Raw genomic sequence first — 72,089 nt, 5'->3', positions numbered from 1 at the left:
TGTTCCCACTCTTCACAGACGACACCATGATGTTAAAGAAAAAGAAAAAGGAAAAGGAAAAGAAAAGAAAAAGAAAAAATGAGGCTCTCCTGAAGAGCACATGAGGACAACACAAAAGCCAAAGAAGATGCCCACACTTTCATCATGCATGTTCCTATTTTCTGAGAAAGCTACGGGAAGACCTAGGAGGAAGATAAGGGTTCCTTACTTTAAAGTGATGTGATTTATTTTTCTTATCTTTCGAAGACATCTGTATAAACTCCATCAGAGGGTAATTAATTTAAAAAAAAAAAAAAAAAGGGCAAGCCCAAAATAATGGGCTGGAATGTTATGTGGAGAGGGCAAAGGCCATATGCCCAAAAGAGCCAGGCCTATGGCCCCAAAATTATTCAGCAACCTGCCGCTATTACCACCAACCAGGTGATCAAAAGTACGTCCAGTGCTACAAAAATTATTTGGCAGCCTGCTACTATTACCACCAACCAGGTGATCAAAAGTACGTCCAGTGCTACAAAAATTATTCTGCAGCCTGCTGCTATTACCACCAACCAGGTGATCAAAAGTACGCCCAGTACTCTAAAATTATTCGGCAGCCTGCCGCTATTATCACCCACTAGGTGATCAAAAGTACGCCCAATACTTCAAAATTATACATGAGCACTACTCATGTCAATCATACATAAACATTCATGAGCATCATTCATATCAATCATACATAAACATTCATGAGCATCATTCATATCAATCATACATAAACATTCATGAGCATCACTCATGTTAACATTCATGAGCATCACTCATGTCAACATCCATGAGCATCACTCATGTCAACATCCATGAGCATCACTCATGTCAATCAACATAAACATTCATAAGCATAACTCATGTCAATCAACTTCGAAAGCTTCATTTATAGAGCTCCAGCTTTCAAAGCGTCATTTACCAAAGCTCCAGCTTCAAAAGCTTCAATTGCAAAGCTTCACCTACAAAGCTTCAGTGCAGGGTATACAAATATTGCCTCTGAACAACCGCCACTTCGGCCCATACATGGATTCAATTTGAAGTCTCCAGCCAACAGACCCTATTGACTAAAGACTTAGGGGACTACATTATGTACCATATATTGGGCCTCATGAAAAATACTTGGGGGACTTAGCCCATTATTTATGTACTGAGGAGCGAACCCTTATTCTATAAAAGGGACTCCCTCACTTTCATTAGAAAACACCCATAACTTATGTATTGAGGAGTGAGCCCTTATTCTATAAAAGGGACTCCCTCACCATCATTATAGAGCAACAACTCTAGCCCATCATTTATGTATTGAGGAGGGAGCCCTTATTTTATAAAAGGGACTCCCTCACTTTCATTAGAGAGCATCGCTGCCAGCTGAGCAACTGCCTCGCCGCGAGCATCACTCCTAACCCGTCACTTATGTATTGAGGAGCGAGCCCTTATTCTATAAAAGGGACTCATTCACTTCCAACGCCACAAGCCGAGCCAACCAAAGCAACATAAGCCACAAACCGAGCAGCCTTGCAACATGTGCTACTTCTAGTTGAGCATTATTTCAGATTGAGCACTGTCTCATATCGAGCATCAGTTCAAGACGACATCTAGTTACTTCGGCCCATACATGGACTGAGTTTCAAGTCTCCAGCCAAAAAACTATCTTGATTGAAGACTTGGGGGACTACTGTTTATACCATAATTAGGGCCTCCGTATTTAGATCTCATATAAATACTCGGGGGACTTAAATGTAATTATGTAATAAAGGAAGGGGCAAATATGTAAGAATGGGAGGAGCCCTTAGTCTATAAAAGGGCCTCCTCACCCTCATAATTCTCAAGGGATCTAGGAGCTTCAATTAATGTCATGCCATACTCAATATATGCATCTATGAACTTAGGAGAGCTTAAAAACGATGGTGTTATAATTCAATTAGCCGATCGTTCTAATGCATATCCGAAAGGAGTTTTGGAAGATGTGTTGGTGCAGGTGGATAACTTGATATTCCCAGCGGATTTCTACGTTTTAGAGATGGAGGACTCACCAAATGTCACCCCATTGCCGATTTTACTTGGAAGGCCCTTCATGAAAACAGCACGCACCAAGATCGATGTGTTCAAGGGGACGTTAACAATGGAATTTGATGGGGAGATTATTAATTTTAACATTTTTGAAGCTATGAAATTTCCTAAAGATGATCATTCTTGCTTTTCTATTGATATATTGGATGAATTGGCGCAGGATTATCTTGATATGTTGGAAGACGATCCCCTTGAAACAACAATTGCACAAGGAATTGGAATGCCACCCAATCTGGCCGTACCTAAGGATGAACATGCCGAGCTTGTGGCTGCCTTTGAATCATTGCCACAACATCGTGGTAAGCCTTCTAACCCAATTCCAATTCCCGTTTCCAGTAATACGTTGTTACCTTCTGTGATTCAGGCCCCCGTTCTTGAGCTTAAACCATTACCGGATCATTTAAAGTATGTATTTTTGGGAGATGAAGAGACGTTGCCCGTCATTGTCTCCTCATCACTCACGGCATTAGAGGAGGAAAAGTTGATTCGGGTGTTAAAAGAGCACAAAACAGCCATTGGATGGACATTGGCCGATATTAAGGGGATTAGCCCTACAACATGCATGCATCGCATATTTCTAGAGGAGGGGGCTAAACCAACTCGAGAGGCTCAACGCCGACTCAACCCTCCAATGATGGAGGTTGTGAAAAAGGAGATTATAAAGCTTCTCGATTGTGGAGTGATTTATCCAATTTCGGATAGCCGTTGGGTCTCACCGGTTCAAGTTGTCCCAAAGAAGTCCGGAGTCACTGTGGTGAAGAATGCCGAGGATGAGCTTGTGCCAACCCGTATTCAAACAGGTTGGAGAGTGTGCATTGACTATAGGAAGCTCAACAACACCACAAGGAATGACCACTTTCCACTACCATTCATCGATCAAATGCTAGAAAGGTTAGCCGGTCATTCTTTTTATTGTTTTCTTGACGGTTATTCGGGATACAATCAAATTGTCATAGCTCCGGATGACCAAGAAAATACCACCTTCACGTGCCCATTTGGTACTTTTGCTTACCGGCGCATGCCATTCGGTTTATGCAATGCACCGGCCACGTTCCAAAGATGCATGGTAAGTATTTTTTCAGATTTTATTGAGAAGATTATTGAGGTATTCATGGATGATTTTAGTGTCTTTGGCGATTCGTTTGATGGTTGCTTGGAAAATCTCACATTAATCTTAAAACGATGCGTGGAAACGAACCTTGTTTTAAATTGGGAAAAGTGTCACTTTATGGTAAAACAAGGCATCGTTTTAGGGCATATCGTTTCTGAAAGGGGAATTGAGGTTGATAAATCGAAAATAGATCTTGTACGCTACTTACCCTCTCCAACTTCGGTTAGAGAGGTTCGTTCTTTTCTGGGCCATGCAGGATTTTATAGGCGATTCATCAAGGATTTTTCAAAGATTTCCACACCCCTATGCCGACTTCTTCAAAAGGATGTGTCCTTCGAATTCAACGATGAGTGTGAAAAGGCATTCAAACACCTCAAGGAGATGCTAACTTCGGCCCCCATCATTCGGCCACCAGATTGGAGCATTCCCTTCGAGCTTATGTGCGATGCATCCGATTATGCTCTAGGCGCTGTTTTGGGACAAAGGAAGGACAAACAGCCACACGTCATATATTATGCCTCTCGGACCTTGAACGACGCTCAATTGAATTATTCCACAACGGAAAAAGAACTTCTTGCTGTTGTTTTTGCTTTAGATAAGTTTCGTTCTTATTTACTTGGTACTAAAGTAATAATTTACACTGATCATGCAGCGTTGAAGTACTTGCTCACGAAGAAGAAGGCTAAACCAAGGCTTATTCGATGGATGCTTCTTCTCCAAGAGTTCGATATCGAAATCCGAGACAAGAAAGGAAGTGAGAACGTGGTGGCTGATCACTTGAGCCGTTTGGTGCATGAAGAAGATGTCGTGCCTATTCCAGAGACATTCCCGGATGAGCAATTGATGTCCATTGAGGTTAGTGTGCCATGGTATGCAGATTTAGTTAATTTTTTGGCGTCTAAAGTCATTCCAAGTGAATTAAATAAAAACCAACATGATAAACTCAAGTATGATGCACGAAATTATGTGTGGGACGATCCTTATTTATGGAAATATTGCTCTGATCAAATCATTCGTAGGTGTGTGCATGATTCTGAAATTCAGTCTATTTTAAACTTTTGTCACACTTATGCATGTGGAGGTCACTTTGGCACTCAAAGGACTGCACGTAAAGTACTTGAATGTGGTTTTTATTGGCCTACTATCTTTAAGGATGCTAGAACGTTTTGCATAGCATGTGATCGTTGTCAACGAACTGGAAATATAGGACCAAAAGACCAAATGCCGCAAAGCCCCATTTTTAATGTTGAAATTTTTTATGTTTGGGGCATTGATTTCATGGGTCCTTTTCCTTCATCTCATGGTTTTGTTTATATTCTACTCGCGGTTGATTATGTTTCGAAATGGGTGGAAGCAAGAGCCACCCGTACTAATGATTCTAAAGTGGTTGCAGATTTTGTTAAGACTAACATTTTTGCAAGGTTTGGAATGCCGCGGATACTTATAAGTGATGGGGGCTCCCATTTCTGCAATAGAACAATTGAGGCGCTACTCAAGAAATATAATGTCACGCATAAGGTGGCAACACCTTATCATCCTCAAACAAGTGGGCAAGCGGAGGTTTCAAATAGAGAAATCAAGCAGATTTTGGAGAAGACCGTAGGGCCGAACCGGAAAGATTGGAGCTTGCGCTTAAATGATGCATTGTGGGCGTATCGTACGGCCTACAAAACACCAATTGGAATGTCCCCATTTCGGCTAGTCTAGGGGAAACCATGCCATCTTCCGGTTGAATTGGAGCACAAAGCACATTGGGCCGTCAAAACTTTCAATATGGACATTGATGCCGCAGGACTCCATAGAAAGCTTCAATTGAATGAGCTTGAGGAAGTTAGGAATGAAGCCTACGAGAATGCTTGCATTTACAAAGAGAAAACGAAGGCATTCCATGACAAGATGATACGTAGCAAGACATTCTCTATCGGGCAGAAAGTGTTACTTTTCAATTCTCGCCTTCGGTTGTTTCCAGGTAAGTTGCGTTCTAAGTGGATTGGTCCTTTTATTGTTACTAATGTTTTTCCACATGGTGCAGTTCACATTCAAAGTTTGAAGACGCAACAAGAATTCAAAGTCAATGGACATCGTTTGAAGCCATATTACACAACTTTTGAGGAGAAGGTCGTGGAGGAAGTCTCCCTCCATGCCGTGGGCATTACTCAAGCTTGATTGGAGGCATCGTCTGGCTGGAAGACGTTAAAGTAAGCGCTTCGTGGGAGGCAACCCATGCGAATAAAGAAAACCTAGGAAGCTCCGGCATCACAACCAGATTTGAGTTCCTAAACCCTACTCTTTATTGCTTTTATTTTGCCATATTTGTCATGTTTGCTAGTTGTGTTGTTTGCTTGTTTTTGTGTGAGTCTATGTTTGAAACATTGAGGACAATGTTTGGTTTAAGTGTGGGGGGGTAAACAAGTGTTTTTATTGAAAAATTCGTAGGATTTTACCACCTAACATTTCAAAGGTTGTTTTTCACTGTTTTTAAGTGTTTTTAGTGTGTTTTGAAGCATTTTAGTGTGTTTTAACATGAAAATCCGAAAATCCCATAAAAATTTGAAAAATTGTTTTGAAAAATCCAAAAAGAGTCGTTTTTGTGTGTTTGTTCGTGTCTTAGAGTACCTTCCAACACAATGATGAGGATTCGGTTTTTAATTGCATGACTGTTAAAGAGAGTTGTAAACATGGATGGAAGTCTGATATGCTCTTTGGTTTATGCTTGGTTGTGGTTATAACTTACGAATTCACATGTAATCACAAAGGAAAAAAATCAGTTTTTGTAACTTGCTTGAAGGAAGGAACTCAAACTAACGCTACAACCCTGTGAGACTTGAGCCTAAACATTCTTTGGAGAGTTAATAATCTGAGAATTTGTTGTTTTCTAAAGTCCTTGCATGATCTCATCATTCTTTGCTTGGTTGCTACTTAGAAGGCGTGTCATCATAGATCCAAATATTAGAACTCATACCCATTTCATTCAAAGCATAAAATTGATTAGCATAACTAATAAGATGAAGTCGTTTAGTAGTTACCACCAGAGCCAAAAAGCCTTCATACCATGCAGTTGTTTTGTAGGTTCACCCTTTTGAGCCTTAGTTAGCCATTTTCTTTGTTAGCCACATTATCCTTACCTAGCCTAGATTAGGACTATCCATACCCTTGTTCTTAAAGGATAATAAAGCATGACTTAGAGGGAATTCCTTTTGATCAACATATTGCAGAAAAATAAGTGTGGGGGAAGGGAAATTTTGTGTGCCAAAAGAAGTAAAAGGGCACGGGTTAGAAAAAGAAAAAAAAAGAAAAGAGCAAAATTCGTAGAAAAAGAAAAAAATGAAGAAAAAATGTGAAAAGAATGAAGAAGAGTTGAAAAATGTGTGAAAAGATGCTCTAAAGTGTTGGATGTTGAAGGAAGGGTCCAAAAAGCTTGAATTTGGCCCCAAGTGTTGCATGAGTCTTCCCCTTGTATTTAAAAATTGATTTTTTTTTTGCATACAAAAGTGAATTCAAGGTGTCAATTTCAGTACTTTGCTTATTATTCTTTAAGAATGTTTGTTTATCCGTACCTTTCTTTGTTAGCCAATACCTTAGCCCCGTTACAACCCTTTGCTTCTAGCTTGATTGTTATGTGTTTCAATATGTGGAGTTTGGAATTGGTATGAGCATATGATATCTTTGGTTCTCGCATCTAAGTAGTAGCATTCCATTCATGAGATCATATCTAAATGCTTATTAACTCCCGAAAATGCTTTCTTTGTTATACATATATGTGAGCGTTCGTTTTCATATTTACATCAATCTTCTCACATATAACTAGTATAGGGTGTGGAGTTAGAAAATCTATGTGAAAATTGAGTGCATATCTAGTAAGGACTTGAGTAAATTCTCTAAGGCATGTTACTACATTCAAAATCATGTTTTAATTGGTTAAATGTGAACTAGTACGTGGTGACCATGATTAAGTATGTGCTTAAGTGAGAAGATGACTAAAATCTGTGGGAATGATGATTTTTAATATGTCATGTGCATTGGGAATCCCTGAGGCAAACGTTGGAAGGTTTAGGTTATGTTTTGATTATTTTGTTTCGTTTTGTTTTGTTTCTTTGTTTTGCTCAAGGACTACCAAAAGCTAAGTGTGGGGGAATTTGATAGGAGCATATTTATGCACCTTAGTTAGTTAGTTCTTATGCATTTATGTTGTGTTTTCTTAGTTAAGTTAGTCTTTTAAGCTATTTTCATGTGTTTTCAGGTTTTAAGGACAAAGTAAGCAAAAGGATGCAATTTGGAGCATTTTGGAGCAAAATTGAGCTAGAATGGAGCTCATGCATGTGGAGCACAAATAATGGACGAATTTGAAGGATTGAAGAGCTAGGAATGTGTTTCAAAGTTGAAGACTTGAAGATGCAAAGTTTCCTAATTGAAGTGGGAAAGTGCTTAATTGAAGATGAAATCCTAGTCAAACATGGATTCCTAGTTGAACATGGATTCCTAGTTGAAGATGGATTCCTAGATGATTGAAGTTTCCTACTCAAACAAGGTTTCCTACTTGAAGAAGGGAAGTTAAAGCCAAAGAATCAGCTCAAGTGAAGACACCTTATCCAAAACATTATCCAAACCCTATCCTACCCAATCCTATCTTATCTTATCCTAATCCTAATCCATTTACATTTCAGCTACTTGGGAGGATTCCTAGCTATATTAGGATGCTTAAAATCAGATTTCTAGAAAACCTAATCCTTTCCTACAAAAATGGCCCCTAGAACCTTTCTAGAAGACCTTTGCCTTACATTGCAATTCAGCCACTTTCCCTCCACTTTTGTGCCGTGAGTTTTTACCCAAATCCCTTGGGATTTTGGTTTCTAGAAGCCCTTATCCATTCCTGGTTTGGTGCCGCACCTTATCCCCTAATTCCCTTTGGATTTCTGATTTGTTTTCCTTCAAGGATTGTGTTTTATTTTCCTATGCAACTTAGGCCTTTAAATCCTTTTCCTTTGCTACCTAGGGGCTGGATTTTCAGCCTATAAATAGAACCCTTTGCCGCACCAATTCACCACCACCCTCTACCAGATTTTCACTACATCATTCACCCAATCATCCCTCTTGTGCCGTGAGTTTGCAAAGGAGAAGGAAGGAGACTCTTGGAGCCGTGCATGCCATTCAAGAAGCTTGGATTGTTGGAGCGTTTCTAGGTGTTTTCTATCTTTATGTCAATGTTTAGATTTATTTATCTTTGTTTATTTGCGAACATGAGGAACTAATTTCTTTATAGTTAGAGGGGAATTCAAAGCCATGATCATATGTTTTATATGATTTGATTTCCTCCAGTTATGATTTCATGAATCGTGAATGTGGTTTACTTATCTATTTGATTGATAACATGTTTATGTATGTTAATTAAGGATGCATACTTAGTTCGCATGCATGAATTTGACGCTAGAGTATAAGGGAATTTCACCTAATCGTTATTAACTTATATTCATAAGTAGTAAAAGTCGCTAGTCACGATTGTGTTAAGTAAATCCTTGGCAAGAGTAACATGCGTATTCCATAGTTATGAATGCCTCGTCAATGTTTATGATTTCCATTGAACTTAATGATCTTTGATATGTGTCTCTATCATGCGTATTCCATAGTTAGGGTCCTTGATAAGAATAATTTGGTTGTAATGCGTATTCCATTCAATTCAATGAATCTAGGGAAATCTGAGAATTAATTGGTGCAATCTAGTTAATTTGGGACATTGTCATTCATGGTTTGTTGAAAGAGTAACTGGAAATCGAGTCGTATGCATATGTTTCATGTGTGGAGAAGGAACCCTCTAACTAGCCTTTCACCATTCTTTTTCATCCAAAATCGTTTTCATTAAGTTTGTTTTTAAAGTTTATGTTTTAAAGTCAAAATTCGTCAAAACCACCCCCCTTACTTTTAAGTCTTGTTTTTAGGGTCAAAACTTGTTTCTTTTAAGTCTTTTGAGTCTTTGAAGTTCTATTTTCGTCCAAATCACTTGTTAGGTCTAGAATTGAGTCTTTTTGGTTGTTATTTGTTGTTTAGAGTGTTTTGAGTTAGTTTTGAGTCTATAGAGTCTAGTTTGGTGTTTTTGAGTCTTATTTGTGTTGATTAGCATCCCTAGTTAATCCCCGGTCTAGAACGATCCCTACTTGCATCATTACTACAATTGTCATCAATAGGGTTTAATTTGTGTGTCAACTTAATTTTCACATCAAACACGTGTCGTGCTGTGATTGGCCTCGTGGTTGGAGGGAAACTCTTGTGTTTTGGCAGGGATGCCTCAACATGAACCCCTCAGTGGGTCCTTGAAGGTGTGATGTTGACCTGTGCTTAAGAGTTTCGGGATTAGTCAAGTATGGTACAAACAGTACCAAAACATATGGGTGATAAGTTTACAAACTATCACAACTCTCACTTCACTCACTTTGAAACTGGACCGACAAAAAGAAATTAAAAAGTAGCAAGTCTTTGAAAAAGAAAAAAATACTCTGATATATTAAAAGAGTTTACAACTCTTATTGCTGGAATAGGAATATAAGTACACACACCTCTTATAGAGATTTTGCAAAACATACTACAACGTAGCATTAAATGCTATCCATGTAAAGTCAAATATAGCTGTCATTTAAAATCAAACAAGGCAGCTACACATTCAAAGAGAAAAAACATGTTGAAAAAAGGAAAGTTATGCAAACAACTATTTCACCAATATGTAACTATTGGCATTTATTTTGCCTTGAACTTCCACATGCCCCCTCAAATCAAAATGCCTTCATGCCTAGCATTTCACGCAGCAACTTGAATGGCTCAACTGGCAATGATTTAGTGAATATGTCAGCCACTTGTTCCTTGGTATGGCAGTAGACAAATTTAGTTATCCTTTGTTTCACATGGTCACTTAGAAAATGGAACGTGGTATCAATGTGCTTCCTCCTTCCAAGTTGAACATGATTCTTTGCAAGCTTGATTGCTGATTTGTTATGCACATGAATCACAGTCGATTCCACTTGTGAATGACACAATGACTTCAACAAATTTCTTAACTAAATTGCCTCACACACAGTTGAGGCTACAACAACATACTCGGTTTCATAAGATGACAAAGCAACAATTGATTGCTTCTTTGAAGTCCATGAGAAAGTTGTTGATCCTAGAAAAAAGCCAGTTGTGGTTTTCCTTTCACCTTGGTCACATCCCCAATCACTATCTGAATAACCAAATAATTATGCATCTTCACCAAATTATAAAACAAATCATAGTTTAGAATACCTATCATGTACCTCAAAATTCTCTTGGTAGCCAGCCAATAAGACTCTCTTGGTGTTTCCATGTACCGACTCACGAGTCCAACACCATAAACTATATCCGGTTTTGTGATTATAAGGTACCTTAGGCTTCCAACGAGGCTTTTGTACACGGTTGAGTTTACAAACTCACCTTCTCCTTCCTTGAACAACTTCAATCCATTTGCAACTAGAGTGTTAACAACATTGCACTTGTCCATATTGAACTTCTCCAATATGTCTCTCATGTACTTTTGTTAAGAGATGTAGATACCATCACTTTCTTGCTTCATCTCTATGCCAGAAAGTATGACATTAATCCATTGTCAGTCATCTTGAATTCATTGAACATGGATTGCTTGAACTCCCGGAACATAACGTCATTGATTCCTGTAAACTGAATGCTCGTATGGACATTTCTAAAATCCATTTTGGTAAAGATAGTTGTCAATCCTTGAGTTCCAAGCTCGTGGTGCTTGCTTGAGGCCATACAAAGCCTTCTTCAAATGATACACCTTTTCTTCTTCTCTTTGTGCTCGAAAGCCTTCCGATTGTTCCACGTACACTTCTTCGTCAAGAAATCCATTAAGGAAGGCTGACTTGATATCTAGTTGATAAATTTTTTTTCCATTTATGATGACTAGCAAGCGAGATTAGCAATCTTACCATGTTAAGTCTTGCAACTTGACACGCCCCAACCTCGATATCCCCACATACCAGGGTAGACACGTGCTAGCCAATACCCAAGGGTGACGAAGCCATTTAAAACCACTGCAGAATCCTATTTAGAGCATACGACTACTCAAGTATAACGAGAAAGAATTATTATAGAAAGGTACAAACCAAGGAATGAGACTCACACAGAAGAGGCTCGAAGATGCCTAAGCCGAAGTGCCCTGATGCCGAGATCGTATGCCTTGATTCTAACTCTTGAGGGGATGCAAAAACAGAAAAGGTGAGTAGACCAAAGTATATAATGATAATACTAGTAATAGGAAAACCACTTTCTTAATGAACATAATAACCCCTGTTTGGAAAACATATATAATACTACATAATAGGTTTTCTGAAAAATCCTAGCATGCCATGAAAAACGTTCGTAAAACATTTGTAAATCGTATCTGTGATGTACTCAACTAGGGGTATCATAGTCACCCGAAGGCAGTACATGTCCATCACCTAAAGGTGAAGCTGAATAACCTGTCCATCATCTGAAGGTGAAGCTGTATAAAATAGCATACATCCACACTGACACTAGCCGTGGCTAGTGAAGCTGTCCGACATTACTTTTGGCAGTGAAGCTGGGGTATATCATATATCATATCTCACTCCTCCTCATCAACTGTGTCTCATGGCCATAGACATTTATACTCATGGTGTACAGATGTACCATATGATAACCCACTAGGTAAGTACCAAAAACATACCTCAAAAATCTCACATCAAATCTGGAGCTCACAAACTCAAAATCTCATCTCATAGTCTAAGATAAATTGTAATCATGAAATCCATAAAATAATTCATGTTCCTAAAACTATATTATAAATCGTATTCGAAAAACATAGAAATCCGTATATGCAAATCCCATAATTCAATACCTTTAATAAAATGTAATTTCGATAAATCAACTATTTCGTAAACCATAATTATAAAAGTCCATAAAGCATATTATAAATCATATTCAAATCATGAAATATGGAATTCGTGTTAGGCTAATATTTTATAAAAACATATAAGTTAAAAAGGGGTCCACTCACGGGTGATCCATTGCCCGAGAGTCACTCGAACTAGCGAGGATGGAGTCACTTCCTATTAACGCACCTAAACACGTATAGAGGTCATTTAGTAAAAATACCTAAATGATAGAATTTAAGAAAATGGATAAAGGTTTTGTATTTGGCATGTCGAAAGACCTAGGGAAGGACCTCGAGTTCCCCCCACGCGCCGCCACAGGGACTCATGTGGCGGTTTTTGATGAACGGAAACCCAATTTTCCGACTAACTCTAAAAACTCCCATATTTTACAAGCAAGTAGATCTCAATGAGGGGAACAACTTTCATACCTGGACCGAAGTCCAATTTGGCCAGGAAGTGGCCTAAAAACGCCAAGAACCACAAGAATCCCTGGAAATAGGTGTTCTCGATTTGACCTTAAAACGACCTCCGACACCTCAACCACTGCCTAGGCTTTCTTCATGAGGTTAGGGGGAGTATATTAGTGGTGGTAATCAAATAAAAATGTTTTAAAAATGGTGGATCGAAGGCATGGTACTGTTGTACCCACCGATGCAGGTTTCATAATTTCAAGGCCAATTTTCATCAATTTTGGGGGTGGAAAAGGAAGAGGGAATGATGGGAAATGTTTTCCAGGTGGTGGCGAGCCTTGGATAGCCGTAAAAATGCCATAATCAGCGTCGGAAAGCATGAAACTCGACAAGTCGGGTAGTGGGTCACAACGGGTCCAATTTTTCCCCTATTTCTTTCTTCCTTCATTTCCCTCATTTCTTTCCTCTCCTATTGGTTCATTCCCTCACCTCACCCTCTGATTGGTCCCCACCCCTCATTTTCTTTCCTTCCTTTTCCATCACAGCCACACACATGGCTTCACAGATCTTCGCTCCAGAAATCTGGAACCTTCCAGATGATGATCAAATGACCATTATGCCCTCAATTTTGTTCGCTTATAACATCTTCGTTATAACTCCAAATTACGTTTCGTTTGCATCCACATGTTCATAGTGATGAATACTACGAAGATACGCCAAGAAACGGATCTTACATGACACAACAAGGTGGTCAACAAAAGTCAACGTATTTACCTTGAGGGCATTTTCATAATTTCACATTTTAAAATTATAAAAACAATAATTTTTAGGGACGGGTCGTTACACAACTAGAGCATAGACTTCATCATAGTCCTTCCATACTTGTGTTTGTAACCCTTCGCTACAAGCCTCGATTTGTACAGATCCACACTTCTATCTGCAATGTTTTGATATTGTACACCCACTTGACACCAATAACCTTCTGATTTGGTGGGAGTTTTATCAACTCTTAAGTGTCATTCTTCTCGATGGCATGGATTTCTTCCTCCTTGGATGTTCTCCAACGATCTTCTTCCACAGTTTTATTGAATGAAAGAGACTTATGGTCTGTATACAAGCAGAAAAGGTTGGTTTCTTCTTCTTCTTCTTCTTGTCTATATATCTCGGTGAGACTTTTTAGCCTCATTGGAGTTGAGTAGCTGTTTTATTCACTAGATGTAGGACCACTCCTTGTAGTTCTGTGCAATGGAGTTGTTGTGATTGATTGAGCAGGTTGTTGCTTAACATGTGGTAGAACTTCAAGTTCTTCAAAACCAGTGGAAACAATCTTCTTTTACTGACTTCTTTGTTGTTCCACATCCATGTATCTTCCTCACTAAATATGACATCTCTACTAACTACTAGTTTGCCAGTTAGTGAGTTGTAGAGCTTGTATGCCTTAGACTCTTCACTATAGCCCACAATCACACACTAATCACTTCGATCATCGAGTCTCTTACTGACTTCTTTGTTGTTCCACTTCCATGTCTCTTCCTTGCTAAAGATGACATATATACTAACTACTAGTTTGCCAGTTAGTAAGTTGTAGAGCTTGTATGCCTTGGACTCTTCACTATAGCCACAAACACACACTTATCACCTCGATCATTGAGCTTCCTCCTATTGACTTCTGGAACTTGAGCATATGCAACACACCCAAAAAACTCTTAGGTGTGCAACATTCAGTTTGTATCTACTTTAAGCCTCTTATGTTGCCATCTTCTTGACACTTTTTGTTGGACATAGATTCAACAAAGAAATTGAACAAGCTACAACATATGCCCACAATTCTTTTGGCAAACCTTTATCCTTAAGCATGTACCTTGTCATGTCAAGAATGGTTTGATTCTTTCTCTTGGCTGTCCCATTTTGTTGTGGGGTATAGGCAGCAATTAGTTGATACCTAATTCCTTACTCCTTGTAGTATGCTTGGAAAGCATTGAAGGTGTATTCTCCACCTCAATTTGATCTCACAACCATAAGCTTGTGGTTGCTCTCAGCCTCTGTGAGTGCCTTGAACTCCTTGAAAACTCCTAAGGGAGCCGACTTCTCCTTGAGAAAATAAACCCAAGTCTTTCTATTAAAATCATCAATGAAAGTAATAAAATACCTATTACCACTATAGGACATGGGATCCAACAGACCACATATATCCATATTCACCAACTGTAGTGGTGTATTTGCTCTACATGCATCACCAATATGAAATGAGAGTCGTGCTTGCTTGCCAAGCACACAACCTTCACATACTTGGCTTGTGGCTTCAATCTGGGGTAGACCACCAACCATTCCTCCACTTGACAATAACTTTACGCCCTTAAAATGAAGATGGCCAAACCGATGTTGCAACTTCCAATCTTTGTGTTCAAATTCAACGGGAACATTCGGTTATTTGACATTCAAACATGTCCAATAAGCTTTCTCCTTGTATTCTTAAGATTGAGAAGTATATTCTCCCTATGTATAATGTATCATTTCTGGAGCAGTTGACCAACGCTCAGAATGTTGCTCTTCATACCTAGTATGTAGTAGGTATCGGAAATGTATCATTTTCTACCATCCTTCTGGATGATCTTGATTTTCCCGCCTTCAATTGGTAGCTTTGAGGAGTCACTGAGACTCATAGATGCATAGGCCTCATCTTTGAGTTCGGTAAAGAACTCCTTATTCTGACACATGTGGTTACTTGCACCAAAATCCAAATACCAAATGTCTTGTTGGCTGCTGGATCATGGTGTGCTAGTAAGACTGTAAATTCCTCATCAGAATGTCCACTTGACTTTGCCATGTTAACATGCTCACCATTTTTATATGAACATTTATTGGCATAACGTCCATATTCCTTGCAGTTGTGGCACTGGATATGTGCCTTTCCTCGAGCAGATCTCCACTCTTGAAACTAACCTCGATTTTGTGCATAGCCTTGACCTTTTCCTCGGCCTCGTCCTTGGCTACGATTAGATGAACTCCCATGACGTGAGTTCCATTGTCCATGACCTCCATTTGGTTTGTCAATATTCAACTTTGACTCCAAAGCTTACTCTAACATTGTGGTGCTTGCATTCTTCTCAATGCGTTGCTCATGAACTAGGAGGGATCCTAGCAGTTCCTCTGCGCTCATCGGCTCCAAATCCTTGGATTCTTCAATGCCAGTCACCACATTTGTGTAAGGTCAACCCGAAACCTAGCTCATTCTTCTTGCCTCTCTTTGGACTTCCCTCTCTTCAAAATCAGAAACCCAGAGCTCACAGATCTCTGTCGACATCCCTCTCTTCCAAACGAGAATAGTGGTGCAATGGACTGATGATTTTTAGTATTTATATGTGGGTATTTTAGTAATTTCGATTTTGTGCTTGGTGCACATGGCTGGTTTGTCCTATTTCTGTCTTAAGATTAAGAAATTGTCCCATTTTTTGCTGTTTCCCAAAAATTTATTTGTTAATTTAATTAAGTTTTCAAATCTAGTCATTGAATTTGAATCAATTATTGCAACTAAGAAGCCAAGCTCCAAAAAAGGGTTGGGAGGAGCTACATTTGGCCAGCCTGATGCCCCTTTGGCCAAATAATAGTCTAGTGAGCTCCATACAAATATAGCCTAGCCATTGGTTGGAAATGAGGTTTTGGGAAAATTAGACTATTTTTTGGGTTTTGGACCTTTAACCCTCTCCATTGGAGATGACCTGAGATAGAGCGTTTTTAATTCTACATTCGTGGATAGCGACTTTGATATTAAATTAACGTAAATACATCGCTAAATTAAAAAAATATTTTAAACTTTCTTATGGTCACGGCAGGCAACTGTACTCTTAACAGTAACTCCCTTCTCTTCTATTACAAGCCATTTTTGTAAGGTCAAGTTCTACGAACGAGCTCGTATTAATTTGTTATATAATTCTCTTATTTGGTTGCAATTAATAGACAAGATCACATGCACATATGCATTTTTTTTCCACTAACATATTTGAAATACATGTCTCTAATGTAAGAGAAAATTCGGTAAGATAGGCTATTAGTGCAACTCTTACATGAGGTGGGACCTATAAGGTCGAGTTGGATCAACACAGATATTCGATTCTTTTGCTACAAACCAAGACAGTTATTCGATTCGATTTTGTTGGACTTTGGCACTAGCTTTGATTCTGCAGTTTTGCAATGAACTCGTCAATGTTTTTATCAGAGCTTCCGCCCTCATCCACTGCTTTTCGGGCCAATTCTTTCCATTTCACGGCGTTCTTCTGTATTTCTTCCCCTATCTCCCCCTCCATTACTTCACTTATACATTGTTCTAATACGTCTTGTCTCACAACCCCTTTCTCATCAGTTGGAGCTCTAACCCCTACTTTCCACACATCCATAATGTATTTGGCATTTGTACGCTGGTCACTCCACTGTGGCAATGCCACCATCGGAACCCCCAAACTCAATGCCTCCAAAGTTGAGTTCCAACCGCAATGTGTGACGAAGCATCCAACCGCCTCGTGAGCCAAAACCTCCATTTGGGGGCACCACGAAACCACTAAACCCTTCTCGGATGTCTCCTCGATAAACCCTTTTGGGACCTTGGCCGCTTCTGATTCTCTAACCACCCACAAGAAACTACTTTTGCTCCTCCTCAAGCCCCAAGCCAGCTCCTCCATTTGTTCATCTTCGAGTTTCGCTATGCTGCCAAATGATACATAAGCAATGGAACCTTTTGGCCTCTCATTTAGCCATTTTATGCAGGCATCATTGTCTGATTTGAAGAAGTTGACATTGTATTCTTTGTCATCTTTGAGTCTCTTATTCAAGTAGTTGGACGGTATAGTTGGTCCAACGGTCCTCAATCGCCAAAGCTTTGCCATCCAATCCACCACCTAAGCAGAAAAATCAATAGCAATTAGTTTAATTTACTTGAACTAATTAAAAATTAATCAAATCAAAGCTAAAACTGTGAATAAAAATGATTGAGAGAACTTCACAATGTACTCACTTGTTCTTCCAACTCATAAAAGGTGTTGCACAGGACCCAATCAGCTTTGTCGACATTCGAGAACTGACCCACAAGCATGCTGTAGAAAGCCGGGTAAGATCTACAATCGTAAACAAACGATGGCAAGTCCAAAGGATCCAGCGCTGGCAACCCGGGAAGTGAAATTTGAGAATGACCATCAGCAAGAGGAAGCTTCAACAGCCCTCTGTGGACATGGTAGTAGACATTGTCAACAGCACAAGACTGAGTGAAGTAAACTGCCCCCGCTATTCCAAGCTTCCTGGCGACATCCAAAGGCCAAGGCATGAATGCATCATAGACAACACAATCCACGGGGGACCCTGAGTTCGAAAGCTTCTCAAGAAGCTCGGCCAAAGTTTTTGACCCCACTTGCCAGAACCTTCCCAAATAGATGTCTCTGTTTGTGTCCCCTCTCCCAGCATCATCGAAGCCATCGGAGATGGTCTCCCAAGCTGCGCTGCTCGATCCTGAGCTGTGCATTGTCTTGTAGAGAAAGCGAGTCGTCACGAGAGTGGCTCTCACTCCTTTGTGATCTAGAAGCTTGGCAAATTGGAGCATCGGATTCATGTGGCCTTGGCTCGGATAGGGTAAGATCAAGCAGTGAGCTTTGTAGGCTCTCAGCTGTCCTTTCTCCATTTTCTGCTCTAAATTAGAAGCTTTGCTCGGAAATGTGTTTGAATATTTAGGAGAAAGTGTAGAAGCCAATTATATAAGAGGAAGATGAAGTGCACAATCAGTCCACGAAACTGCAGATGTTGATTCCTTGTCAGGCAAGTCACATCTTTACACACAGGACAAATTGGATGGTTCTTAGTTTTGAACCAAGGTAATTTGGATACGTCTCTTTGATGTATATTAAAAGGTCCAAAAAAGAGAGTTAATGGTAGAGAGAAAAAATTTGTGAACAAAATTTTGGAAATTAAAATACATGAAAGTTGATGATTGGTATAAACGTGCTTATTCCTATTGGTGACAGTACATCATTTAGTTTGCAATTTTTTTCTCTAAATGTAGTCTTCCTAACATTATCCAAAGGAGAAATATGGTTCTTGAAAACGGAAAGGGATCCGGTTCCACCAAATCCACCAATTCGGGCACTTGAAATTTGATCTAATTGCTAAAAACAAAGGCCCTTTTTAAGAGAGATTTTTCAATGTGACCGGCACACGGGGTAGTACACCACGTGTCATTATATAAATAGTAGGATATGTGTGTTAAAAAATTAATAACTTTAAAAATAAAATTGATCACCACTCGCATAAAAACAGATGATGTATCACTCGTGTTCCCATCACAATGAAAAATTTCTCCCCCTTTAAGAAGGGATCCACTCACCGATAATGCAACCAAGATCCATAATAGGTGCCACAATCGAAGTTTGTAACCCTAACATCGCACCTATAAAATAACACTTAGCTTTACTAAGCATACTCTAACATTGTACAAATTCCAACACCTAATATGAGTAACGGAATATATACCTTTTCCGTTAATTAACAGGAACTACACAGAAATTAAAATGAGCTCATTTCCTACATGGATTTACATCCCAAATTCGTTCACAACACCAAATAAGGGTTTAGGATTTACCCAGTCACAGATTAAAGATGAAAGAGGGTTGATTTGTCTCAGATTTCACCGGAGTTGCACTGTTGTCTAGAATTTCACCAGAAATTCAGATAATTTCCTCAGGGAGTCGTAACAGATGAAATCGAGTCAAATTCACTTCGATGCGACAAGACTTCTCTGGATTTCCTTGCTGGTTTTCTGGGAATAATAACACCAATACATGCAGAGGCTTAATCCTTCAAATCTCTCTCATTGTCAGTAATTTTCCCTACTAAAAGCTTAGAAGCTTACCCAGAACACCTGATTCCAAGTCGATTCGAACATGCAGGGCTTGAGGATGATACCTGAGACATTATAGGGGAAATCTCGAGCCAAAACACAGACCGGAAGGCTGAGTTGCTCCCTGAATTCGGCGAGAATTATGAAGCTCCTAGTTCAGCTCCATTCCGTCATCAAACTGGACATGCAGCACCACCATTCGATTTCCCAGGCCGCGTATAAGCTTAATTTGAGGGTTTAGAGGTACGATTTAAACGGAGGTTTAGGATGGTATCATGGGGGTGGTCTGTGGCCTTCGGTGCAGAGAAGAGAAAGGATACAAGGTTTCAGATAATTGAGGGAATTGTAGCGATAGGGTGTTTGAGAGTATTGAGGGGAGGAAGACACGGGGAAGAAGGGGGAAGTGGGGTGTGGGCCCCACGGTTACACAAATAATAAAATAATATAAATATCTAAAATATCTAAAATAGTAATTTTGTAAAATTCCTTTCAGGACGAAAATCGTAATATTTAAGAACAGATCGTTGCAAAACCGGTTTAAAATTGTTTTTGGAATGGCTAAATACATTTTCCATTTGCATTAGGCAGAAAAACGAAGAAGTTCTTTTGGCTCATAGAAATAGAAGTGCTTTCTAAAGAATCGTTTCAAATTAAGCAAGTGAAGTTGTTGAATGATCAATAAGAAAAAGGAATCTCTCCTAGGACCATTGACCAAAAAACGTGACTTAAAAGAGAATAGTTGAGTAGCAATGTGGCATGTAAGAGCATCTACTATTCAAGATGCAAAAGAGATGCAGAGTCGGTTTAATATTGCTTTTGGAATGGGGCTAAAAACGTTTTCCATTTGCATTTAGCAGAAAAACGAAAAAGTGTTTTTAGCTTGTAGAGGCGCTACTTTTAAAGAAGTACATTACAAAAAATATAGCATCATAAATATAAACACACACAAAATATCAAATCCAAAATTTACATATCCAAGTAAGTTCATCTCACTGGAGCAACAACAGCATTCATACTTTTCACATCAGGAGTAGGGAGATTGTCTTGCTGAAGAAGAATTAGACACAAAACAATGTTGGATGTCCTTGGAGCCACTTGGCTTTCGCGTTCTTTAATTTTCGTGCTAAGGCTTCCTTACGAGTTACGCTTCTAAGGAGAGAATTATTGAGGACAGGAGATGGGGGATTTTCGAATGTTAAAGATGCCGATACTTGAAGTTATGAATTTGGTAAGAGTATGAGATATTCTTTAACAACAGCACACTACAAAACTAAAGATTAATGACAGACTGTTCGAACATTGGGTTCGATTCAGTCTAACGAGAATATTATTTAGAAGTTTATAACCGATCCAAATGAATTGAATCAAAACCCTATGTGCATGGTAGTAATTGAAACATCATATATGAAAACCATATCATGTTAGCACCAGCAGAAACCAGTAAGACTAGGAGAACAATGCAGCAGAACAGCTTGTATGCACATCAGGACCAAAAGTTCATCAACATATGTAACAACGATATCCACAACAACAACAAAGCCTTATCCCACTAAGTGGGATCGGCTACATGAATCCTAGAACGCCATTGCGCTCAGTTTTGTACCATGTCTTTTGTTTGATCCAAATAGTTCAAATCTTTTCTTAGAGGCTCTTTCCAATTCCTCGCGGATGTCTCCTCTGCGACCTTTTGGGACCTTTGCTGCTTCTGATTCTCTAACCACCCACAAGAAATTACTATTGCTCCTATTCAATCCCCAAGCAAGCTCCTCCATTTGCTCAACTTCGAGTGTCACTACAGTGCCAAACGATACGTAAGCGACATACCCTTTTAACCTTCCGTTTAGCCATTTTATGCCGGCATCATTGTCTTGTAAGAGATTCACACCATATTCTTTGTCGTCTTCAAGTCGCTTGTGCAAGTACTGGGACAGTATAGTTGGTCCTACGGTCCTCAATTGCCAAAACTTAGCCATCCAATCCACCACCTAAGCAGAATATGTGTTGCAGAGAGAGAAAGAATATGTGTTGCAGAAAGAGAGAGAGAGAGAGAGAGACTTGTTCTTCCAACTATAAATGTGTTGCAGAGGACCCATTCAAGTTTGTCAACATTGGAGAACTGTCCCACAGCCAGTTCATAGAAAGCCAGGTAAGACCCCAAGTTGTAAACAAACGATGGGAAGTCCAAAGGATCAAGGGGTGGCAACCCACGAAGGTAATTTGAGAATGATCATCACCAAGAGGAAGCTTCGAAAGCCTTTCGTGGACATGGTACCGAGTGAAGAAACCGCCCCCGGCTATTCCAAAAGTTCTTGCCGACATCCAAAGGCCAAGGCATGAATGAATCATTAATAACACAATCAGCCGGAGACCCTGAGCTCAAAAGTTCCCAAGACGCTAAAGTTATCGACCCAACTTTCCAGAATGAATAACAAAATCTAAGCTTTTAGTAGGGAGTTTTTGGCCGATAAATCCTTGGTCAAAGATCAATAACAAAATCTAATAGCTAAAAGGCCAGAGTATAAGATACATCGAAGCATAATAAAATATTTCAAGAAAGAAGATGAAGTCTACAATCCGTCCTCCAAACAGTAGATGTTGGAGTCTTCTTACGCAAGTCATGATGTGGAGTTTGCCAGTTTAGAACCAAGTAATTTCGATAGAATCCGGATTTTTTTTGTGAGGATCTTGAGATCTGTGAATCATGTATGTTCATCGTACATCGTACGGTCAGAAATCATTTTAAATATTTTTATTTAAAATTAAACACAAACAGTACCTGATAAAAACTAGCCATAAAATGTACCATGTATCATGAACGGACATAATTTACGAATCCCTAAGATCCTCATCAAAAGGTTCCGGAGAGGATCCTATTGGATTTCGATACATCTCATTATTGCATAAGCTTCGGAAAGAGAAATGGTTCTTGGAAATAAAATAAAATAAAAATCTCAAATTAAATGATAAATAAAAAAAATAAGAATAAAACTCTGTTTTAACCTGGACTTGGGTCTCGGTGTGCTGCTAGTCTCCATTTTACTTGATCTGAATTGGGTTGCCAGACCCCCGTTTCTTTGTGAAGATTTTTCGTTCTCTTATAATGGTTTTGGGCGCTAGCACTCATGAAATTTTTTAATCCACCCAGGAAACACATCATCTGTACACCCATGAAACACAATTACACAAGAACCAGAATGACGCGGTCCTCTTACAGGACACAAAAATTTCTCTAAGAGGACCCAAAAATTTCACCTAATAGGCTAGCACCCACTTCGCCCAGAGAATTGTCTTGCTGAAGAAGAATTAGATACCAAACAAAATGTTAGTTCACAAGAACCGCAAAGTCGATCATATGAAATTGGGATTGTCCCTGATGACGTGTGTCAAGGAGACCGATACAATTGAGATTTCAATAGGAAGACCCAATCAAACTGAAGATGAGTTGATCTCCGTGTAAAGGAGTTGGTTCTTGCATTGCATGAACCACATGGATTGCCTTGTACATTGAATGATGATAAGGGTTGCAAGCAAGAAATAAACAGTTGGAGCTCTTTCTTCCAGAAACAGCTAAAGTTGCTCCAATTGCGGTTTTGAAGTTAAGAGTGGAGGAGATGAGGAATTTTTGAACCTTAAAGTGTACCAAGACTCGATCACTTAAGAAGACTAAAGCAACACTAGGGGAATGTTCAACTTGTCTTTTGAATTTTTGATTTGTGGGCATCGTTACAACAACTATTCACAAATGTGGTTCAGTTCAGTCTAGACAGAATGTTAGCTCGAAGTTTATAGCTAAGCAAATTAAACTAAACAAGAAGTTGCCTGTTGGCATACACAGTACTATCGTCTCAGCACCGGCAGAAATAAGTAAATATTCAGCAGAGCAGCTTATATGCACATCAAAAACAGACAGACCAACACCAAAACTACAAAACTTGACTTTAAATTATATCCAAAATCCAACGGTAATCAACATAAGTAACAACAAATGTACACATCAACAAGAGGAAAAAAATAAATAAAGTTTACTATAATTTAGTCTTAATACTAGCTGGAGATTAAACAATATGCTTATTATATATACTATGCATATGAAACATGAACCTGCAGCTTCAGTTCCAGCAACCTTCAAACCACCATATTAGATATTGAACCCTCCCAGACTGCCCAGATTGCAGTTGGGTGAAAAATTACGCCGCATATCAGATATTCGGGGTTGTTGTAGAGGATGTGCTTGTCGAGTAGGATCAACAGCACCTAGGAGTGGAAAGCGGTCATAATCCCCACCAATTATTCCACCAATCCTTGGAGGTACAAATTGACACGTCCCGGCCCTGATATTCCCCAAATACCAGAACCGACGTGCTGGCCGACACCCAGGGGTGACGAAAGCCATTAATTGATACAAAAGCTAAGAATAAGAAATAAATAAGGGTTAGAAATTTGAAATACAATGAGTTAATAATTTAGGAACGTGTTCAGAACATACAACTAAACCTAATCACTAAAAAGAATTGAGATAAAATTGAATGAATAAAGAAGTGGGTCCTACATTGAGAGGACTCAAATATGCTGCTGCGGAAGTGTCTTGACGCCGGGATTATGTGCCTTGATTCTAAGTCTTGAATGGGGACGCAAAACAAAGGTGAGTGGACCAAGTTCATATATATAATAATAATAACACAGTTATCAATGTACTAACCCCCAAAGTTTAATAATGAAAACTACTAGCATAATAAGTGATGGATTTAATAAAAATCCTAGCATGCCAAAAATATCTCAAAAGCCATATTGCAGAATCTCATCGCAGAAATCAAAACAGTAAACGTCTCATAAATCGTCTCGTAAGCACGGTGTGCTGCTAGTAAGATCACCGAATAAATATAACTCCCGGCCCAATGCCTCTTCATTGTCTCTGCGCCCGTAGCCAGAGATTACCAACTCCCGGCCCAATGCCTCTTCATGTCCCTCAGCCCGTAGCTAGGGATTATTTCTCCCGGCCTAAATGTCAACACCAGATCCTCGCCCCAGGCGGCATAGTGTCTACTAGGTACGCACAAATATTTACGCCTCTCATAAATAACCACTTCATAGTATAAAGTCATCCATCGTCTATACTATAAAGAGGGGTTTCTAAAACATGTTCTAGCTTCCTATCGTCATCCATCGGATAGTCTACCAGTTCATGGTTTTTATAGAAAATACGATAAATTAAAATATAGCTCAATATAGGCCAACAATTAATTCCTCACCAAAAACACGAGACCAAAATCAATATATTAAATCAACAGGCTTCACATAAATCACTTCATAAATTCGTAGGCATGCTAATCATTTATGCAATTAAACTATAAAATCATGTAATTTTAGAAAGGGTCCACTCACAGTACTTAGTTGCCAAAAGCTGCGCCACTAGCGAAGACGGAAACGTCATAATAATTTCCCCTAAGCACATAAAGAGTCCAATAAATAAAGAGAGAGCCGAGAGAGTGAGGGAGAAAGAGTTGCGGGAAAGGTGAGGGAGAAGAGAGAACTGAGAGAAGAGAGAGGGAGACCAGAAAACATAAAACAAAACAAGGTGGGCCCCACGGGCTCACCAATTAAGGTTTTAAAACAATTTTTAAATAAAATGGGGTTGGGGTGTTTCACAAATGGGTTATGGTCCCTCTTGATACGGTTGAAATAAGGCGTCTCAATTGATCTCCACATCACTACTGCTTTCATTTGTTGCTTCCTAGTCTCCCAATTTCCAAGAAACCTAAACTTCCAGTTAGTCACTGTTCCTTCACCTCCAGTTCCTTCTCCTCTGCTGCCATTACCGAACTCCTCAGCATACTTCTGCTTCCACAATTCATCATTATTAGCATGATTTTGCAGCTCCTTACAAACACAACCCACCTTGGCAATGTCGACACTAGGCAGTGGCTCCAGAATCTTCATTTTGAGCTCCGGTGGAAGGCGCATAAGGCTCGGTGGGGCGGGCAAACCCGCCATTGCGCAAAGATCAATCAGCAATGGAAATGTGATCCCATTTTTCACAATCTTCCAAAACTCTAAAACTTCTCTCTCTAGGCTAACCCATCTCTCTCATTCACATTTTGGTTTTCCCAAATGGATTCGATCATTGGGGCAAATCTGTTTTTGTCCAAACATATCTGATGGGGCGAAGAACCGCCAAAGGCCAAAGACCCATAAACATTCACAAAATGCCCCAAATTCTGAAACTTCAACACAACCCCTTCAACCCCATTACGATCACTGCCCAGATTTTGCAAAAGCTCAGGCAAAGTATATGAAAGCGAAATCGTTGAACCTGTCCTTTGATTGGCCAACATACTCGAAAGTGAATTGAACCCAACGAAACCAGACTCTAATAGCACAGCATGTACATCAATCAACAATAGCTTGTGATGATTGCTACGATCCTCTCCCAACTCCTCCCTCAGTACTCGCTTCAAGAAAAATGGAACCGAGTACCTTTCCAACCCAAGCCTATCAGACGGATCATCAATTTCCATACTTTCGGCACCAGAAACTACCAGGGTTTCTGAATTCAAACCTCCAGACTTCGGATCTTCACCAATCGAATCGTCCATAACACCCCCTTTGTCAATTAGGGTTTCGGAGTTACGGAAATTCGAACATTGGGGCTCAATTCGATTTGGGGATTCTGCGGAGGAGTGCAAATTTGGATGGGAAGGCGAAGCTAGGGTTTGGAAGGAAGGTTCGAGGGTGCAGAAGACAAGATCGCCGGAGGTGAAGCCGAGGGAGCAGAGGGAGTCGTTAGGGGATGGCTCTTGGAGCTCGTCACGGTGGTTGAGTGTTATGATCTGTAATTGCATTAGGAGTTGATAAAGGATTAGTTACGAATTAGTTAATTACTTTTGTCTGTTGTGAGTCATTCGGCCATCTGGCATCGAAATGTAAGGCTACATAGTGCCATTAGTGACTTGTGGTTCTCATGAATCATTTTATAAGAAAATATTATTTCCAAAAAATATCTCTCTCTGGAGCACCGCTCAATTTTCTTTCTCATGTCACCTCCATAGCCCACTCATACCTGCAAGTTGAGTAAAGAATCCGAGTTATGTGTTAACAATTGGTATTATCCTCTCGGTTCTGGTCTCCTTCCTTGTATGCCATGCCCTTCGAACGCTGCCTGCACCGCTTCAATGGATGCTCATTTTGATGCTCTCGAAGCCTCTTTCAATGCTCGCTTTTCCGCCCTTGAAGCTACTATGAAGGCGACTTTATGGGCCCAATCAGAGGCTTTACAGGAGCATACGACGGTTGTGGATACTAAAATGCTTTTGGGCTTTGAGCAATTTCACCTTGAATTGGCAATTGGCGGTGTAGGGGGCTCCACTTCAGATCCACAGTGGGGTTCGCCACATCACTTTCCAGATCTGCCTCCTTCTACCGATGAGCCCTTACGACCCCCATATCGGGAGATCTATGACGACGATGGTCCACCACCACGCCACTAATGGCAACCAAGGATTGAGTTCCCTAAGTTCACTCCCGGGGATGATCCTCTCGCTTGAATTTATAAGGCGGAACAGTTCTTCGCCTACTATCCCACGGCTGATCCTTAAAAGGTTTTGACCGTTTCCTTCCATCTGGAGGGAGAGGCATTGCATTGGTTTCGTTGGATGAATTGTCTTCAGACCACACCGCACTGGGAGGAGTTCACTAAGGCATTTTGCACTGAATTTGGTCTCTTTAAATTTGAAGATTGTGCACAATCTCTTTTCAAACTTCGCCATACAGGTCATCTCAAGGATTACATTTCTGAGTTTCGTCGTTTGGCAAACCGAACTTATGATGTTGGACCCATATTGCTTAAGAGTTGCTTCTTAGGCGGTTTAAAAAAGGAATTGCAATTTGATGTGAAGATTTTAAGGCTTACAACTGTACATGAGGCAATTGTACTTGCCGTGCAACTCGACACTAAGCTCTCTGAGCTCCACGTTGGTAATTTGCGCCCTCTTCCCCAAATTAAATCTCAGGGAGTGGTTCCTTTTGTTCCTGCTTCCCCCACCACCAAATTTGGTAATATCCATGTGAAGAAACTTAGCCTCGAAGAAATTGCTAAGAAACGAGAACGTGGGGAATACTGGTTTTGTGTAGAAAAATGGAGTAAAGGTCATAAGTGTGGTCAGAAACAACTATTGATGTTGGATTTTGTTGAACCTGAGGAGGAATTTGAGGATGCACGCTCTGAGTTGCAACCTGAATTCCAAAACATGGAACTCAGTGAGTGTGCGTTTTATGGCACCAATTTACCACAGAAAACTCAAACTATGAAGGTGGAAGGTTTAGTTGGCAAACATTCTATGCGAATGTTGTTGGATTCGGGAAGCACTCATAGTTTCATCGACTTTCAACTGACCAAACACATGGGTTGGACCTTGCAGCCGACTCAACCTTGCAATGTGATTATTGCTAATGGAGGAAATGTGTGCAGTCAGGGTTGCCTAAAGGCTACATCACTCGTTCTTGGTGGATATCATTGGAGTCATGATTCATATGATTTACCCTTGGGAGGCTGTGACTTAGTTTTGGGGGTTGATTGGTTATCCATTATTAGTCATGTCCTATGGGATTTCCACCTCTTAACCATGGAGTTCTAAAAGCACCATACCACTTATAAGCTTTATCATATGCCTGCCACTACTCCTCCTCTACATGAAGTCTCTCTGCAACAATTGGACAATGCATTTCACATTTCCAACTAGGGCCTATTTCTCTATTCTATGGACATGCACAGGTTGGAAGCCTCTGAGCTTGATCCAACTCAACTCCAAGAATTGCAGTCGTTATTATGGACTTTCAACGAGTTATTTGTGATTCCCACTACATTGCCCCCAGAGAGATCTTATGACCATCGCATTCCCTTGCTTCCTGGTTCAAAAACCCCAAGCATTTGGCCTTACCACTATGGCCCGATGCAAAAGACGGAAATTGAAAACGCAGTTAATGAGTTGTTGTTATCGGGGCTCATTCGCCCTAGTCATAGCCCCTTCTCTTTTCCAGTACTATTGGTTAAGAAGAAGGAAGGTACTTGGCGCCTTTGCATGGATAACAGAGAGCTCAATTCCATCATAATTAAGGATAAGTTTCCTATTCCCTTGATTGATGATTTATTGGATGAATTGTGTGGTGCTAAATTTTTCTCCAAACTTAACTTACGGTCTGGTTACCATCAAATCAAGATGCACCCTGATAATATTGCTAAAACGACATTTCGCACTCATGAAGGGCATTATGAGTTTTTGGTTATGCCATTCAGGCTAACCCATGCACCTGCCACATTTCAAAACCTCATGAATGACATCTTTAAACCTCATCTTTGACACTTTATCTTGGTGTTCTTTGACGATATTCTCGTCTATAGCAAATTATGGGAGGAGCATCTAGCTCATCTGAGCATTACTTTTCAGATTTTGAAGACTAATCAATTGTTTCACAAGAAACAAAAATGTTCCTTCGGTCAGAGTAAGGTCGAGTACCTTGGCCACATTGTTTCTCGAGACGGGGTAGCTGTGGACCCTTCTAAATTGCAAGCCATTATTGATTGGCCAACTCCCACTACTAGGAAAAGCTTAAGATGATTTTTGGGATTGACAGGTTATTATCGGAAATTCATTCTGGGCTACAGCAAGATATGCCAACCTCTTTATCAGTTAACCAAGAAAGACGATTTCATTTGGTCTTCAAGTGCTCAGGAGGCCTTCACTCACTTGAAACAGGTCATGACTTCCCCACATGTTCTTGCCTTGCCAGATTTCTCAATTCCTTTTGAGATTAAATGTGATGCTTTGAGGCAGGGAATTGGTGCCATTTTGCAGCAACAAGGCCGACCAATTGCCTTCTCTAGCCAAGCATTAGGTCATCGAAATCAATCTTTATCCACATATGAGCGGGAGCTTATTGCAATTGTACACGCCGTCAAGAAATGGCACAACTATTTGCAGGGACGACACTTTGTGATTCGAATCGATCATCACAGCCTTAAGTATCTTCTTAGTAATAGGGCTCACACTCATTTTCAGCAGAAATGGGTAACCAAACTTTTGGGTTATGATTATGAAATACATTACAAAAATAGGGTTGCCAATGTAGCTACTGATGCTCTCTCTCGGATTACGGGAGCTAACTCCTTAACTGAGGATGTTTTGTCCCATGATGATCACACGGGAAAGTGCAAGGCCATTTCATATCCTTACGGGGGCTGGATGGACGAGTTACGACGATCTGATGAACAGGATGAATGGATTGTGCAGAAAGTACAACAATTGCTGCAAGAATCAGCTACCATGGCTACTCAGGGTCCGACATTACAGTCCAAATATCACATTGATAATGGGTTGTTAAAATATAAATATAGAGTGGTCTTAAGTCCTACTTCTTCCTAGAGGCACAAAGTCATTGCCGAGCACCATACAACTCCCACCGCTGGTCATGAAAGGGTCCAAAAAACTTATCACTGGATCAAGCGGGGATTCTTTTGGGTAGGGATGAAATTTGATATTAGAAAGTTTGTTTCTAAGTGCCACATTTGTCAGCAAAACAAATACGAAACAATCTCTCCTCCTGGTCTTTTTGCAGCCTTTACCTATTCCCCAAAACATTTGGCAAGACATTAGCATGGACTTCATTAGTGGGATGGTGGTTGTTGACAGGTTATCAAAGTATGCTCACTTTATTGGTGTAGCTCATCCTTATACAACTGCTAGCACAACTGTTTGTGGATCATGTCTTTAAATTACATGGAATGCCTGCATCCATAATCAATGACAGAGACCCTATATTTCTGAGCTCATTCTAGATGGAGTCTTTTAAACTGCATGGATCTAAACTATGTCTCAACTCAGGCTATCACCCTCAAACCGATGGCCAGACCGAGATTGTAAACAAGTGTTTGGAGATATACCTTCGTTGTTTAACCAGTGCATAGCCCAGAAAATGGCTTCAGTGGCTCAGTTGGGCGGAATGGAGTTACAACACCTCTTACCACACCTTTTCCAAGTTTACCCCTTTTGAAGTGGTCTACGGCTATCCTCCTCCTTACCTTACTCCCTATGAATATGGCACTGCGAAGGTTTGAACTTGTTGAGTAGCAATTTATGGCAAGAGATAGGTTCTCTCTATGCTCAAAACCAATCTGGAAAGGGCATAGAATAGGATGAAAGCGCAGGTTAATAAGCACATGACAGAGATAGAATTCGTAGTAGGGGATTTGGTTTACCTTAAACTAATTCCATACCAACTTCAGTCCTTGTCTTCTCACTCTCACCACAAGCTGCAACCCCGATTTTATGGTCTTTATGTTGTTGAATCTAGGGTGGGAAAGGTTGCATACAAACTCCAATTACCAGCTGATTGTAAATTGCATCCGGTGTTCCATGTAAGTTGTTTGAAGAAACACTTGGGAGACAAAGTATTAACCACAACCACACTACCTCTCGTGACAAATGATGGACTCTCTCAGCCAATTCTTGTTGCTGTGTTGCAGAGGCGCATGTATAAGAAGGGTAATGGTGCTGGAGTGCAGTTACTGAAGTGCAGGGAAGACTTTACCTGGGAAGATTTTGAGGACTTCACTGCTAAGTTTCCTACATTTCAGTTTTAATTTAACCTTAAGGACAAGGTTCTTTTACAAGGGGAGGGAAATGTTATGATCTGTAATTGCATTAGGAGTTGATAAAGGATTAGTTATAAAGTAGTTAATTACTTTTGTCTGTTATGAGTCATTTGGCCATCTAGCATCGAAATGTAAGGCTATATAGTGCCATTAGTGACTTGTGGTTCTCATGAATCATTTTATAAGAAAATATTATTTCCAAAAAATATCTCTCTGGAGCACCGCTCCATTTCCTTTCTCGTGTCACCTTCATACCCACTCATACCTACAAGTTGAGTAAGGAATGTGAGTTAGGTGTTAACATTGAGGGAGAGGCAGAAGGAGGAAGGAGCGGCAGAGATTAGTTGGGAGACAGTTTGTTTGAGGTGGTGGAGAGAGCAGAGATCGGGGACCTCCACTCGAATGGTTTCTTTGGTTTCTATCGATCGCACTCTCAGTTTCATCACGTTTGGTTTTTCGTTTCTAATTTTCTATGCTCCCAAGTCCCATTTTTCTTTTCACTCTAAAGCATAGGTATTATTTTTTGCCCATATTTTTATTGTTTTTTGAAAAAATTTATTTGAACACATGTAACCTCTTTTTACATTCATATTATTTTTTTATTAAGGAATTAATGTCTCTTTTAATCTGAATTACCTAAAGTACGCTCTCAAACTCAATTCAAAATATAAAGTTATCTTTATACTCATTCCCTTTATAAAATAACATCTCTAATCAAATGTTTTTTTTTCAAAGAGGCATCATTTGCCCCTCTATAATTGCATAAGCCGTATAGGACTAGCATGTCCATGGCTATTTTTTTTTTCTTTCTGCTACCAAACTCATCCATATACTTGGGATCCAAGAGATCCTTCCATAGACTTGAATTTGCCAGAGAATGCAATGCAAGCTCCAGTCCATCACCTTGCCGGAAACATTTGACCCTGATGCTTTGGATTTGGATCGAGGCATGTTCGGTGAGGGGTAATATTCTCATTAAACCCTTTTCATTCATCTTTCTATTCCACTTCTAAATGAATGTATGATGCAAATAACCTTGTTTCCTCAGGGCTTATAATAATCAAAGGACATCACACTACTAGGTTGTAGAAGTTAAATGTTGTTTGGAATTCTCATCTTTATTATTTGTTCTTGTTATGTTCATTCAATGAAAGTCTCAAAATATTTTAACTTCGTGTCACATATCAAATTCTTATTGCAACATACCGTTATGTCACTATAACTTTTGATGAGGTTCGCATCTTTTCTTTTCCAATGATAGAGTTTATTGTTTCCGCTCATCTTTAATGATAGTGTTTTGGGGGCGTAGATAGCAAAGAAAAAAACAAATACAATTTAATATTTAAAGTATGAAATACAAAACATTCATAAATCGAGTTATACCTTACTTGGAGCATTCAAAACTTCAAAATCACCATCTATCAATAAAAAAAGCTTGTTTTTCTCTATCAAAGATATTAAGATTTTAGTGGAATGAACGTAGGATAAACAAAGGATGATGCTAGGGTTTAATTATAATGTGTGGGTTTATTGATAAGTTTGAGTTTTATTATTAAATTCCTTTTGTACTTAATATTAATTATGCAATAGGGTAAAATAGACAATTAACATTTAAAATTTAAGTTGGGTGTAGAAAGAGGTTACATGGGTTTAAATAATTTTTTTTTCTCTTTTAAAAAAATTGGGAATTGCCGCTTAGTACTATGATTTAGTGATATTCCTCTTTAAGTGAGAGGTCTTAGGTTCAATTCTTGCCAAAAGCGAAGTTGAACAACATTATTATAGCAAATCCATTGTAAGACTTAATTCACTCCCTCTATCCCCTTAGTATAGATACTATCGTTTGTTCAAAAAAAAAAAAAAGGAATCAACTGATCAAAAGTGTAAATATCAAAAGTTTGAGTTCAAATTTTCACTCTTTTTATAAATAAAATAGAGAATTTAAATTTAAAATTAAACAACACAATAAAAAAATGTCATTTAAACTAACAAGTTTGGATTGGGTTTACTTGACCACAACGTGTTTCTTTAACGGGTCTTGTTAAGAAAATGGATCATCCATCATGATATGGTAAACCTTCATCCAGTAACAAAAGATAAGTTTCCTTGATGCTCACTAAACTTTTATTATTTTGGCGGCACACGATAGTTGGGTTTTTATTTACACAAAGCCAAATTCATGATGTCATGGTCATGGGCAGATCTACTAAGGGACTTGGTTGGTCCTAGTTCCACCTGGAAGCTCGAATAAGCGGTTGTGAGGACCTCCAATGACCACCCAGCTTGAGAATGTGGTGGAGGAGAAGAGTAGCAATAGCTGCATTGCAGGTTCTGCAAGCCAAAAGGAAAAGAAAAAAAAAGTCCTTTTTTTTTATTTTTTTTATTTTATAAATGACTTGGTCAAATGAATGTCGTCGTTTTGGTTTTATTTTATGTTTTTAAATGGTTTGGCTCAAAACGACATTTAAATCACATGAGGGCCTCATCGTTTTGGATCAAGCCATTTAAAAACATAAAATAAAACTCAACCTTCTTATTAAGCCACGTAAGAGCCTCACCCTTTTTAATTCAAAAAAAGAACAAGAAAAAGAAAGAGAGGTTCGAACGATTGTTTCCTCTAACCCAGACCTCCTGACTTCACTTCACCCATCCCAGTTCATTCACTTTCCTAATTCTAGTTCCTAATTGGCTAATTGGCGATCCCCATCCACCACCAGTCTCCTCTCCACGATCAACACATGTCCCCTCTCCAGGACCACCACCTGGTTTACTTCTCTCCACCACCACTTAATCGCCTAATTTCTAAATTTATGTAAGTTTTCTATTTTCGTCTAAATTAATCATATAGGATATTAAATTCCTAATAAATTATAGTTATTGTTAATTTGTAATGATTTTTTTATATTGTTTAGGTCATATGTTTGTTAGTTCATATATATATATATATATATATATATATATATATATATATGTTTGGACCCAAATTTACATCATCGGCCCGTGTAATCGAGACCGTAGAGTAAACATAGTTCTCAGCCGTCGGATGGAAAAGTGAAAATATTTTTGTTAAAAGATAATATTATGGTTTTTATCATGATTATCTTTTAATTTGAATTATCTTGACATATTCTTAAACGGGATGGATATGATGCAAATTATATCCTCAAGTAAGAGTGTTTGGGCTCAAATTAACATGTTGGGCCGAATATAGAACCACTCTCGGCCCGGGAGGCCTGGCGACAGGGGAGCCTTGGATCATTTAGTACGTGGGCTCCTAAACCTAGGTCGGCTAGGTCATATTACATTTACTAGTCGAGTCCTAACGCGATAAGGAGTCTCGGCAAGGGTAATAACCCGGAAGTGAATCCGGCTCAATAGAGGACTAGGCTCACAATCCTAGTAAACATAGGACTGGTCGAGTGGGTGTTTGATCAGGAGAAGAAGACCTAGTTCGAGTAGGGTTTTGACTCGACTTCAAAGGTATCTAGTGCTATAAATAGAGGAGGCTGTGCATCATTCAAGGGGACCTCCAACACACACAAAACTGCCCTGCGCAAACTTTCTCAACACCTTGAGATTTTTTATTTTCTTTTTTCGCCGACACATCTTCCGTTGGCATCAACAGCACTGTGAAGGCAACCGGTGATATCTTAAGTCGGCATAGATAGCTCTGTCACCGTAGAATCAGCCGATCTCGCAGCATCTTCCGTTGGCATCAACAGCACTACGGCGAGGACGACTGGTTACCTATCCAAGTCTCGGTCGAGAAGGATTTCCGAATCCTCATTGGTCGAGGTCATCTCATCAGCCTTCTCGGCGAAGTGGGGTGTTACCAGGTTACTGTATTCGGCACATTGACAGCCGAATTTGAGATCTCCAACCGACAAAATCAATACAAAATTGCCCTGCGCAAACTCTCACAACTTGAGATCTTTTTCTTTTTCTTTTTTTCGCTGACACATCTTCCGTTGGCATCAACAGCACTGTGGAAGTCGGCATAGATAGCTCTGTCACCGTAGAGTCGGTCGGTCTCGCAGTATCTTCCGTTGGCATCAACAGCACTGCGGCGAGAACGGTCGATTACTTATCCAAGTCTCGGTCGAGAAGGGTTTTTCGAATCCTTGTTGGTCGAGGTCATCTCATTAGCCTTCTTGGCGAGGTGAGGTGTCACAGTTATTACATTCGGCACATTGCAAGCCGAATTCGGTTCGTGAACTTTGTAAGAAATAGCAGCCTTGTCTTCAGGCTCGAGAACCCAAGAGGCCGAGACGTGTTCCTTTCTCGGCCGCAATCGCAAGACGCAGAAGTCAGTAGCGCGACCCAACGCAGCATCATCAAATTTACTCCTCGGCCGAGCCTCGGCCGACGAGTTGGCACGCCCCGCAATCACCGAAGGACGTAGTTAGCTTAGAATATACTCGGCCTGCGCGCCACGTAGGCTTGGTAGATTTTAGGGTCAACAATATATATATATAATCAATTGATATGGTTTTTTGTTTTGATTAATTGATATGTGTAGAAATTAGAAATATGGAACGACATTACAAGAGAAAATTATTATCAATTAGTTTAGGCAATCTTATTCCAAACACTTCAACTCCAATTTCGAATAGTTATTCTTCGCTTGTTCCTGATAAGTCTACTCTAATTCCAAATAGCTCCAATAGGATTCCACATAGTTCCACTCTGCGACAAAATGAGTTAGAAATTGATTTGGATAATCTTGAAAGAAACCTTAGAAAGAGAATTCCAATGAAGGATTATCCTCCAAATATTCGAGATGAGGTTCGAAAAACATATATATTGATGAGCCTTTTAGACCTAAAAATCATGATTTTCCCATTCACTTTGCATTGGTTGGAATATAATATATCTAAATATGCCACATTTTTCTTTTATTGCTATATATTCAAAATCAAATTTTGAACAATCAGGTTGTGATGTCTTTACTAAGGTAGGCTTTGAAAATTGGAAGCACACAATAGCATGTTTTGAAAAAATGTTGAACCGGTTGGTAGTTTTCACAATAAAGCTATATAAGTCGCTGATAATCTAATAAATCAAAAGATAATAATATAAACAATTGTGGTCAAACAATTAAACGAATCTCGTATGACTTATCCGATTTGCTTGAATGTGTCAATCAATTTCACTAAGTTTTTGTTGCAAGGAGGTCTTTCCTTTTGGGGTCATGATGAAAGTGACACTTCAAGTAATAGAGGAAACTATTTGGAGCTCTTACAATTCATTGCGGCTCATGATGATAAAGTAAAGGTCATTGTGCCAGAAAAAGTTCCGGGAATTCTCAAGGTAATAGCTTCTTCAATTCAAATATTCAGGTCTTATTGAAACTATCAAGGTTATCATAAGTGATACAAAGAATGCTAGGTTCTTTTCTTTATTGGTGGATGAGGCACGTGATGTATCTACAAAGGAGCAAATGGCAGGTAATTTTGCGTTATGTGGACAAAAAATGGCCATGTCATTGAAGGGTTTGTAGGAGTTACTGACACCACTTCAAATACACTAAACGAATCTATTGATGCATTCTTTAATTTCAATGAGTTGAGCTTCTCTAGTAATATGAAAAGCGAGTTCAATTGCCTTAAGACAGAGATTTTGAATGAACAACCTGGAGCTCTTTTTGGTTGTCACTTATTCCCAACTTATTGAGTTAAATGATCGTTTCAATGAGACAAGTACCAAATTGTTCATTTATTTGGCTAGTTTGAGTCCAAATGATTTTTTTTTTGTAGATATTGACAAAGAAAAACTACTTCGTCTTGCTCAATTGTATCCACAAATTTTTACGGAACAAGACCTAACAGCACTTGAAGGTCAACTTGGCATTTATATTCATTTTATGCGTTCGAGGAGTGACTTTTCTCGATCTTGCTAAAAAATGGTGGGAAAAAGGGTTGCATCGAGTACTTTAATATGTTTATTTACTTGTTGCATTAGCTTTGGTTTTACCAATTACAATTGCTTCAATAGAGAGAGCATTTTTTGCCATGAATAACATTAAATGTCCACCTTTGCAACAAAATGATGAATCAATGGTTAAATGATAGCTTAGTTGTTTATATTGAGAAAAAAAAATTCTTATATTGACAATGAAACTATCATGACACGTTTTAAGAGTATGAAACCTTGTCGTAGACAACTTTAGTCTTTGTAGCTTGTAATGTTGTTTGTACAAAGATTATGGATGAAAAGTTGGTAGTTTATCAGTTAATTTTTTTAATGTTATTTTCTTCTATTTTTTATTTTTGAAACTTTTATATTAGAATCATCTAATGTTTAAATCCTGGATTTGTCACTAGGTCTTCCCCAATTCTGACCACTTATTTCAATTCTCTCTCTTACTTTTCAACCACATGACCCCTTGTGTATCTGAACTCTAGATGTCGGTTTGGAACCAAGATCCTCTCCTAAGCATTTCCCTAGGGATCCTGCAATCATGTCCGTTCATCGTATATCGTACGGTCAGAAATAATTTAAAATTTAAATTTTAAAATTCAAATATGAATAGTATCTAACGAAAACTGACCGCACGATATAAAATGAACGGACAAGATTGTGGGATCCCTAGGGAACTGCTCAGGAGAGGATCCTGGTTCGTCGGTTTGGCCTTTAAAATATCTTTCTAGACCCCTAGCTTCAATCACCAAAACCATATAGCAAAAGATAATACTATGGAGATCAAATTTGTAAATAAAATTTGCAAACCAAATGATGTGCCATCAATAATAAACAATCACGGTAGTCGACACTTAAGTAATAATTCAATTATCAACAATCGCATTATTTGATTTACAAAATTTAGTTTAAAAATTAGGTTTCTCTAGCATTATCCTATAACAAGATCTACTTTGGTTTCACACCACATATTTGCTTTGTATGGGTTTTGGGAGCTCACTTTAAGCTCATTTCTTGGAAATATCCGCTTAGAAAGAAAGAAACAAAGAGAAAGCCTTCAAGAGAGTTGGACTAAGGGCTGGTTTGGTATTGCTGTGCTTTGAAAAAAAGCTGCTGTGAGAATAAGCGGCTGTGCTGCGAGAATAAGTGGCTGTGAAATAAATCAGCAGAGTGTTTGGTAAACTTTTTTGTAAAAGTGCTTTTGGAAAAAAAAAAAAAAGCAGTCTGATAGTGGGTCTTTTCATTAAAGGAGCACTGTAGCTCCGTGTGCTTTAAAAAAAAGCCAGTTTTCCAAAGTTGCAAATAGCAGCTTCAGCTTTTTCCTTTGATTTCAGCTTATTCTCACAGCAGCTTCCAAAATAAGCCATTTTTTTTCAGTTTACCAAACACCTAAAACCCTCACAGCTTTTTTTCATAGGTGCTTTTTTTTTTAAGCACCTCACTCTCAAACCACCCCTAAGATATCTGCTTTAGAGCGCATGCTAGCTTATTTCATCTAGTTTCGGATCCATGACATCTCTCCACCACAAATATTCATTTCATAAGGTTGGGTTGTTATGAACGTAATAACTTGTAAAAATTGAGTCCCATTGTAATATTGCTTCTTGCTAGGGGTGCATGTATTCCGAAGGTTTCCAAATCCAAATATTTATGAGTGCATGTATTCCGAAGGTTTCCAAATCCAAATATTTATGAAAAGTTTGGATAAAAATTGGAATGCAACTAAATACTTCGAAAATTCTGAATTTCGAAAACTTTCTATGTACATTTAGTTGTTACTAATTATATGAACCTTATAACCAGTTTTTATATTTTTATAGTGTTAATTGTTAGTTCATATGTTTTATTTCTTGTTTTATATAGTCAGTCATACTATTATATACTAAAAATAATGAGTACAAATCATACATGGTATTTTATTTTGTCCAAATGATTTTATTTAGAGTAAATTGTCTTATGGTCCTTGAAATTTACTCAGTTATAGCTTTGTCCCCAAATTAAAATTTTATTAGATTTGGCATTTTATTGAATTCAATTGTAGATTTTATACAGTGGTAAACTTATTTATATACTATTGAGTAATTAGATGTAATGTATACACAAATAAATAGTAAAAATCCAAAAAATAAAAATAAAAATCATTCCCCTGTAGGTACAAAAAGCTTCAAAATTTCTAAAATCTTATAAATGTAGGAAATCTAAATTATATTCCAAACATTCCGAGATAAACTGATTCCAAAAATTTTGATATATCTGATATTCTGAATGATCCCAAATTGTATATTTCGTGATACGAACTCTTTGGGTTGGAATTGGAATTCTTTTACGAGTAACAAAATTCTTGTTTTAAGTTCCTTGATCTTTTTTTAATTTTATTTTTTATTTTAGTCAAAAGTTGCTTGAACTTTGGTATTAAGATAACTTGATTACTTGAAATGTATATTCACATAGTTGTTGCTAGAACCACCAAGTCCTCGATTGATAGATTGGCTTGTGTTCGTAGGTCGCCTTATGCAGAAACTGTACTGCACTTACTTGCAGTTTATGTGAACGTTTTAGTGATCAAAGTGGTTATCTTAGATTTTTTTTTTTTTTTAAGTGAATCTATTCATCCTTTAGGCATTACTTGATAACGAAATTTGAAAGACCTAACCATCAAGACAATCTACTACGTACGATATCATCCTTAATGTTCCTATATATATTCTTTAATTTTCTAAGTGGTGTTTCCTAGCTATGTTTTCTTTCAATTTTCTTTCGTATGAATGGGAACAAGCTTTGGAATGACTTGAGAGAGAAATAAATTGTTTTTTGTTTTATTTGTTATATGATATTGAAACTGTGAAATAACATAATTTAGAACATGAATGAATCACAACTTTGAAATATTGAGGTGTGTGTAGAAAATTCTTTCCAATTTTATTTTAATATATAATTCACATACCAACCCATATAGTTATTCCAGTTCAATAATTCACATATAGAGGTTGATCATGTGTTTAATGTTAGCACTACGAGCAAGAAAATAAATACAATTATGCATATAATTGGTATCTAACTTGTGGATGCGAATTTCGATCAAGATTGAATTGACGAAACTTCACTTTACAAAACAAGAAACACTGTTAGCCTAATTAACGAACCTCGAGAAAAAGGGGATAGTGTCTACCAAAGGGCTTCTGATGTCTAAGAGAATAATTTGAGAGAAACTAGAACATAGAGTTTTCAGAGTAATAAGTGGTGATTACCGATTTTCCTGTTAGACTTGCCTATTTATAGGAGATATCACTCACAGATAGCTGGGAAGGGAGGTTGCAGGCAGACCAGTCTATGTGTGAGAAGTCCCTAGGAGGCCTCTAGCAAGTTACAATATACCCCGGACCTAATAACACAAATTACGAGGCCATGATGTGCTAGTCAACACTAAATTGACTATATGACCCCATATTGAGATGATGTCACAAGCTAACTTAATGACAAAGTCATCGTAAGATATTTTTGATGTGCAAGAATTTGAATAAAAATGTTCATTTATAATAAACCAAAGCTGCTGCAAAGTTCAGTTATCAACCTCCCGACTTGGGGACACAAATTTTGAGATTAAATCCCGTTATTATTACATCACATCAGAGCAGCTAGAAGTTTCACACAAAAGTAAACGCATAAAAGTGCAGTCCTGTGCATAATCCAAAAGTGCTTTCATGCAATTATTACAGTAGAGATAAAACTGCAATAAATGAACCATCACCCTAAAGCCAAAGGATGAAAGCCTCACTGCCAAACCCCACTCGTCACCACTAGTGTTCTCTTTATTCTTGTTATGTCCTGAAGGGGTCAACAAAACAAAATGTGAATTGACCAGTATTATCACGTCAAAATCATTCAAACATAATAACCCCTGTCTTGAAAACATATATAGTGAAAACTACACACATTGTAATACTACAATAATAGTAGTTAAGATCAACTCAATCTTGCTCGTCATATCAAAGAAAGTGAATGAATCACAAATAAAGTAATGCATAGCAAGCAGGTGAAGCGGCGTCTACCTGATTAATATCTAGTGTCTACTAGCAAATTCTAGCCTCTACTAGAATAGAATGTACCTACAATTAATTCTACGATTGTAACTAGCTATACGATATGTATGATAACCACGTGGTGAAAATAAATCACCAATGATCTTAAGATATCATATAATATAAGTTAAATATAAGTCTCGTCAAAGACTATCGTAAATAATATGCATCCGCATATAAAGGGAACTTTAACGAAAAGCACCAGGTACTGTTCACTTTAACGAAAAACCACATTTTTACACTAAAAAGTCAATTCTAGTACTATTCACTTTACCCTTTATTTTGTCCTTATCATTAAAACTCAAAGTTTTCAAGCCATTTTCATTAATTTTCTTACATATAAAAGCATATACATGGGATTCAGGATACCCATATTTGGGATCGATCTTTCGCTTCCATCGGAAGCTAGACATGCTTTTATTTTTTATTGTATCGGACTTGGTTGTACTCGGGTTCGTCCCTTTAATTAAGTGTTTTTTTTTTCCAATAAAAAAAATTTATGCCCTCACCAAAATTACACACACTGATTTCCAATTGTTACACTTTCATTGTCTTTTTGCCAAAAGTATGCATGCATGTCAACTCAAGCAGACTGTAAAACTCTCAACACAAGCATTTAACATCAAGCTAAGACAATGAATTACTCACTGTAAACAAGATAATTTGCTATGTGAACTTCACCATCTTTAATTGCAGTATTTCCTCCTTTTAATTATGTCTTCAGCTCTGCTTCCGTCTCCCGCAGCAGGAGCCGGCAGCGCCGCAATACCTACAAAACAGATAAATCAAATAATTAAATAGTCTCAAGTAACCGATTATAATTACGCGAAAATTAAAACAAATGATGGATTAATTCAAACTAAAATTCACATGTAAAGAGTAAGCAACAGAAAGCCCCTGCAAATTACGTTTATGGTGGTGGTTTTGGTTACCTAGAGGTGGTTCGCCAATTTCGTCTGCATTCGTTCATCAACATAGGTCCTTTTATCATTGTTTATTTATTTATATTTAGGGTTTCTAGATGTATGGGACTTCGGATGTCTTATCTGACCTCCATTGTTTTCTAGCTTTTTGTTACTTTGTGGCTGGTCCATTTTGTAAGTCTGGACTTACAGTTATCTTCTTTCCATCAACGAAAGTTTCATCATTGACCAAAAAAAGGGACAAAAACTCATGGTAAAAAGGGTTTGGAAATCACTATGTAAAGGCACTACGACACCAAATCCATCACTAGAATAACAAAAACCTACTCCTACAAAGTATGGAAAAATCTCCTAAAACGAAACAAAGACCTTAACAATTAAGAACACAAACTAGGTAAGAATCCTTGATGACTTGGGAAAGTAGCCATCTGATTAGGCATTGTTTTAAACTACCAATGAGAGTTAAACAAGTAACATCCAATCTGTACAGTGAAGAACTCTTCAAAAATGAAAACCATATTATCCAAGCGCCAACAGTTACCAGTAATAATTTTGACCAAAAAAAATGCAGACCATCTTATATGCGCATCACACACTAACACTAAACAAAACCTTTTTTTTTTTTTTTCTTTTTGTGGATCCAAGCGATAGATGGTCAATAAATACCCATTTAGTTAAATGGAGGTCCATTTAAGTGTAGATATGTGTTAATTGCAGTGATGAGTGGTGGTATTTGTACTTGTGATGGATGGTGATGATGGTAATATATGGAGTATCCATGGGCACCATTGACCATCCCTTGGTAGCAATCTATGTGAAGTGCAAAGCCATTAAATTATAGGAAAACTAATGAAAAGAGCTTGAAAACTTTGAGTTTTAATGATAATGACAAAATAAAGGGTAAAGTGAATAGTACCAGGATTGACTTTTTAGTGTAAAAATGTGGTTTTTCGTTAAAGTGAACAGTACCGGGTGCTTTTCGTTAAAGTTCCCTTAAATTATATCCAAAAGTTATAAGGCAACTCATATACTTGTTGGAATTTATATATTATAATATTAATATTTATAATATTTAATTCAATATTTGAATGAAAAATACTTTAACCATTTGTATCAAACCGTATTTGTCATTAAGTGGGTGCCATCTTATACAAAGTGGCGCCACATTGAGTATGGACCTTTTAAATGGTGCCATCTAAAAGATGTATGTATGCATCTCTTCGTCAATCAATGCCTTCGGTTTTATTTAACCTCATGAAACCATGGCATTAAGTGATAGAAAATTAGAGTTAATTTTTACTCTTGAGAAATAAGGTTTCCCCACTTTGTTTCTCTCATGCTTCGTGTGTCAAATTCCGAGTCGTGTCTTGAGAGTACAGAATATATGAAGTTCGCCAGAGTCCGAAGATTGAAGTGCTTTGACTTCGGATTATAGATTGTTGAATCCTGGGAGATGGACACCTACCGAACTACAAGCACAAGAGTAGGGGCGAAATTCTATCTTTAAGACATTGCATTTATGTAAGCCTCAATTTCCAAGTTTGTTAGTATTTCTAACTTTCTCCATAGTTGTTTATATTAATCTCATATATAATTGATGTTGTGAATTTCTTTATGATTATTATCATTGGAATTCTTTTATATTTTTCATATTTTCAAATATTGCTCCAACAATCTAAAGATAGAAATTATTATGCAATATTAGAAGTATGTATGAATGTGAGTGTTAGAAGATTTTAAGATCAACAACTTTGAACGTAACCCTAACCCTAAGTCGGAGAAACTATGGTTTTCTACTGAAAAAGGTATGTCTCGGTGGGGCTGCAGTTTATTTGCTTATTGATGTATACTCGGTATACATAATAGTATTGTTAAACATGATACAAATCTAAATATATTCATGTATACGTAAGAGCAGTGTTTGCATGTTGCTTCAATAAAATAGTTTGCATGTTGCTTTAATAAAATAGTTTTACTTTGTGCATACACTTATTTTCTGGGAAAGAAAAGGACATGAACTGATATAGACGGCAACATAGAAGGAAAGCAGTGAAGAAAAAAAAAATTCTTGGAAACAGAATTCCAAGCCAAACGGTTAATATGCACTTAGTTTCTTATGCATGTTTGTCCTCTCTCTCTCTGAAACAATGATATATTTGAATAATCGATTGCAATCTTTCCATGTTAATATATGAAAAGGTGGGACACCTATTACGAAAGTCTTTATTTGGGAAGTTGTGTTCCTTGGAAGGCATGCAACACGGCTTGTGAAATCAGCCGCATAAGTGCGGTTGGGAAACCTGCATCGATTTCTGGAAGTTTTTGGTTTTCCAGAAAAGTTTGTTCATCGTAATTGCAAACCAAAAGATATTTCTAAGAAAAATGAAGGACATACGTGGAAATGTCAAAGTGCAAGTAACTCTTTACGAAGGGTTGTCACCGTTGGCCGATTAATTGTGTTTCTTGGATAATAACTTTTCACATCAAAGTTATGACATAAATTTGATGCGCGAGTTCTTGGGAACGATCTCTAAATTTCAGAACGGTACATTACCAATATGTATGTTTGCTAAAACCAGACATGGCTACCGTCTGAATGCACTTCTCCATTTGCGATGGCAGCATATCGAAATTTTGGCCGAAGGAAAAACTGGGATTGATCATTGGCCATATGTGAAATCAAAGGCCAAAGATATGATTGGAAGGCCAAACCATGTCTATAAATCAGATTGATCTATACCTTGTTTACGAACCACATGTACATGGTTTTTATTACATTTGGGCAAAAGATTTGGTGAAAGAAATTAACCAACCAAGTCACTTGGGATAATTAGATTTCAAGAGGATGATGGAGGAGAATTTAGTCTCCTGAATGTGACTTGTTCAACTATTAATAGTTAAATGTGACAACAAAAATGTGGGGGTCTTTTGTAAATTTGCAGAAAGACATTATGTTGCTTATTTAGTAAGCAATGGCAACCAATGAGTGTGTTTTATCGATGGTTACTCTTGGCAAGAAAGCTTTTGTGATAACAAAAGAAGATACTGTATTCAAGTTAAATCTTTGAACTCATTTTAGATGAGTTATTACCATGTTGAAAAGAGGATGACTGGATTAAAAATGTGGGGGTCTTTTTGAAAGAAATGACAAGACACTAAAAATGTGGGAGCATTTTGCAAAATGCATTAGACCCAATATGGCTTTATAATAAGCAAGTGTGGGCTTGGATATTTTCATGTTAGTCATGTATGAAACCAAAGCCAATTCCCTTGAGAAGAATTAGACATTGGAAGTTTTGGAATACCTTGCAATGATAAGAGTTTTGCTTTCTCTTGTTACTAGTCATAGCGAGGAAGAGTCAAATGAAATTTAGGATTAACATTCTTTGGCGGGGATTCTAGTCCCATGATAATTTAAAAGCTCAGATGAAAAAGTGTGAAAGCCTTTAAAAGCTTTTCCTGTAATAGCTTAGTGAAGCGTGAATGCCTAAAAAGATAGATAAAATTATCTTAGTTGTTCATTACTTCTTAAAGTGGAAAATGTGATCGATTTAAAGATAGCATTACAAGAAACTACAATTATGAAAGAATTGTAGGGGTTGGTTAAAAGTAATTTGCTAATTGAACGACATTTAAGATATCATCTCTTGTAATGAGTAATTGTTTAAGGTATGACAAGGTTAGAGATCTTCTTACAAATATCTTAAATGTGGGGGAGTTTACCCAAGTGCTTAGTGTTAGCAAATTACTTAATGAAGTCCTAATATAATTTTGAGGACTTGACAATGTCAAACAACTACTCTTGTATGAAATATAATTTCATAAGATGAGTTGTGCATTCCATTAATGACAGTCAACCTAGTGGTGGATCCAATTATTAAAGGTTAGACTATAAAGTAAGTTGATCATCAAGGGGAATGAGGTTAAAGCCAACTTAACTAATGAATCAGCCGGGCGAAAACCTAACTTAGTTGATTGGAGATCTCATGGTCTAAGTTTAATAGGCAAACTAGTTGGGCATGATTCAAAAAAGTTAACACACTATATACCTCATTCCTATGATGGAAGAAGTGTGTTGTCTGCAGAAGTTTTAGGGTGTATATACTTAATGACAGTGATATCTTATAAATAAAAGGAATAGACCAGACTATTCTTAATCAGTGGTCACCTATGTGAGAGTAGAAGTGGGTCGCTTCTATGAGTATGAGATGGCTAAATTATCTAAAGCTCTCATGAATCCGGGATTTGTTCAGGACCAAAATGAACATAACCATATGAACCGGAATATATTAGAATTAGTGATGTATGTTGCTTATTGTCTCGGTTTGCTACTATGGTGAACAGTTCAAGATTTTATATTCACTGCTTCACCAAGTAAATCCGATAAGTATTCACTAGGGTAGGTTCAAGTCCAAAAGACACCTCTCCCGATGCATCTCTTGTCCGCCTGTACTCTCAAATTCTTCCTAATTTTTCATTCATGTGAGGGATTGTTGGAATTTATATATTATAATATTAATATTTATAATATTTAATTCAATATTTGAATGAAAAATACTTTAACCATTTGTATCAAACCGTATTTGTCATTAAGTGGGTGCCATCTTATACAAAGTGGCGCCACATTGAGTATGGACCTTTTAAATGGTGCCATCTAAAAGATGTATGTATGCATCTTTTCGTCAATCAATGCCTTCGGTTTTATTTAACCTCATGAAACCATGGCATTAAGTGATAGAAAATTAGAGTTAATTTTTACTCTTGAGAAATAGGGTTTCCCCACTTTGTTTCTCTCATGCTTCGTGTGTCAAATTCCGAATCGTGTCTTGAGAGTACGGAATATATGAAGTTCGCCAGAGTCCGAAGATTGAAGTGCTTTGACTTCGGATTATAGATTGTTGAATCTTGGGAGATTGACGCCTACCGAACTACAAGCATAAGAGTAGGGGCGAAATTCTATCGTTAGGACATTGCATTTATGCAAGCCTCAATCTCCAAGTTTGTTAGTATTTCTAACTTTCTCCCTAGTTGTTTATATTAATCTCATATATAATTGATGTTGTGAATTTCTTTATGATTATTATCATTGGAATTCTTTTATATTTTTCATATTTTCTAATATTGCTCCAACAATACCCACCTCTTGGAAGATCTTAGTTGATTGTTAGGCCTGTTTTCTAATTTTCACGCTAGTAGCAAATCTGCACTTCCAGCTAATCATTGTTCCTTCTCCTCCCTTACAGTCCCCAAACTCCTCAGCATACTTCTTCTTCCACAACTCATCGTTACTAGCAAGATTTCGCAGCTCCTTACAAACACGACCCACTTTGGCAATGTCAACACCACGCAGTGACTCTAGAATCTTCATTCTGAGCTCCGGTGGAAGGCACATGAGGCTCGATGGGGCGCTCAAACCCACCTTCGTGCAAAGATCAATCAGCAATGGCATTGCGATCCCATCTTTCACAATCCTCCAAAACTCCAAAACTTCCTTTTCTAAAACTAACTCATCTCTCTCATTCATATTTCTATTTTCCCAAACAGATTCAATCACCGGAGCAAATCTTTTGTTGTCCATACGTAGCCGATAACACGTAGAACCACCACTGGCGAATGACCCATAAACATTCATGAATTGACGCCATTTACGAAACTCCAATACAACTGCTTCAACCCTATTACCGTTATTGCCCTGATGTTGCAGAATTTGAGGCACCGTGTACGAAACCTGATTGGCCCGCATACCCTGAACTAAATCCTACCGAACGAAACCGGAGTCTAAGAGCACAGCGTGTACAGAAATCTCCAAGAGCTTGTGATTGCTACGGTCTTCTCCCAAACTCCTCCCTTAGTACCCTCTTTAAGAAAAACGGCACTGAGTACTTCTCCCAAGTTCTCCCACCACTACCAGCAGCAGGCTCATTATTATTTTCCATGCTTTCTGCACCCGAAACCACTAGGGTATGCCTTGGGGATCCGAACCACTGGTGGTGGTTGCCACGATTTGATTGGGGAACTGTGCGGATAAACGTGTAATTGGATGTGAAGGTGAAGCTAGGGTTTGGGAAGATGAACCAAATTCTTATTCGTTATTTGGAACCAAGCCTCTGTTTATAGGATAAGATCATAAACCGCGTCGGCTAAACCCTTGCAGAAGTAGAATTCTATATAAGGATTGAAACGCTAACCGACTTTTTTGTTGTTGTTGGCATAAACCCTTCCTCCAACCCTAGGGCCTTATTAATCCCTAGGTGGGCCGTGCCTATTGCGAAGTGAATGGCTTTCTCAATCAAGTCTTGGCTCAATTCACACTAGCATATGGCACACACTTTCAATGTGAAATTTTTTATTTTTATTTTTTTTTAACAAATAATAGTATCGATACTAAGGGATAGAGTGATGGGCTTAGTCTCCCAATAGGTTAGTAATAATGTGGTTTAAATTCGCATTTGATAAAAATTGAACCTAAGATCTCTCACTCACAATGAAGAGGAAAGAGAATGGAAAAGAGAGAGAGAATGTGGGAGTGGGGAGACAGGGGAGAGGGCTTCAATATTTTTTTTTATTTTAAAATTAGAGATATGTTAGAATCACATGTATGTGAGGTTTTGAAAAAAGCAACAAAATTTAGTTGTGTGAAATTATATGTCTGCCCATATTTCCTATTCATAGTTAGTTTTAATTAGAGGATTAAAATAGTAGTTTCATAAAGTTTTGGTTGACAATGAGGGTTCTATTAATAATGTAGCTTAGATATCGTCATTCCATCTTCACGTAAGAACCAAAATAATTCATGATGGACAAAATTAGAAACCACTTTTATTCATTTTCATTGTCAGAGACCAAAGTAAGTGATTATATCAATCTCAATGATCATTTTGGCTAAAATCAAAGGGTTGGTTTGACAAAAATACCTTAAAAATGTGACCATGTGGTCCTCAAGTGATAATTTAACAATTATGTTGACACGTTTTTCACAAAATGACCAAAATAATTTACGGTGAACAAACTTAAGAATGACTTCTATAGATTTTCAATCTCAAAAACCAAATTGATGAGTTATGTAAATTTCACAGATCATTGACTATAATATTCTACCTAGTTCATGTCAAATTTGAATAAAAAATTCGAACTACATGTGTGATGGCCCTTCATTGGCATCAAATCGTGCGAGCCGGCAAAGCGAGCAATATCTTGTTGGGGGTGGGTTGTGACAAGATGTTAATTCGCAACATATGATGACGAACATTGATGCAAAAATTAAGAGACCATTGAAAATGTTATGTACTAGATGCATGATAATGCAGTGGTGGCGGAGTCAATATTTCGTGTTTGGAAGGGTATTTGCAAACTTGGTCTCAAATATTAGGATGATAATTCAAAATTAATCTACGCAATCCAAGATTGTTGGAGAGTTTCCAAGTTAACTTCCATAGAATCCACACAAGTTTGTTTTGAACTACTCTTATTGTTTTGAAATCTTTTGAGATTAAAACTCTAGTATTTTAGGCTGTAATTTTATTTTGAAATATCTTTACATGACTGGAAATTGAAAAACATAGATCGATTAATTTTAAATTATAAGAAATACGAACATATAAACTGAATTTCACAAACTAAAACAATTTAGACATTCAATTAAAAGAAATTGCTAAAACGAATCGAAATTTAGAAATAGAAATTGCAAGAGAAATTGAGAGTAAAATGCATATTTTGGGTTGTATGCCAATTAACTAAACTTAAATGTCTTTCGATTGCACCGTGAAAAGAGACCAAAGAAAAAGGCTTTTTTTTTTTTTAATTAGGAAGGCTAAACGGTGGGTGGGTTTAATCTCATATAAAAGAAATGTTAAGGAAGTAGAGGTTAAACTGTGAGGCGGGAGAGAGTTTATGAAAAGTCTCATATTGAGGGAGAGCATCTACAAACTAGATTTCAAATATCCAAATTAGCAATAATGGTAAAAAAAAAAAAAAAAAAAACAGTAATGTTTTCCAATCGAGAAGCCAAATATGATGTGGCATGACATGGAATGACATATCTTCCATCTGTTGCCAAATTTGACAATACCTTCAAATTTTTTTAGTTAATTATAATACTTTTTATTAATTTTTTATTGGTTTAAAATATGGGAGTTTTAACAAAAGGGCCTAGCACTATTCATTCTTAACCAAAAGGACATTTTGTGTATGAAAAGTCCATAATAGGCCAATCTCTTTTCTTTATTTACTCTTATGCCATTATGTCATTATTGTAGCAGGGTCCACAATGATATTGACATTTCTGTCTAGAAATACATTAATTTACATGATGATATTCAACTTATGTTAATTTATTGCCAGCTCTTCATGCTTCCATCATGTTGTCGATGTTATACAGCTCTTCTTCTGTCAAATTATTCTAGTACTGTTCATCGCCTTCAATTAGTTCTGCATCTTTCTCTCTCTATCTTTTTTTACTTTGTAGTACATTTCTGTTGTTTCTTCTTTGAAATTTTGAGGCTTCCAGTATGGCTGATGACGGGCTTTTGACTTGCTGTAAATATACATTTCTTCCTCTTTTGCTACTAATATCATTTCATACCTAAAATCTTCAAACTCATCTAAGGTAAACATTTGCATCCCTCTAAATTTTAAAATATCTTTGTATGAAGGAGTCCACCTATGCGGGAAGATAGATGATAGTCTAAAGGACTCTTCATTAATCATGGCTATATGCCTAACTTTCTCCTTATGCATATGTGAATACCAATCTGGAGGACTACTAATAAAACTTATGCAAATCTCCTTCCACTTTTCTAGATAATCTTCTGCTACTTTTATAAGTTTTTCAGGAAATAATTTTAGTTGGGAAATGTGGTTAATAAAGATTTTCTCAAGATAGCCAAACTCTAATAGTAAGACCGGGGCAACTTCTACTATATTATGCTTTTTTTTATGCTCATAACTAAAATGCCATGGTCTAAAATATTTCACATGAATCCGGGCTACAGCTATGCTAACATTTGGTTTACAAATACAACTCTCTGTACTATCACAAAGACATGGTGGATAAATCTTTGTAATAATATCCATCCTCGGTTTTGGATCAACGATGAACTAATACAAAACACATTGTAATTGTAATTGTAACTCTTTCATGGACTGTGATGCTCTGCTCAGGATCTCATTTTGCATATCTGGTGGCATTATCCTTAATTTTTCTTTTGAAATTTCTTCTAATAAAATATCATCTAATATTAAGTCTAAAGATATGTTCCTAAGATAACTTTCATATCTTTCTTGTTTTCCTTTGTCATTCAAATGCTGATGCTGCTAGTTATTTTGATGGTGCTCCATTTCAATGTCTTCTAAGATCTCAATCTTAATTTCTTCTATGGACTCATTAGCCTCTTGTTCTATGAGTTCAATAACCTATTTTTCTTTATTTTTATGCTGATCAATTTCCAAACCTATTTTCAATTCTCTTTTAAGGATGTCACTTGTCTTCCGCTGTATTATAAGAGATTATAGTTCTTGGTTCATTTTGGTAAACTTACTAAGTAATGACTCATGGTCCCTAGAGATGAATTGAAGGTTGTGCTCAAGAGAATGAATATGTTGCTGGCTTTGATGGAAATTAAAATTAAAACTATCAAACTCTTGCTCTAAGGCTCTAATTAATTTTTCATGACCTAGCCTCATGTTTGGCTATTTGATTTGAATATTCCAAAAATGATCTAGGAGAACCTGCTGCCTATCAGAAAGTCCTGGTACTCTTGGCCTATATCTCAAAGTTGGATTTCTGATTCCTTCAACAATATTGCCATTAAAGTTGAAAGTTGGTACTGGTGGTGATGCTGGTCTGCTTATACTATTTTGGAATCCATTGAATGGTGGAGGTCCATGGTACATCATTATGCTATTAAAAGATGCTCTTCTGCCTTGTGGTCTTGTGCTATTTGAGAATGATGGTCCACGATATTCCATTCCTGTTCAACAAATTAATCTTGACAAGATATCGGCTAATGTATTGTCTTACCTTTTATATGTTCAAAAATTGGTTTAAAACTATTTCCTGTAATTGAATCAACAAAATTAACCCATCTTCGGGCTGCCTGTTTATTAGCATATATCTTGCTATAATAAGAAATTATATTTTGACAATTTGTTCTAATCGTAAATACTTCATTATGTAAAAATAAAGAAAATGCTTCAAGTGAGTTAATTATTCCTAAAATTTCTAAATCTGTTGATAGTAATTTTGACTGTACATCACTAAATTTTCCTGATGAATATCTACAAATTTGTTTGTCAGACTTTAATGGCTTAAGTTTAGTAATTTCTTCTTTTATATTTTGAACTAATTTAATATCTTCACTATTAAAATATTTTTGTCCTGTTTTGCTAGTTTTACTATGTAATACAGCTATTTTTCTTCCTAATTTGGGATAAAATTTATTGCATAAATCTACAATCCTAAAAATGCTTGTAGCTGTTTTTTATCTTCTAATTTGTCTGGAAATTCTAAAACCTTTTTAGATATGATTTTATAATTGTATTGTACCTGACTTGATATACATTCCTAAAAATTCTATATCTTGCTTTTCTAATGCTATTTTATTTTTGCTAATCACAATTTCATTATTGATAAATTCTTGTAAAACTATCTCTAAGTGCTTTCTATGTTCATTTCTATTTTTACTATGTACTAAAATATCATCTATATAAACACTACAAAAATTATCATATTTCTTGAAAATTTGATCCATCTTTCTTTGAAAAATCGAATGAGCATTTTTAAGTCCAAATGACATAACAAGCCACTCAAAATGTCCTTCTAGACAAGTAAAAGTTGTCCACTCAATTGATTCTTCTGCTAATCGTATTTGCCAAAATCCTGATTTACAATCAAATTTGCTAAAATATTTACTCTCTTGAATTTTATTTATAAGCTCATCCTTAATTGGTAACTTATAACTATCTTCATATATATGTATTATTATTTAATCTCTTGTAATTATAAACTATTCTAGCCTTACCCCTCTTTAATTCTAAATGTTTTCTCACAATAAATGTTGTTGATCTATGTCTAGACTAAGAAGGTCTAATTACTTTTAAATTTAACAACTCTTTAATTTGTTGCTCAAACTCTTGTTTATCTAATAAACTACAAGGCACATCGACTGTCTTAATGGTTAAATCTGGATTAATTATATCTAATTTTGCTAGTATTTTATTTTTACTCCAATGTAATTGTGGGTCTTCTCTTATAATTCTAGTTTGTTCTGCTAATTGTAATAATTCTTCTAAACTCCTTGGTTTACTTAACTGTAATATTTCGATACGGTTTCCTTCTTCTAAAATCGGATATTCATGTTCAAATGTTTCTTCATCCAATTCTTATATGTTATTATGCTCATCATTTTCTTTTGAGTTTTCCAAATAATAACGATCTTGACTACTAGATTCTTCTATACTTATACTTTTGTATACTTCTACAGTATTACTTTGATCAATTATTATAATGCCTCTTTTGAAAAAAGTTATGTTAAGGTTCATAAATAAAAAAAAACCTTTCAAAAGTTTCAAAAAATTCAAACCTAAAATGAATGGGTATGATCCTACTGGTTAATAAATGTTAATGGTAAATTAAATTGTTGTTTTTCTACTTTAATAGACTCATTATTAATGCAGTGTGTTAAGTAAACTGGTCTCTCATCAAATTGTGTTATTCTTACTAGTTTTGCTAATGTTTGTCTGTATTTTTCTGATACTAATTCTTCTCTTATGACACTCTTTGTACTCCCTGTATCTATAATAACTATTGTTTATATCTTATGTTCTTTTGCTAATTCGATTTCACAATTTATAGTAATTAAAGAACTATTTTTTGACTTCTCCATACTATAAACATTATTCCTAATATTTCAGTACTTTTTTGTGATTTTGCTGAATTAACTTCTAATAACCTATGACTATAACACTTTTCACATAATATTGAATATGTATTATAGTATTTATTTGCAACTAATTTACTACACTTATGATATTTTTCTGGCAAACCTAGATTAATGTATTTATATTCTTCTTCATGTTGCTCTTCTATGAATACACACATATACTCTTCTAAATCACTATTTGTGCTACTTGAATCTTTAGAATCTAAATCTATCATGTTAATACTCTTTATGCTATAAATACTCTCATTATCACTTAAAATTGTATATTGACTGAATATCCTCATCTTCTTCTAACTTAAACAGCTCCATCAAATGTACTTTTTCTCTCGGCTATTTACCTAATTTTGGATATTTAGGTCTAATATGTCCAGTCTCTCCACATGAATAACATTTACAACTACTCTTATCTTTTGGTGCTTTATATTTTCTAATCCAAGGTGTACCACTTCTTTTTCTAAATTGTTTTGGAATATATTTTCTCTTCTTATATCTTAAAGGTCTTATGCTGAAATTCTTGTGTTGTTTGTATGGTTTATATGACTTATATTTCTTTTTGTATATTTTCTTATGCTTATTTTTCTTATGACAACCATATTGTTGTGGTAAGTCTATATATTTTACAACTTATGTAAAATTGCTTCCTAATTTGTCTCTTAACTTTTATTTGACTACACTCTTGTCTAAGTATATCATATACATGTTGAATTCTAGGTCCTATTGCAATATCATTTTTCTTTGGATGCTTTTGCCATTCATTGCAAATTTTTTCTCCTATTGGTCCTTTTATTTTTGTCATATAAGTTTCTAATACATTAATATCACCAATTCTACATGTTCTTCCTAAATATGTAAAGAAATATGCAATATACTCAGTTATATATTGTAAATCACAAATCTGTAATTGTTCTAAATTTCTAATTGCTTTTATTTGTTCTTGTTCGCTTTTGCCATCTAATCTACTGTGATCTAAAAATTCTTGTTTAATTAAAGTAATAAAACCATCAATATTAAAAGTGTTTTAGCTGCTTGATGTTGTTCTGGATTTTGGACTTTCCATGACTGAAAATAATAAAAAATTAAACCATCTAAAGTATGCTCAAAGTAATCTAACATATTTTGTGACTTACTAAAATCTAACATTAATGTTGCATGTACGCAACATTTTTCCTATCTTTCAATCGTTCTTTTCCAATCTTGTGGATCTACATATTATCTAAATTTAATATATTACTAGCTATATTAATTTTGTTCTAACCCTCTCAAATATGGAATCCTATTTTTTCTAGGTGGTTTTATCATACTTTCTTTTATGTAATATACTTTTGCTTTTTCTTTATTTTGTTCATTTGTTGGTCTCAAAAATTGTTGATCAGTTCTACTTGTGTGTCCTGGATTTTCTACTCCTGATGTACTACTTTCTTCTGCTGGATTACATTATTCTTTCAATTCTAATAAATTATTATAGTCTTTTGATCTTAAAATATGTTCTACTCCTATTTCTAAAATTAATTTTTTTCATCATTTCATTTGAAATTCTATGTAGTTCTAAATCATGTCCTATATTTTTCTAAGTATTCTTCTTCATCTAAATGAACAATATTTTCTATAAGTTTATCTACAATATGAATAAAAAATTTCTCAACTAGATTAATATCTAAAGTATCAAAAGCCATATGTATACTCTCATTTTCAATCTCACTTTCAACCTCTTCTATTTTTTCTAGCTGTAATTACTAAACCTAATTGTTGCTTGACTTGTACTAGTTTCATATATTTGTACTTTATCTGGTTGTCTATTTCTTGCTACTTGTAAATTAGGTAATGTCCATTGTGTTCCTTTTAAAAAGCTATTATCTACGGGTTTTACTTCTATCATATTTACATGTTTACTACCAAATGTTTGAACTAAATTTTGAAATTCTAAATTAAACTTATAATTATATTTATCAGACACTTTTCCAATATACATTAAGCTAATACACAAATTTTTATACTCTCCTTTCATATTGTAATTTTTTGTTCTTATGCTCACTTTAATATATTTACTAAATTCATTAATTGTCATAATATAATTTGGAATACATCCTATGACTGCTAAGTTTGAACTTAAATCTATTTCAGTTGTTGCTATTGCTACTTGTTGGTGATTATCTCATCTATCATCATATATGTATACTAATGCTTTTGTGTCTACTTATGCTTTGGTTAATCATGCTATTCCAAATAATATTGTTCTTATATGAATCTGACTGAAATGTGATTTTCTCAAATGCATAACTGCTTCCTTACTAATTAAATTAAGTACTTGTTTATCAATACAACTAGCTTCATGTTGACTGATACTACTTACAATTCTGCTTTTATTTTCAAATAAACCTAATTGATACAAATTATATTTATTTTTTTGTGTTCTCTCAAAACCTCTTCTAATAAATTCTTGTGCTTCTTCTTTATTAGGATAAATATCTTCAACTCAAAGTACTTCTTTTCCCTTTTTCCTAAAGAGTTCCATTTTCTATTATCAAAAGGATTTAGCTTAGGTCTTAAAGTTAAATTTTCTAATTTATCTAGCAAAGATGGTGGAAGTAATGAAGATGAGTTATGTAAAACTTGGTTTATTTCTGCTATTTGTTCTTTAACTTGATCTAAGTTTTCAGCCAAACTTAAAACTAATTGAATAATTAAATTATTTTGCCTAATGGGAATATTACTACTAGATACTTGTGTTGAAAAATCTGTTAAACCTACTAGTTCTTTATCTAACTTACTAATTTCTTTCAAAGTTTGGATATATTTTCTACTAATTCTAGAATCGGTCATTAAACTAATAATTTATCTATTTTATTATGCAACTTATCTATTTGTTCACTCAACTCTTTTTGCACTAATTGAATTTTTTGAACTTCTAATTTTAACTGCTCAACTATTTCTAGTGATCTAAATTCTACTTGCTTCAGCTTATTATCTATGAGGTCAACAAGCTTTTTTATCTCTCTTTTGCTAGGAAACTTTTGAATATTTTTATTATTATCTTCTAATTGGTTTAACAAATGATTATGCTTATTATTTTCTAATTTTATATTTTCTACTTGACTAATAATAAGATCTACAATACTATTGGTTTGTGGATTTTCTTCACTAAGCAAAATATGATTATGCTTTCTCAATGGAAAATAACAAACCAAACTATTTTGGTCTAAGGTTATTTTTCTTTTTTGAGGTTCACTAATTTATAAATTAAGATAATCTATCATAAACTACAGTCTACCTTTCTATAGAGTTATAGCTAATTGGTTTCTTAGAAACTCTCTTTCTTCTCTTAGGGTCTTCAAAACTTGATATGTTGCTCTTTTTGCTTCTAAAATTTTATGCTGCACTTCTGAGTTATTATATTTACGAATAAATGAAGGAAGTTCAAGATAACTAAGATAAAACTTCTGCTTCTTCAAAGTACTGCTAATTCTTTTGGATATATATGCTAATCTTCTCTTTATGTTATTTATAATTGGATGTCTGGGACAATAACTACATGGTGGTTATGCCTGACAAGGTTTACAAGGACAATAATATATGTTGTTCATACAAAATAAACAAGTGTGATATCAGTTGTGTTAATGACTTCCGTCTTCAAGGTACTTTACTATTATAATTATACTATTAAAATGTTAAACTTGGCTCTGATACCAGATTCGTGAAGAAGGCCCGATTAAATAGTCGGATGACCATTATAACAACTACACATGAAACTCGACATGTTTCAACATGACGGCCACTCTCAGTACAAGTATAAGGCCTTAATAGTTGAACTCAGAGGTACCCTGGTTAATGTCCAGTTATTTGTATGGCAAGCATTCAACTATAACAGAGTGCTCGAACAAAGTATGATCGTCAGTTTAGCAGGTTAATAATATAACTACAATAGTGTTTCCCTGTTTTGGACTAGAAGTCTAATTAAACAAATGCACTAAAGAAAGAAAAGAAAGCTTACTTAAGACTTGGAGATTGCTTAAATATGTACACTTGAACTTTCATTGATATATGAAATGTTTACAAAGAAAGTGTTTACAAGGAAGTGTTTACAATGATGCTATGAAGACTACAGGTGCTTGAGAGTATGAAGATGGTGTGAGTATACGGTGAGAGTAGGGTGTTCAGGTGTTGGGATGTTGAGAGGTATTGAAAGGTTGTGAGGTGTGTCTTTACAATGAATGGAACTCCTCTTATATAGACTGAGTGAAAGTGCTCTAAAATAAAAATCTTTACAGATGTATGGTATGGACATCTCTTTAGAACTTGTCATCTTCTACTATTGCTGAAATTATCATCACTGTTTCTGAAACATGGTCTGACTTATTTGTCCTTTTTCTGTTTTGCATGTGAACTTGCTTGTCTTGATAAATACATGTGAGCTTACTATATAGCTATCTCCTAGAGCCCAATTTTTGTTTTTGCATTTGATATCTCTGAGATCACCTTTTCCTTGTCTTCTTTTCCATGCCCATTTGGGGTATTATTAAAAAAATTTGTCCTTATGATTAAAATGAAAGTTTTTGGGGGGTTTTGGTTAGTTTTCCATTAAAATATTGCCTTTTGTTTCTTTAATTGCCAATGCAATATTTAAATATTTTAATACCTTTTTATTCATTTTCTTTCTTTTCCAATGTAAATATGAATTTTTATTTTATGTTTAAAATTTGGCATATCAGATGGAAAGCAAAACTTTAAAAGATGTCAAAATGCCATATAACCCTTCAAATTTAAATTTTAAGTTTAAATTTTGATATAGATAAAATGTTAATCTTTATGTGGGATGTGATGGAAATATGATATGTTTGTAGTTAAAATGGAGCCAATTGGGGTATGACAGATATAATTTGACTTTTCTTTGGGATGTGCCAGTGAACGATTTTTTCCCTCTTATTATCATCTCATTTCCTCCTATTCTCTCACACTTTCATTTTTGTCTTTTTTCTTTATGCTATCCACACACCTCTTGTTGATTTTTATTTCTTGATATTTTTTAATTAATCTGATTTGACGGCAAAAAATTATAATGATGTGTGAGAAGTAAAAAGAGATATGTGAATATCACATCCCTATTGGAGAAAGTTTTCATTGTGATCGGAATACAAGTGGTACACCACGTGTTTTTATATAAGTGGTGGGAAATTTATATTTTAAGTCATTAAATTTTTAACACACATATTCTATCATTTGTATAGTGTCATATAGTGTATTACCCTGTGTTGCAATCACACAGAAAAATATCTACTGCTGCTTAGGTAACTTTTTTTTTTGTTGGAAATTTGAGTAGTTTGAGTAGAAATTTCTTTGTCCCACATTGGCCATTCCCAAAAGATTTTATCACTTTATAAGGCTTTGTTTTTTATAGAAAGTGATTGGAGTAATAGGCTTGGAGACTAAAATTGGGCTCACCCTTGGGGTTGGGCTTTTTGGGGTACTAATTAATTGATAATTAATATATATTCTAATAATTAAATTAATTAATTATTTTTGAAATTAATTAATTATTTTTAATTTCGAATTTAAATTAATTAATTATTTTTACCAACAGACTCATCTTTTCAGATGAAGTCTGAAGTGTGAGAACGCAGAAACAAAAACACCCTTCTCAGCAGATGTCTCCCAACAGATGCATCCCTTCCTCATACCTGTTGCGAACAGGTATAATCACATTATATATACATCCAGCTGCATGACATTTAGAACATAGAAAAAATCATAAATCTTCTCCTGCAATCGTAAACATCCTTTCTGAGAGAACCACATTAATATTCGCCAGAAGTCAATTTTCCGGTGCTGGAATTTCTGACTTAGATCGTTGAATCCTGGTGAAGCAGACGTCCGTAGAACTACAAGCACTGAGTATGAGCGAAATTTCTGTTTCAAGGACATTGCGGTACGCAAGCCTCGATCTTTTATTACTTTGCTTAATTAATATTTCATCTTGTTGAGTCTCTGGAATATATTTATTCGTATTTATTATTAACATATTTATTTTATTACGAATTGTTGACATATATCCAACATTTTTTTCCTATTTCAATTAGTGTGTGACATGGTACAGCCCATGGCATGTGTCACAATAATCTATTGGACAATCTACGACTGTAATCGGTGTTTGCTTTAGCAGAGTTCATAGAACTAAGCAAAATTTTGATGAGAATTTATTCATTTTATTCAAAATTTTCATATAATTTCTCACAATTTATTTGTAAAAAACTTCACCATGCATTATTGAAAACTGATATTGCTTTAGGTTTGATCAAGAAGAAACTCAGCAGTAAACTCATCAAAAACCTTCTGCTTCCACAGTTCTTCATCGTTAGCAAGATCCCTCAATTCCTTACACACACAACCCACCATGGCAATATCCACACCGGGCAACAACCTCAAAATCTTCATTTGAAGCTCCTACGGAAGCTACATGAAGCTCGGCGGAGCTGGCACACAAGCGTTCGCACAAAGATCGATCGCCAACGGCAGCACAATCTCATCCTTCACAGATTTCCACAGTTCCAAAACTTCTCCTTTAGCGACAAGTCCTTTTGTGTCGTTCAACATTCGGATCATGGGCCCAAACCTCTCGGGGTTCAAAATTACCCAGTAAGAACCCGACCCGCTTCCAATTACAGACCCGAAAACGTAGACACAGTTACGCACCTTCTGAAATCTTATTAGGATGCCATCTATTCCAATTAAAGACCCGAAAACGTAGGCACAGTTACTCCGATTTTTCAGAATTTCGGGCATAGTGTAGGTAAACGACAACGTGAAAGGTGTCGTTGGCCACTTGTCTAAGAGATGAAAGCGATTGACTTGGGCACCCGAAAATGAATCGAATTGGATGAAACCGAACTCTAGAAACACTGCATGCACTGCAATCACCAATAACTTGTGAAAGCTACTGTCTTCTAACAGCACCTCCCTCAATACCTTCCTCAAGAAAAAGAGTATTGAGTAGTCCTTCTTATTCCCCCCACAAGCCCACCAGATCCACCATGGATATCCATAATTTTTCTTTGGGTGATAAAAAAAAAAAAAAAAAGGACAAGAAAGAAATGGAACAATTAGAAAAAATATTGAGTGATTTTATTTAATCTTCAAACCATATATATAGTCTCAAGAGTTCATGTGCGGGCTGGTCGAATTTATGACATTCGTGACAACTGTGAACAATTGGTTGGTGTGTGATAATGATATATGACGACTGAGAAAGATTGATAGGTGTGTCGGACGCGGTAGGATCCACTTGACATGAGACAAATGTAAACAATTTGTTGGTGTGATGTGGTATTACTTAACATGTTATGCAATTTGACGACTGTAAGTTGCTGATTGGTTCGTCGCTTTGTAGAAATAGAATGAAATCCACCATGTTCACACATTAATAAAATACATACGTGTATAATATTTCCGCTTTTGTAATGGTGTGTTTACCAATCCGGGTTGGGATGAAATGAAAGGGAATCACTCCCCATTTAAAAGGATTCCAGTGTTTACTCATCATTTTGAGAATAAAAAACAAGGTGGGATCCAGTAAAAAATAGGAATTCAATTCCATAATTTGGAGGAATTAGAGTACTGAGATGGAGGTGTAATCCCACTATGGGTGAAAGCCTCAATCCAGAGTCATTATTTTAATGGATTTATAAATCCATTGATTTTTATGGAGTTTAACTGATTTGTAGAGATTCTATGTAAAATTTTGATTCAATTCCTTCGAAATCTCATAGGGAGATGTGAGATTTGTGGATACTTAAAATAAACTACAAAATCTCTCCAATTCCCTCTAATTCCTCAACTTTTCCAAATTCTTTAAATTCTAATTCTAATTCTAATTGAATACACTTGTAATGTTATAAACTTCTTTAAAATTCTAATTGAATACACTTGGATTTCTAAAGATTTTAATAAACTATCTTAAAATCCCGATTGAATACATATTGAATTTCAAAGAATACTTAAAATCTTAATTAAATACTCCTAGATTCATTAAAAGAATTAAAATCCCTCAAAATCTCAATTGAATACATCCCCTAAAACTTGAAGATGTAAAATATAAGGGCTTATTTGGTATCCTACTTAAGTTCAACTTTTTAAACTGAAAAACAATTTTTGAGTTTTAGGCGTTGAATTCTTGTTTGGTATGACTTTTTTAAAAATTGGATTCAAAACTAACTTAAAAATATAGGCTAGTTCTTAAAAACACTAAAAGTGAGGTTTTAGAGTTTCTTTCTGCTTTCTCCTGAACATCTTTTTTTTTGCTCTCTCTTTAGCCCTTTCTTTTTTCTCTCCTAACCCTCTATTTCCTCTCTTCCCACGCCACACCCTGTATTCTCTCTCTCCTCTGTCCCATCACCCTCTCTTTCTTCTCACTCCTCACATTCTCACCGTAATTTTTTGCTCTCTCCCCACCTCCTTGCCCTCTCCATGTCTTTCTCTCTCCTCGCCAACTATTTCCTCTCTCCTCTTTCCCAATTGTCTCTCTCCTCCAATTTCTGGTAGTTTGAATTCAAACCAAAAAATTTATTTTTAAAAACTCAACCAAACAGATTTTTGAAAATTTGAGATTTAAAAGAAAATAATTGGGTAAATTACATAGTAACCCTTCAGGTTTGAAGTCTATTACAACCCTATAAAATATCTTTAAAACATTTCACTTTCATACCTCAAGTACTATTTTATTTCAAAATAATACATCTGTTACATTTTCCATCAATTGATCCGTTAAGTGCTGATGTGGCTGCCAAATGTGTGCCACGTGGCAAAAATAATAATTTTTTATTTTTTTTTGAAAAATCTAAATCTTCTTAAAAAAAAAAAAAAAAAAAAACCAAAACTTAGAAAATGCAGAACAACCCTCGCAACCTCTCCCTACCCTTCTTCTCCCTCCCAACCACCTCCCTCTCCTCCACTCTCTTCACCTCCCCTCCCATCTAAAAACCCACCCCACCCCCACCTTCCCCGAGCCCTTTCTCCTTTTCACCCCCACCCCCTTTCTCCATTCTCTCATCTGTAACCTCACCCACAACATTCCAACATATTCAAATCTTGAAATTAAACAACAATTTTCTCAATTCATACATAGAAATCCAAGAGTTTGACCTTAGGGACATCAACCACCATTCTTTGAAGCTCTGGAGTGAGGACGACAGAGACTACGACAAACATCGCAGTCATGATGCCGATGAAAAGCGATCGTCAAAGGACTTCGATTACCACCACCACCACCACCGATTGGACCGCAATTCCAAGCGCGAGATCTCTTGCGAGCCCTGCGACCACAAATCACGCCGCGAACAGTCAAACGAGCCGAGTAACAACGGTCGGGATGTCTCACGCGACCACTGTGAACTGTCCTACAAGCCGAAGGAAGAGAGGGAAGGGAGCAGAGAGAGGTCCAGGCATCGAGAAACGAAGCGCGAGAGGTCAAAGGAGCGAGAAGAATCGAAGTTTAGACGGGATTGGGGTTTTTTTTTCTCTGGGTTGCAGGTACGGGGGGTCGGGGAAGAGGATGAAGATAAGGGAGATGAGAGGGGGGCGGAGGGGGCGACGGGAAGGGCCTCTGCGAGGTGGGTCGTCTAGGAAATGGGGTGTGTAAGTTTCTAGGTTTTTGTATGTGGGTGTGGGGGAGGGGAAGGGGGTTCAGCTTTTGCTTTGTTTTTTTTAAGAAGATTCAGATTTTTCAAGAAAAAAAAATTTAAAAATTATTATTTTTGCCATGTGGCATACATTTGGCAGCCACGTGGCACACATTTGGCAGCCACGTTAGCACTTAACGGATCAATGGATGGAAAATGTAACGGATGTATTATTTTGAAATAAAATAGTACTTGAGGTATGAAAGTAAAATGTTATATGGGTTGTAATAGACCTCAAACCTGAGGGCTACTATGTAATTTACCCAAAATAATTTTTAAGTAATGTTATTTGAAAATTATTTTTAGGAACAATCAAAGTTTTTTGGTAGGATGTGCCTAATTTACTCTTTGACTTTTCTTTGGGATGTGCCCCATTTTCTTTTACTAGCAACAAGAAAAGAACAATGAGTAGTGCACTAAATTTTTTTTTTCAAAAGTCAGGATGGGCTGGTACCCCTTCATCCCGCAGTTGCTGGGCTAACACATTTTTTTTTATTTGGTCATTTAGTGTCTGACGTGGTACAGCCCATGGAATGTGTCACAATAATCTATTGAACAATCCACAACTGTAATCGGTGTTTGATTTAGCAGAATTCACAGAACTTGGCATAATTTTGATACGAATTTATTCCTTTTATTCAAAATTTTCATATAATTTCTCACAATTTATTTGTAAAACATTTCACCATTATCCAAAACTGATAATGCTTGAGGTTTGATCAAGAAGAAACTCAACAGTAAACTCATCAAAAACCTTCTGCTTCCACAGTTCGTCATCGTTAGCAAGATCCCTCAATTCCTTACACACACAACCCACCATGGCAATATCCACACCGGGCAACAACCTCAAAATCTTCATTTGAATCTCCGACGGAAGCTGCATGAAGCTCGGCGGAGCTGGTAAACCAGCATTCGCACAAAGATCGATCGCCAACGGCAGCACAATCTCGTCCTTCACAATTTTCCACAGTTCCAAAACTTCTTCTTTAGCGACAAGTCCTTTTGTGTCGTTCAGCATTCGGATCATGGGCCCAAACCTCTCGGGGTTCAATTGTACCCAGTAAGAACCCGACCCGCTTCCAATTAAAGACCCGAAAACGTAGACAGAGTTGCACACCTTCTGAAATCTTATTAGGACGCCGTCTATTCCAATTAAAGACCCGAAAACGTAGACACAATTATTTCGATTTTTCAGAATTTCGGGCATAGTGTAGGTAAACGACAACGTGAAAGGTGTCGTTGGCCACTCGTCTGAGAGATGAAAGCGATCGACTTGGGCACCCGAAAATGAGTCGAATTGGACGAAACCGAACTCTAGAAACACTGCATGCACTGCAATCACCAACAACTTGTGAAAGCTACGGTCTTCTAACAACACCTCCCTCAATACCTTCATCAAGAAAAAGAGTATTGAGTACTTCTTGTTGTTCCCCACAAGCCCACTAGATCCATCATGGATTTCCATGGTTTTTCTTTTGGGTGACAAAAAGAGAAATTTTGAGAAAGAAATGTAACAATTAGAAGAAATATTGAGTGATTTTATTTAACTCTTCAAACCATATATAATAGTCTCAAGAGTTCATGTGTGGGTTGGTGGTATTTATGACATTCATGACAACTATGAACAGTTGGATGGTGTGTGATAAGGATATATGACGATTGTGAATGATGGATAGGTGTGCATGATGTGGTAGGATCCACCTGACATGAGTCGACTATAAATAATTTGGTGGTGTGATGTGGTATACTTAATATGATATTCAATTTGACAACTGTAAATTGTTGATTGGTGCGTGACTTGGTAAAAATATAATGAAATCCACAATGTTTACAAGTTAATAAATAAAATACATACCGTATATAATATTTTCGCTCTTCTAATGATGTGTTTACTGGGTTAGGGTTGGGATGAAATGAAAGGGAAGCACTATGCATTTAAAAGGATTCTAGTGTTTACTCATCATTTTGGCAATAAAAATATGGTGAGATCCAGTAAAAAAATTCATATTCATAGAATTTGGAGGAATTGGATTACTGAGATGGAAGTGATAATCCCACGGTTTTTTAGCCAAAATAGTCTATGAGATTTGCATAACTCCTCATTTTAGTCCCTGAGATTGTCCATCATCAATCATTTTGGTCATTCCATAAAAAATCTCAATTAAATAAGAATAAAATGATAAAAGTACCCTCAATTTTTTTTGTCAAATCATTTTGGCCTATCGTTTTAAATTGAGGGTATTTCTGTTATTTTGATCCTTATTTAACATAATTTTTCACGGAACGACTAAAATGATTGATGGTAGACAATCTCAGGGATCACTTCTATTGATTTCAAATCTCAGGGACCAAAGTGAGGAGTTATGCAAACCTCAAGGACCATTTTGGCTAAAAAGCCTAATCCCATTATGGGTGAAGGCCTCAATCCATAATCATTCTTTTCTACCCAATGTACCTTTAAAGGTCTTTATCATCTAGCCCCGCCATGTGTTTCTCTTTTTTTTCGACTCCCACTTCAGCATCCAACCTTTCCAGAACCCTCGTTTCTCCGTTCTGTAAAGGTTGCCATAAACCCAAGTGGCATGGCCCCATGAGTTGTTGCACCCATCCCTAATTCTTGTATGAATAATATTTTTTTAAGAGAACAATACTTGGACTTCAATTGGGTCGTTCCACCACAAACATAGACCACCTGCTGCCCCAATAGGAAGGACTTCACATCCAAGATTAAACCCAATTCTTTTTCTAACACCAATTAATCTGTGGTTTTTCATTCTTGTTTCTAATAAAAAAACCACAGAGGTTTTTGCTTCCTAAAGAGCCCATGGAAACCTCGTGTTTAACCCTAGACCCCGACAGTTCCAAAAATGGTAGCTCATGGTAATTTTCCGGCTATTTCAGGCCAACCACCACCATCCCGGGATTTCTCCCCCGCTATTTGCGCCATTAGCGCCTTAGTTTCGACTTTTGAGATAATCTCAAGGTAATCCCAAATATTTTCCTCCCTCTTCAGTTACTGAGACTTCATGCAGATCATCCTCAGCAAAATTAGCCTTTTCCTTGCAAACCAGAGTTATTTCAACAACATCTCAGTAAACCTGTTTTTTTTCTTCCCTCATCTAGTTTCAGAACTACTCTGCCGCTTCTTTACTTTCTTAGATGGTGATTAAGAGCCAAAAGCCACCTTGTCCCCAAATTTCTTCTTTAAACCCAGGTCTTCAAAGAGGTTCATTTATGGTTGGTTTGAGGTGGAGTCTTTGCCATGTAGGTTGATCGTTGTGATTGTAAGGGCTGAAAGTCTATGGCATTGCCCCCTTAACCCATGGGCATCTCATCCATCACGGTTGGGCCGCAAGGTTCTCGCAGGTCGACCCAGGCTAGTATTTTCCTCAATTTCTTGGATAATTACTCCACTTCTATGAGCCTTGGGAAGTGGCCCAAGAAACTCCAGGTGGCCTTAAGCTGGTTAACATCAATAAAGCTCGACCCAAAGGATCTAGGCCCATCAATATTGACATGGAACACACCATTCTGCTCATCCTTACTTTTGCTGCCAACAAACAAAATTGTAGCTTCAAACATCCTAGTGCAAAGTGTCACCCCGCTTCCCCCAACATATGTGTCAAGCTTTCTAAACTCACTCCTGCATCTCTCACGCTCCTTTACACGCCCTTGTGTTGTGATTTCCATGGGTTTAACCCTTCGGTGGTCCCTTATCGCACCGGCTTGCACTCCCCAAATAAAGCCATCAGTGGTGGACGGTTATCCTCCACGATTTCCTTGGGTTTCTTCGCCTTAGTCTACTCCCCATAGTTAGCAGAACCCCCTCAATTCTGTGTAAATTAACACTTATTATTGACATGCCCAATCTACCCACATTTGTAACAAAAGTCCTGGAGTCTTTCATAGCGAAACTCAATCAATGACTATGCATCCCCATATCTCTATAACCAGCACCGAGTAACCATGGGATTTATGGTGTCTACCAAAATCCTAGCTTTGAAGAACCCTCTAGCGTGCACCAGACTCTCCACCTCCAAAATCTCTCATACCTCCGTAGCTAGCCTTCTAGCACTTGTCTCCATGTTTAGGTTCAGAGGGATACCTCTCATTTAAACCCAAAATGGAACAAGGTGTAGCTTTATTTCCTCTAATGAAAGATCCAACGACCACTTCTTGACCAAAAAATACTTGTTTATGACCGCCCATGAGACTTGATCTACAATCCGGTCAGCCGTACCTTCATCATTCACAATAATGATGAACCTGTTATCTTGGACCCAATTGATGTTGATCTCCTCATACTCCTTCCAGGCCTTTCTTCAAAATGTTCCTTATTCCCCACTTGTTTAGGTGTTTCAAATTCAGAGTCTCCCTCACTAGTTTAACACCTTATTCCATGTTGGATAGTTCCAAAGATTCTTCTAGTTAGACCACCAAATCTTCGACCTCCACCTAGGCCATTACATAAATCTCTGGTTTGGTTGAGATGTAGAGAATGGTCTTATTGGCACTTCCAAATTCGTCATCCCTTTTCCTTTCTCCAGATGGCTAAAGCACTTGAACTCGTATATCACCCAAATCCAAAAACAAAAAAACTGATGCAAAAACCGCCAAGTTTCAAGATATAGCATGTGCATGATGTATTTGATTTAATTTATGTTTTCGGTATAGATCCTTTTTTTGATTCGTATAAACCTCCATAAATTTATAGCTGCTGGTAGGTGTATATTCCTCCTAGTGAGCCTTCATTTCAAGTGGGTAAGGGTTGCGCTTTGCCTTAACTCCCCATAAATGCAATAGGATCCCCATAAATCCAACAGGATCCAAGCGATCCTGTGGCTGTGGGTAGTTTTTTGAAAGAGTATTAATCAATTAAAGTGAGGCAGATTGGATGTGTGGGAAGTGAAGTAGGCGGGAGAGAGATGAGGGAATTAATGAAAACGCTTTAACTCACACAAACGGAGAGGAAGATCTCACAGCGAAGAGAAAAGGTGTTAAGTTACATCCTACTTTTTTCTTTCCCTTTTTCCTAGGCCTTTTTTAATCTCTTGGTAAGTCCCCTTTTGGGCTTAAATTATTGTATTTGTACTAACATTTTTACTTCATAGTGCCAATCCGAATCCTCTTTGTGAGAATCTTGGGAATCCGTGAATTGTGTCCGTTCATCGTACATCGTGCAGTCAGTTTTCATCAGGTGCTGTTTGTGTTCAATTTTAAATAAAAAATTTTAAAATGATTTTTTACCGCTCAATGTACGATAAACGGACACGATTCACGGATCCCCGGGATCCTTACAAAGAGGATCCGGTTCTTCATAGTAGATATATTTGTAGTGTGGATGTATATTTGTATTATGAATGTATATGTACATTAGAATTGTGTTTCTTTTTTCGTTTGCTTGGTGTTAAGGACATTTACATTTTGTTTTGGTATTGAAAAAAATATGTTTTGTTTGCAACTTTATATAACCATTTTAGAAGTCATATTTGAATGCAAGGATGTAAAAAAAACATAAAAATCAAAAATAAAAAAACGAAAACAAGTAAACTTTAAATACCATTTTGATTTGGTGTTCAGATGATTTAGTATTCAGAACTGTAAACTGACATCAACCAAACTGGAATTAGTGTGAACCGAACCGTACACTTTTAGTAATAAATTTAAGTAGAACCGCACTGAACCAGACCATCGATATTTCCTAGTTTCGGTTTCGATTTAAGGGTGAAACTACACCGTACACATCCCTACAAGTAAAGCACAGTTTAGGAAAACCTAACCTTCAAAATATGCATGTATAAGTCGTAAGTAATTGGAAGAACTAAGTAGAATTGTTAAGGTGACGATGGAACCCTAGTGCTTTTACAATTTTATTTCAAAAATTGTTCTCTTATTTTATTTTACATTTATTGAATCTTTTAATTGTTTTTAATTTTAACTTCACTTTTATTATTTTAGGTCATAAAATCAACCTTTTACAAAACTTTGTTTTAAATAGTTAATTAAGAATTGCTTTTAAATATTCTATCCCTTGGGAGAACGATCTTGAATGAGTATTTTTACTACAGCTACCTTGTTCTCTAGTAAGTGTTTTTAAGTGTTTTCATCTTTACTTTTGCTAGTGGTAAAATCCTATGTCTCGTTCTATTAAAGAGGCAGTACAAATAGATTGTAAGAATAACATTTTTGTTTACCAACTTGTTCAAAATATCCTCCAACGTCTAAATATACCACAAGATCTCTAGAAATTTCACTTCCGATCATACTTCCAATCGTGCAGACGGCATCACAACCATCATTCTCACTGCTCTTCAACGCGGTGTCATCGACCTAGTCCTCTCCATTGCTCCTTACCCAATTGACGAGCCAATTTTTTCCCACTGCCCATAGAGGTATTCACAAACCCAAACCTCGAGTCTCTCAAGTTAAAACAGAGATGTAGTGAATTTCCCGCCCGTCCCTTCCATTCCTGCCTTGAAAATTAAAGGTTGCAAGTGGATATTTCTTTCCTATGCATCCCATCCCACACCCATTTTAACAATTGTTGCCCCAAACTTGAGGAATTAGTATTAAAAGGGAGATCGATGACATGCACACATGAGGTAATGATGAATGCGTCTTCAAAATCAATTCTGCAATGATGAATACTCCTCTAATAATCTTTACACCTATCTTGACTTCGACGAGTTAAATGATTCCCTTTACATATTTGATATCGAGGCGCTAAACTTGAAGAACCTCATCACTGAAGATGACATCTTAGCTACTTAACCAATTATCTGAACTCAATCATCGAAGCCAAGCTTCAAGTCGAGTTTCCAGATTTGGAATACTCCAAGTGAAGTATGTGGAGCCTAAAATAATCCCAAAAATCGTAGAGGCAATACCTGGACTTTTGATCAAGAAAGACAATATTGCCTTCATTAAATGGGGAGGCTTCTCAGATACTCCCACGAGCAGCTCAGTACCTTTGAAGGTCCAAGTAGCTAAATACAATTGCCCACAGCTCACCTACCCATGGCAAGGAACACTCAAAGCATTAAAGATAAGGATTAGTTACCCAAATCCCATCTTTTACGCATTCTCAATTGAAGACTAACTCCATTCAAGTAAGTAATCCCTATTTAAATCAATTAAGGATATTTACCCTATTATCTCAAGATATTATTTCCTATTTAATATCTTGAGAATATTCTCCCCCTAAACCTTGGTCAATAGGATGTTGTATGTGTAGAGTAAAACCCGAACACCATAGCCGACCACTCCTCTATATATACCTCAATCTTTACCAATTTTTGGTAAGCTTTAGCTACCCCTAAAAAGCCCTAAACACTTAATCTTTTTAGAGAAACTAACTTAAGCATTGGAGATCCATTGGCCTAACCCCTCCTCCCCCCCCCACCACGTTGTGGGCGCCTAAAGCTTAGGTCTTTGATCATAGGTGTTGATTGTTTTGTAGGTGTATTTTTGTCAAAGCCAGAGACGGTCGAAATTGCACCAACAAATTGGTGCTTTCATTGAGAGCTAATTCAAATTGGTGCTGTCACGTTGAATTTCTCACATGTCGTATCAACTAGTTTTTCCGAGCAAAGTTTTTTGATCAATTCTTGGAGAAATGATACAATGGATGGAAATTCAGAAGCCATGATGAATGAAACCCTTTACATACAAGGATTTAGATCGGAGAGTGGAGACGAGGATGTGGCCCCACGATGACGATCCTCGAGGCTCAACGTAACAGCGGGAAGAGCCTCACCATCATGGAACCGCACCACCACTGTTGTTACGTCCCAGCAGCCATGGCAGGGCCACCAGGCCACAACCCAAGTAACAGCGCCGCATCCCTTACAGCAACCTAATCCATAAAACCATGGACATGAGGCTTAGGTTTATTCCATGACTCAAAGGAAGACGACCCAGACCCTCATAGTTGCAAGCTGAGCTTAGGAGGCTTAAGTCGCAGCAGCTCAAGCTGTCAACTAGGCAGCCCAAGACCAGACCCAGATCACTGTAGAGGCAGCTCGAGCCCACTTGGCTGCTAGCCAGACCCAAGCCTACGAGGAGCAAGCCGCGACCCAATGTCAGCCAACCCATGCATGACCCTAGCGCGTCTCCGAGCACACTCAGACCATCAAGGTAGGTTAGCCCCGGCTAACAACCTACTCCTACGACCCGACCCGCGACCTAAAGAGGTCCAAGGCCAATTCAGGTGATCCAGATTTCGACTGCCGAATCGACGATCGACGTGGGGATATTTTCATCCTATTTTTCTGTAAGAATACCGACTCCAAGTCTGAGTTTCGTACCTGCAGTTCATTACACTTTCACCACACATAAAGATGCCCATCATTCAGACTTTTCCACTCCAAATGGTGAACATCACCTGCCACAGTAGGTCGTCAACCTAACTAGCGCCCCAAGGCAGCAAACAACCTTGGTGAATCAACTCCTTAAGCACATCGAGAGGTAGTGCACCCAGACGAGGTGTCTTGAAACAGGACATGGACAGATGA

At 37.0% G+C, this 72,089-nt stretch overlaps 4 protein-coding genes and 2 pseudogenes across 4 annotated transcripts; all 6 read right to left on the bottom strand.

Annotated features, from left to right (window-relative positions):
- Positions 1-16,484: 16,484 nt before the first annotated feature.
- LOC126584646 (mogroside IE synthase-like) lies at positions 16,485-18,284 on the bottom strand. Its single transcript, XM_050248981.1, has 2 exons — positions 17,539-18,284; positions 16,485-17,422 (listed from the first exon to the last, which is right to left on the bottom strand). Exons 1-2 carry the CDS (start codon positions 18,193-18,195, stop codon positions 16,697-16,699), a joined length of 1,383 nt encoding a protein of 460 aa, XP_050104938.1. The 5' UTR covers positions 18,196-18,284; the 3' UTR covers positions 16,485-16,696.
- A 2,697-nt stretch (positions 18,285-20,981) lies between these two features.
- LOC126584309 (UDP-glycosyltransferase 74G1-like) lies at positions 20,982-25,398 on the bottom strand (annotated as a pseudogene).
- On the bottom strand, positions 25,058-26,328 carry LOC126586984 (F-box protein SKIP22-like). The gene has a single exon (XM_050251950.1). It carries the CDS (start codon positions 26,244-26,246, stop codon positions 25,473-25,475), a length of 774 nt encoding a protein of 257 aa, XP_050107907.1. The 5' UTR covers positions 26,247-26,328; the 3' UTR covers positions 25,058-25,472.
- Positions 26,329-47,136: 20,808 nt separating this feature from the next.
- On the bottom strand, positions 47,137-47,908 carry LOC126584308 (F-box protein SKIP22-like). Its single transcript, XM_050248733.1, has 2 exons — positions 47,828-47,908; positions 47,137-47,730 (listed from the first exon to the last, which is right to left on the bottom strand). The coding sequence occupies exons 1-2, from the start codon at positions 47,906-47,908 to the stop codon at positions 47,137-47,139; spliced, it is 675 nt and encodes a 224-aa protein (XP_050104690.1).
- Positions 47,909-60,166: 12,258 nt separating this feature from the next.
- LOC126584307 (putative F-box protein At1g23770) lies at positions 60,167-60,990 on the bottom strand (annotated as a pseudogene).
- Positions 60,991-64,188: 3,198 nt separating this feature from the next.
- On the bottom strand, positions 64,189-65,118 carry LOC126586775 (putative F-box protein At1g23770). Its single transcript, XM_050251719.1, has one exon. The coding sequence runs from the start codon at positions 65,039-65,041 to the stop codon at positions 64,265-64,267; it is 777 nt and encodes a 258-aa protein (XP_050107676.1). The 5' UTR covers positions 65,042-65,118; the 3' UTR covers positions 64,189-64,264.
- Between the last annotated feature and the right edge of the window lie 6,971 nt (positions 65,119-72,089).

This window comes from Malus sylvestris, chromosome 10 (assembly GCF_916048215.2).
Source record: "Malus sylvestris chromosome 10, drMalSylv7.2, whole genome shotgun sequence".
Taxonomy (NCBI): domain Eukaryota; kingdom Viridiplantae; phylum Streptophyta; class Magnoliopsida; order Rosales; family Rosaceae; genus Malus; species Malus sylvestris.
This window is presented reverse-complemented; position numbering and strand designations above follow the sequence as displayed.

Coding starts and splice junctions, on each gene's coding strand:
- LOC126584646 (XM_050248981.1), bottom strand. CDS start 18,195: ATGGAGAAAGGACAGCTGAGAGCCTACAAAGCTCACTGCTTGATCTTA. Junction 17,423..17,538: donor TTTATGAGTTGGAAGAACAA/GTGAGTACATTG, acceptor TTTTCTGCTTAG/GTGGTGGATTGGATGGCAAA.
- LOC126586775 (XM_050251719.1), bottom strand. CDS start 65,041: ATGGAAATCCATGATGGATCTAGTGGGCTTGTGGGGAACAACAAGAAG.
- LOC126584308 (XM_050248733.1), bottom strand. CDS start 47,908: ATGGAAAATAATAATGAGCCTGCTGCTGGTAGTGGTGGGAGAACTTGG. Junction 47,731..47,827: donor TGCCGTTTTTCTTAAAGAGG/GTACTAAGGGAG, acceptor TTCGTTCGGTAG/GATTTAGTTCAGGGTATGCG.
- LOC126586984 (XM_050251950.1), bottom strand. CDS start 26,246: ATGCAATTACAGATCATAACACTCAACCACCGTGACGAGCTCCAAGAG.